At 38.0% G+C, this 60948-nt stretch overlaps 1 protein-coding gene across 1 annotated transcript; it reads left to right on the top strand.

The window, feature by feature from the left end:
- Positions 1-3009: 3009 nt before the first annotated feature.
- Positions 3010-7453, top strand: FGF20 (fibroblast growth factor 20). The gene is given in 4 exon segments (XM_072862365.1): positions 3010-3044; positions 3046-3572; positions 5918-6021; positions 7208-7453. Coding segments are annotated over 4 exon segments (912 nt in total).
- Positions 7454-60948: the final 53495 nt, after the last annotated feature.

Genomic DNA, 60948 nt, shown 5'->3' with positions numbered 1-60948 from the left:
ATACACCTTATTTTACTCAGACTTGCAGTGCTCTGAAAGGCTCTCACTGTAACTTCTACATGTTCTGCTCATCTTGTTGAAAGCAACCAACCATGTTTTCTTCTCCAAAGCTAGGAAGAATCTGGAAATGACCATGATACACAGGTATCTCCAGCTGGACATACTCCTTTATGTTCTACTTGGTGGTTTTTTGTTCCACCCTGTGTTTGCTTTCTCATGTATTCATGAATCCCCCCTTCATTCTCCTAGCCAATATTTTATTATACCATTAAAATTTTATGTCTGGCACAGCACTGTTGTAAGAGCGTTCTAAAATTAATAAAGGTGCAATAAATTGCAGGACCTAAAGTTTTACAGCTAACAACTTTTTTTTTAACCAACCTGATAGATATATAGATCTGTCTGTCTCTCTGTACACACATATATATAGAGAGAGACTATCTATCGAAGATTTCAGTCCATTGCTTTCCCCACTCCCTTGGTAGCCACCAGGTTTTGCCTATGACAATATGCTATTCTTAGGAAATATACAGTAATTATATTGTCTATAGAAGCCCTATGCTTGCTATGGAAATGAAAACTTGACCACATATGTATTTGTTCAACGACACTGAAAGTGCAGTCTCTAGGAAGTATACGTAGAGTTGATTAGATTGTACTGTATACTTTAAGTTGAATTATGTACTCTTGTAAAAACACTCTTCAAAATTATTTAACTTCCCATGGTATAGTCTCAGAAGGTGCAAAAAAAAATCTTTAGTGTTATCTTTTCCTGTCACATGACTAGTGCAAACACCAAAAAAATTCTTATCTTTTTGTTTCTTTTCTGGTACTTTATAAAACAGCATAACCGGTTTAGTGCCCAGACATTAAAGACTCCACTCGGAAAAGATCAACGTTATATATTCCACTCTACTTTAAATGTTTCTATTATATAACAGGAAAGATTTAGCCATAAGGGTCTTCCAGTGTGTGATGGCTGAGGACTTTTTTTTAAAAAAACCTTCTCTACCGGGGACAGTGGTGCCATCTAACCAGAAGAGCCCTCTACTGTTTGCAGGACTCGGAGGGTACTGCTTGGACCTGGCAACGTTACCTGTACTGGAGCATCTTTAGGCTTAGAAGAATATACCTCCTCCATTCAGCTGTGCCAGCCTAGTGCGTGTCCTGCAACTTAGCAGCTGTGACGAGCAGTTTGATCCTGACCTGCCAGTCATGTCAATAAAAATACTTGATGCGTGTTTCAAACGTTTTAGGTATATTTGAGTAATCAGCGTACAGGCTACTTGAGAAATAGGTGCCATATAGATTATTCAACTTTGATCTATTTCTTTGATTTAGCACTGCAATTAAGTAGATTTGGTTCAAAGAGAAAGCTCATTGGTTGATGTTTTACACTGATGTGATAATGTTTACACAGATGTGCTTTGAAATCTCAATTATGGTGGATTTTTGGGTCCCACCACATGACAGGCTCCTGTTATCTGAAGGGTAAAATAATATAACATCTATCTGTAACTGCCTTCAGAGCAGGTCCGCCTGTGCTCTCCTCTGAGGTGATTTATCTGATCATTGTATTTAGCGTTAGTTTTTTCAGTTATAAATCCCTCCACAGTAAATCACTTGCTTTAAAGCAGCCTTTTTATAATTCAGGTGCACACAGGGGCAGTACTTAGGACTGCAGTGATGAAAAGGTGTAGCATTACCTGCTTTAAAGCACCTGCCAATTAATTAGCCCTATACTCTCCATAGCAAATAAAGCTAAGCAGTCAAATCCATTTGATCTCTCAGATTTAGACTGTGACTGAAAAGACCATGGAGCAAGACGGGAGAACTACTCTTTCATGATTCTCTGCAACTTTTTTGTTTAAATGAAACCTTAAACCACCAAGCGATTCTCTCAAACTTTTGAAGGAATTAACTATGAGAGATCTTTGCATTTTATACTCTAACACTGTGTTTAACATTGGCAAGGAACTGCATTGCGTATCTTGAACGCTAAGATGGGTCATGTGGTTTGAGCCCTAAAGTTCATTAGACGTTACAGAAAAAGCAGCAAAGAAGGCAAAAGTCAAGCTCTTAGTTGTCATGTACCGTTGTTTTACCATTGCTAATAACAAATGTGTTCCACCAATACATTTGCATGTATGAACCATTCTACTTTGGGGATGAAAACAATGCATATGCTCATCTGGAACAGGACAGCAAAGTCCTAAATTGATTCAAAACACTGTAGAAAGACAACAGGGGTCTTTCAGTAGGTGATATTATTGCTCATTTGTGGTGCTCACAGACTTCGGTTACGGGCTCAATGCAAAACCCCAAAGAAGGTGGATTAGATGAGCCATCTCGCAATCTTTCTTTCTTCATCTCTGCAGGTTTTGAAAATATTTGTCCCAAACCACTGGCCTGCCCATTTATGTTTTTAAGACGTTGTGTCGATACCCCAACGCTATAGATCAGTTTCATGTCACATTAATGATAAATTAAATGCGAGGGAGAATTTGCAGAGGGGAAAACACCTCCCTGACGATGCCAATTTCTTTAGAAATTCCCCTCCTTGTAGCTGAAGCGATAAAAGGAAAGGGTAATGCATGTACATTTTATTAGCGTTTTAGAAACAGGGAGTAAAACTGTCAGATCTTTGGTTTGTTTCTTTCATGTGTGTCTGGGCAGGTCTAACCCTCAGGTAACGCCCTTTCTCCTTCTTCCCTCCTGCCTCTCCTTGCACCTGTCCACGTAGCGCTCCGGCAGCTCCCGCCCGGGCCCGGGCCCCGCTGCCCGCTGCCCGCTCCGCTCCGCTCCGCTCTGCTCCGCGCAGGGGCTGCCCCCCCCGCCCCCGCCGCGCGTGTGCGCGCCCGTGGGTGACTGCCTGCGTGCGGCGGGGCGCAGGAGGCGCGCCAGGAGCTCCCTCCCCGCCGTCATCTCAGATCAGAGGAAGGTGCGAGGAGAGGGGGAGCCGGTTTACAATTTCAAACGCAGCCTCCCCGCAGAGGGCTTCATTAGCATATGTCAGGGGGACCGCCGTATATATATATATACACGCGGGGCGTATAAACACCACCCCGCCGCCTGGCTCTCACCGGCTCGGCTCGGCTCGGCTCGGCTCGGCTCGGCTCGGCTCAGCTCAGCTCAGCTCAGCTCCGCACGGCTCGGCTCTGCCGGCCCCCCATGCTTGGGGCCCCGCCGCGCACCCCCACATGCCCGCCGGGAGAGGCCGGCAGCCGCTCTCCGCCGCAGCGCCCTAGCCCGCTCGCCCCGCGCCCCCATGGCTCCGCTGGCCGAGGTGGGGGGCTTCCTGGGCGGCCTGGACGGCCTGGGGCAGCCGGTGGGCGCCCACTTCCTGCTGCCGCCCGCCGGGGAGCGCCCGGCGCTGCTGGGGGACCGCCGGGCCCCGGCGGAGCGGGCGGGCGGCGGCGGCGCAGCGGCGGCGGCAGCGGCGGCGGCGGCGGACCTGGCGCACTTGCAGGGCATCCTGCGGCGGCGGCAGCTGTACTGCCGCACCGGCTTCCACCTGCAGATCCTGCCCGACGGCAGCGTGCGCGGCACCCGCCAGGACCACAGCCTCTTCGGTAGGCGGCTGCGGCACGGCCCGCGGGCGTGTGCGTGTGCTGCCTGTGCACCTCCACGCGTGTGTGTTTGGGGGGGGGGGTGTGTGTGCGTGTCCGTGTTATGTGCACGTGTGTCTGTAAGGGCACGCGTGTGTACCTGTGCGTGAGCAGTCGTACTCTTGGGAGGGAGGTGCGATGCCGGGAGTGCTGGGGCAGGTGGATGAGCTTCCCCCTTCAGCATTAAACCCTGGGGGCTGCACCAGGGCAAGGGAGTGGAGGAGGGCTGCGCATCCCAGGCAAGCCAAGAGACAGGCGCGTACGCCTTGCTCAGCCTGTGCTGGATGTCTGTAAGCCCATGCAGACGCCTGCAGGTCTAGTGGGAAAGGTCAAAAGTCAGGCAGAGTCTTTTTGTATTCCCTGACTGTATCGGAGCTTCTCGAGTCTTTGTAGAATATAATATAGATCACGGGCTCGGGCATGCTGACCCTTAGGCTGCGTTAGGCTGCTTTGTTTCGCAGGACAGAAAGTTGAAGCAGAGGGGCCTAAAATGCCTCTTTGCTCAAATACTTAGAATGCTTCCCAGTACTTTCTCTGTCAGTAAACCGAAAGGAGGTGAAGACAACCCAAAAATGGAAACGTTTCCTGTGATATAAGCGTGAATCCTAAATAGTAGTTGTAGGAACTGGACATCTGAACAAACCTGCCGTTGTCAGCTACATGTGAGTGTTTGTGTGTACTGGTTTAGCAGTCGTAAAAAGGTGATTAAAGAGTTTCCTATCATCCTCCCCATAGTCAAAACAATCTGCTGGAATGGCTCTTAATTGCTTTTATAACACATGGATGTTTTCAGAAGTAAAAGAGCAGTAGTCAAACAGACAGTTCTTCTCAGAAGGAAGATTTCCTACAGCGTGTAAACATGAAATAAATCTTTGCTTTAAAAGAAAAAATGTTAGCCCCAGATCAAACATTTACTGGGCTTTTTAGAAATGTTCTTCCTTTATTCTACCACTATTCTCGGCAGGTTTGTCTGATGTGGTTGCTTTGTGGGCTGAATCACCTGCTTATTATAGTTTTGAAAAAGGGTGACTTTGAAAATGATACCAGAAAGACAAAATACCTCCACCTCTTTTTATGGGACTTTGTGCTTTAGGAACTGGAAAACTAGGATGATTTACAGGCAATAGAGTTTTTAATGCTTAGTCTTTGTAAAGGATTGATTTTCTTTGCTGCTTGGTAATATAAATAAGAAACCTGCCAAAGCTCAATTAAAATTCGAAACATTTTTAATTATTGTATAGTCCAGACAGTCCATCTGTCTGAGAGTGAAAAATGGTCCTGAATGAAAAAAGAGTAATCGTAAATACAGCAAATAGACAAAACGTCATAATCAAAATCAAATGCACTATTTAAAATCACTTACCTTAGATTCAGATTTTTTTTCAATGTTTTGTGATTTTGCTGCTGCACAGCAAAATCTTAGGTACGATTCTAGAACAACTTCTTTTTGAGGCTTTGTTTACATTGTTAACAACTTCCAAAAAGCCAGTTCACACATTCCCTTTCTTTCATGTTTTATATGTACTGTAATCTCTGCATATCAATTGGTTAAATATGTTGGCATACCCTTGCCAAACTGCAGGCTTCAAATAGTGCCTCATCTCTCGAATACTTTATATTATTAATATATATTACATTTTTGGGCAAATGTAATATAAATAATGCTATAATCCAAACATTAGCAAATAAGCAACATATTTCATGCACATAAAAAGCCTGCACTGAAGATAGCAAGTTGTGTCAAGAGGTGTGGGCCCATATGCTAGATAAGATGTCTGGCAAATACTTTTTTTTTTTCTGTGGCTAGATTCTGTTATATAAAATTCCCATCTGTACTTTGATTTCCATTCAAATGATCTAATAATGGATGTGTTTTTTTAAGATAATGCTATAGAGAAAGTAAAGTATATTTTCAGGTAATTCAAACCTATCTTCCAATGTTTGAATAGGCAGTTTAGCAAATAGTGTATAATCATTATAGATTGCAACTGCATAGTACTGAAGGCTTTAGCCTCAGCACTGAATAAAATCCTTTCATATTCAACATAAAAAAAACCCCAAAAACGTTTCTTAAATGGTGTAGGATTCTTGTTCCTAGATGAGACTTCTCAAACTGCTTTCCTGTGAATGTTGTATACATTTCCATGCAATATTTGAAATTTCAGGAAAAAAAGTAGACCACATTTATTATAATATGTACATTTTCCACTTGCTTTCAACTATATTTTGGATGTTTTTATTGGTTTTTGTTACAAGTTGAGTTAAAGCAATGTCTCTTTTTTTTCTTCTTTCTTTGGATATATGTTCAGGTATCCTTGAATTCATCAGCGTGGCAGTGGGACTGGTCAGTATTAGAGGTGTGGACAGTGGCCTTTACCTTGGAATGAATGAGAAGGGAGAACTCTATGGCTCTGTAAGTACCACTTTCATGTCAGCTCGTCCATGCTGAGGTTTTGATTCACTTCTTAGCACTATGCAAACCCCTCAAGTAGCTAGGTGAGGTAGTCTTAGCTTTCAAAACACTAACATCTTTTCCTGTTGAAATGTATAATATATTCTTAAAGTATACCCTATAGCCTTGGATACTAAAGATTTGATGGGAAAACTTTCTCTGTCCTGGATGAAGAGAACTGAAAAGAAATAGTCCTCTCAAATTATGACAAAACCAGCTAAATTAAACTATCTATTAAAAAAGCATTTAGGTTGCCTAGTATCTAACTTTATTTTTATCAATACTGCAAATGTATCATAGTATACACTCTATTATCAAAAACATTGAATGCAATTGGAAAAAAAGTTAAAAGGATAGTTATGGAACAAATAAACAACAATTAATATAGTACCCTGCCTTACTTTATGTATAGCCTTATGCTGCTTTACAAATCAGGACGTGGTACTTCCAGGTACCAGCTTTTAACATAAAAGCATTCTTTCAAATGCTGGGAAAAAAAGGATAGTACCGTATGTCACAGTTAGGTACCACTGTTATTTGAAAAATCTGAGTGGTGCAAGAGTACTGGCAATACCTGTAGATCCTGATGCTTGAATGCTTGCATTTAAGAATGAAAATAAGCTTGTACTCATTAAAGTTAATTTGTATCTGTTGAATAACTTCAACATACCTGTAAAATTTAATCTTTGATAAAATGTGAGAAGTGATGCATACCGCAAAGAACACATGGAAATACCTTCCTCATCTGTTACATTTTACCTGTGTCCCTCCACCAAATCTCATTTCTAGAATGGTGGATACCCTAAGACAGAACTCTACATAATATAGTTCCTGTAGGTCAGGTGAATTTTAGTTAAAACATAAATGAGTAATGCCACCTTAGAGAGAGAGTTATCTAACTCATGTTTAAATCCAAAATTGTATATGTACAGCTCTAGTTTTCAAAAGAATCAAGGATAAATTAGGCTTCCAAACTCGGTGTCAGGTCTACATACTCTTCTTGGGTTTGATTTGTTAACAGTTAAATGAACAGTAAGGCAGCACAAAGCCTAAAACATTTTGTTTATTTTTATAACTTTTTTTTTAATGTGTGTTCAGATGTCTAGTGATAGCTTGACTTATTTTTCTTCACTGTTTCATTCTGTAGGAGAAACTAACTTCTGAATGCATCTTCAGGGAACAGTTTGAGGAAAACTGGTACAACACTTACTCATCCAATGTGTACAAACACGGAGATTCGGGGCGGCGATACTTCGTAGCACTTAACAAAGACGGTACTCCCAGAGATGGGGCAAGGTCCAAAAGACACCAGAAATTCACACATTTCTTGCCGCGGCCTGTGGATCCTGAAAGAGTTCCAGAACTGTACAAAGATGTGTTAGGATACAGCTGAGGAAGGAGGCAACTTTGGAACAAACCCATAGTGGAGCTGTTTGATCTTGCCCCTGCTTCCATGGCAATACCAGCATGGGGAATCTGCAGAGGTCTAGGACGCTGGATTGGAAGAAGCTACTTTGTGATAGGGCAAGCAAGCCTCTGTTTTCTAACCTTCGGATTAGGAGACAAAGCTTTAACGCTGGGAGTGGACCAGACTCCTTCAAACTTGCTGAACTGTTTGGTAGCCAGTAACTAGAGGGAAGTTGGAGTGTGACTTTTTGAAAACTAACAAACTCTTGGCAATTTTGTCTGGATTACCTATGGTCCATAAATTAGCAAAGAACTACCTACATCATGTGGATGAGACAATAGCTGGAAGAAATAGAAAGAGACAGACTGTAAAATAGTAATAAATCCTGAGAACTGTATATGAAGTTTTAGTGGCTCCACGTTAGTGATGGACCTTAGATGTTGACGCATCATAGTCAGAGCTGGAACTTTTCTTCAGGATGGACCTATTTATACATCTCCAGATAGCATATATTTATTTTATATATTTATTTATTGAAGAGTTTATTTTTTACTGGGATATGAAGAGAATACAAGCCCTTAACCCCAATGAGAAATCATTTACAGTGCCAATATCTACTCTGAGTAGTGTCATGATACAGAAATGACATGACATTGCAATGCATCCAAAACCTGAACATTCATATTTCATTGTTTATCAGTTACAGATAAGGTTATATTTTATGCACATACCATTGCCTTGTTACTGTCCTTATTTTGGAAAGAATGTTTAATTTTTTTTTTTGACTTATGAGAGTGCCTTACAGATCTGTATTGAGTTCAAATGCACATTTTAAAAAGGGAATTAAAAATTATTTCACTTTATTGTGATTACTGTCATTTTTAAATTGAGAGTCTCTTGGCACACTATGTGTAACACTGCAAACCTGCAACAATTGTGGAGTGTATTGCAATTACCTTGAAAGAAAAAAGTAGTATTAGCTCTTGATATCTTGATTCAAATCGTAACATGCTTGATGTGTTTTGCCAAATGGCTCCTACTGTCTTTACTAACACACAAATAACTGTTCTCTGCATTACTTAAAATTTTAATGTAGTTTCATATCTCATCACTGTATAAGATATTTTAATTATATTCCCTATAAATACGTTTAAGGGGAAACAGTATCAGAGTAAGAGGTTTCTGATATTGCTGAATGAAAAGCTTCTGTGAGTGAAGGCTGTTTCTCCCCTGAGTACAGAGGAGCCTAAGGAGACTATTTTCTTATCTTAATTCCTCCTTTAGGGAATAATCTCAGCATCAGTTTTTTGTGTGAAGACTGTCAGGACAAAGATGAGCTCTATGAAATTTACAGCTATACAACAGGTAGATCACACTAATTTAATTCAGGACTGTCAGTTACAAAGCACAAACTCCTCTGCATATTGACTTAGCTGGAAAGTCTCCATTCTGTGAGAATACTAAGGGTTGATGACAGACCCTATATGATTTAGACCTAAACCTGCTGAAGCTTGCTGTCAGATCATTGCAACCTCCACAGGAAAGGTCGGTCCAGGAAAAGGACTGCAGGAAAGGCACTCCAGGAGAGGGCAGCAATACGTGTACTGTACCAGAGGTGGTCTGTTTCAGGTGGCAATGCTCCCAGTGGGCTCCAGCTCAATTTAACTCATTTGAGTTCAGTTTCAGTTTTGTGGGAGCATACAGGGTTCAGGTACTGCACATGCATCATTTGTATCAAATCAAGGTATTAATGAAAAGCATTTTCCAGTATATAACACACTTGCTAGGACCATCACTGTACCAGAACTTCTTCCAATGTATAATGAGAAGTGGATGAGCATAGATTACTGCTGGACTATGGGCAAAATAATTGTACTTTCTGCCAAATAGAAATTGAATGCAGATACACAAAAAGATGTTTCAGCACTTTGTGGCTAGCAATATGTAACTTACTAAGGGTAAAGGCTTCATTAAAATTTCCTGAAAAACAGACAGTGGAAGATCTACTGTGCACTGAGTACAGTTTAGTAAAATAATGTTGTAATGCACTTCAACTTACCATAAAATAATGATTTTATGGGTGACACTGAGTCCCATTAGTAATAGATCAATAACTGAAGACAAAACTATATGCTTTCAATAGAAAAATTTTTCCTCTGCATGTTAGAAAGTAATTTATTCCATGTAAGTTGTGTAAAAAAACAGTGGCTGCTGCTCTGGATATAATTCCCATGCATTTCTGGCAAACACGCTCAGTGTTTAAATCATACCAATAGAAGAGTTATCTCTCTTTGGATCAGCAGTTTACTGTTAATCCAACTACCTCAAAAGTACTTTGAAAATGGAAGGGCTGTAATCATCCTTGTTATTATTATTGTGCATCTTTTTTCACAGGTACGATACAGTTCAGAACAGTAACTGAGGATAGCTTTAAGTGGTGAATAGTCAGCTGAAACTTCTGGATCCAAACACCTAGCCAACATATAGATGAAGAAGCAGAGTGATACATGCTTGTCATTTTCTTGCCCCATTCCCATTTTAGATATATGCCAATAATCCATGAACAAAATGTAATGGAGCAGGTATGGTGGTGATGAATGACTGTACAAAACCTCCAGAGCATTTGAAAGGTGTCACAGCCTCCTTTTGTAGTTCTGGTATATTGCCATTGAAGAAAGATACTGCCTTTTCCCATTTCGTTTTGCTTGTAGCATTTATTTGCTCTCTGTTACATTCTGTCCATCATGATCTTCAGATACAGTTAACGTTTTTCTACTTTGAAAACGGGGGATGCAAAACCAACACCTCAAAATAGTTACTTTCATATGTCATTAGACTAATAGCTTTAGCTGTCAGTGGTTGGTTTTTTGTGTGGTTTTCACTCCCACTTCAGAAAGCCCAACTAGAGAGAGAGGGAGAGGTTGGTTCTGTTTCACGAGTAGAATTAATGATCTAGTTTACCGCTCATTACATTTTGCATAACCCTATCAATCTGAAAGCTGTGGGCTGCTCTAATGTCATGAAGAGGGTAATCTGAAGGAGGTGACATTGTTCAAGGTTCAGAGGAAATCTCTGAAGGCAGAGAAAATGTCACATCTTGAAATAAATCCCTGCATGATTGGTTGCCCTATTTCTGCCTTTCCTTTTTTTCCAGGGAGGGAGAACCATTCAAGGTAGTTATGCTGTTTGCATAGCACGTGCGCGCCCACTTTCTGCTTCCCACTGATTCTCCTAGTAGCTGTAACATTTGGCCCTTTGATCTCAGAGCTGGATGGAAACTGAGTGCTCCATGCCCGTTCTGTATTTCTTCACATGTTTTGTTTTCTGCTGCTCTCTTTTCCAAGCTGTGTCAGAAATAATATACTAGCCATACAGAAGATTTTCTGAAATCCAGGAATAACCTTGACTTCTGAGCATATTTGGAGTTAAATCATTACTTTTAGTAATCTTTGTGCTCTTGGTCAGAATGCAGAAGGTAGAATTTTTAATAGTCATCTCTGGTAGTCTTCTAGCTGTGATAGTTACAGGATATAGGAGGACACAAGTGCCTCTGGAAATGGGTATATTTTATGAGACAAGCTGATATAATCAGAAAAAATGGACAGCTAGTCTAAAAGGCACACAGTCCTTTCATTGGTCTGAACCATTAGCATTTGCATGGAGCAGTTTGGTCCCATCCGTATCTTCATGGTTTCTGTCATAAGCTTATTGATGTTATCTTTCATCCTCAGGTGTGACAGCCAGCTTCACTGATCCTATCTGAAAGTTCAAATCACTGGTATGGCCATGCACTCTGATAGCATTCCAGGGTTGTGCAGAATTTACTTTCTGACATGTGAGAGTCATTTAACAAGTGCATTTTCATAATAACTTTCATTTCCAGCTATATCTTGATGTACTTTGTTAACTCTTTTTTTCATAGCCATCCAATCTTGCTTCAGTAACTTTCTGAAGTTTTACTTAAAGATAGGTCTTTACCACCAGCTGTATGAGCTACAGGTGTGATTTTTTTTTTTTTTTTTCAGTTTATGTAATCACATTAGTACCACTGTGTGCTGCTTTTGGCTGGGATAGAGCTAACTTTCTTCATAGTAGCTAGTATGGGGCTATGTTTGGATGTGTGCTGGAAACAGTGTTGATAACACAGGGATGTTTTAGTTCCTGCTGAGCAGTGCTTACACAGAGTCAAGGCCTTTTCTGCTCCTCACCCCACCCCACCAGTGAGTAGGCTGGGGGTGCACAAGAAGTTGGGAGGGGACACAGCTGGGACAGCTGACCCCAACTGACCAAAGGGCTATTCCATACCATATGGCATCATGCTCAGCATATAAAGCTGGGGGAAGAAGAAGGAAGAGGGGGGAGATATTTGGAGTTACGGTTTTGTCTTCCCAAGTAACTGTTACATGCAATGGAGCCCTGCTTTCCTGGAGATGGCTGAACACCTGCCTGCCCGTGGGAAGGAGTGAATGAATCCCTTGTTTTGCTTTGCTTGTTAAACTGTCTTTGTCTCAACCCATGATTTTTCTCACTTTTACCCTTCCGGTTCTCTCCCCCATCCCACTGTGTGGGAGTGAGCGAGCGGCTGGGTGGGGCTTAGCTGCCAGCTGGGGTTAAACCGTGACACACCGTACCATGGCTCTAGTTATACTATTGCAAACCATTAGGTTTGCCTTACTCCTTTTTGTGTACAGCAAAGAACTAAACAGAGGAAAGGCAGTTTTATACACCATAAATGCATCTTCACTATTGCCTTAATGTACTGGACCAAGCCTGTGTCATAAATACTGAGAACACTGTGGTAAGATGCTTAAGTTTTGCTCATCTTGGTCCATATTGCATGGAGATGCTATCAGTAAGAAGGCCTTTTGGGAATCTTCTCTGCATTTGGTCCTTTTGCTTTTTGTGGGAGAAAAACTATTGACTTCACTGCTGTTAAATTCTCTGCAATTATTTGGTGGGATTTTTTAGTAGTGCAGCCATTTGAAGACTCATGTTATATGAACATAACAATGGCTGCATGAGATCAGACAGTGCCACATCTCCACTGCATGAGGAAGAGAGTAAGAATAAGACAGGCGTATATTCTGGGCATTCATTTTAGAACCCCAACTAGGATTAGGACCTGAAGTCAATTCTCCTCTGGGTTATTTCCCTTTCCGAGGTAGAAAAGTGAAGTAAACATTTCACAGTGTTGAAGAACATGATGGTGGAATTCTAAGCTTCCTGGATGTCTGCATCAGCCTGCACTTTATCAGACATTTCTCTTAAGGCAATTTCCTTTGCAGTAGTATATTCAGCTGTTGTAGTGAGATCGTTGCTGTTAGTGTACTTGGTGTCAGCGTACGTCTGGATGTACATGTGCTCATCTCAGTACAAGGCAATACATATATTGCTAGAGAGAGAAAGAGAACATTCTGAAGTTGTTATATACCATCAAAATGTTAAGCAGGAAAATTTGGTTTATGGCATTAGTTTTAACTAAGTTTTTGATACAAAGTTTTGCAGCACTTTTGACAATGCTGTATGGGTTCTTAACAGTCAGAGATTCATGGGCAGAAAACCAGAAAGGTGTAAAAGCTTCTCAGGTGGAACATACTTAACCATGACATCTTTATGAATAAGTTGTGCGCAAATAGGAAGAAAAAAAAAAACAAACAGGGAAGAGGTCAAACAGTTACTCCTATTGCCAGTTGGAGAGATATTAAGTTTCAAACAGAAATTGGTTGGCAGCTTGCCAAAATAACTATTTCATCTGCAACATGATCAGACACTAGAACCATTCTGGAAGTTCAGGAAAAAGAGAAAATACTGAATTAAGGCAGCGGTGACAATAGCTCTCTGTATTTCGAACATATCCAAAAATGCTATTGGTATTGTTCTCTTATTATAGCAAACCTCTAGTAAATGCAGTTCATAGGGAAAGGAGTAACAGTGTTAGAAAGGCAGTCTTTTGAAAGTGAGCTTAATACAAATCTTTCTGTGATAAAGTCCTGGTTTACATATTTTGTCTAATTATAGGAAAATTGAATCATACTATATTCACACATAAAATATCACAAACCACATAATATTACTTTCATGGATATCTTCAAGTCATGAGTGTCACTTGATTTATGAATAGAGCCCAAGTTAAGTCACATTTGTCTCCCAAATGTCATCTTTTATATATACATATCTACACTAGCATTTATTTATGGATGATGCTTTTCAAATTAGTTACAAGTGTTTCCTTCGTTCCTGGCAATAACAGGCTCAGTGGTTGACTGTTTCAGGGAACGTGTTTGTCTCTTTATTATTCATGCAAGATCTTCCATCCATCTCTAATTCCAGTGGCTATAAGGTGCCATAGACATGAACACGGGTCTCAAGGTGGGTACATTTGCATTAGGGTGGTTTCATCTGTACGTAGCTGAGGTATCAGAAGATGGTGATAGGCAACTATGCTTACACCTAAGAGTTTTTAGCAGTTCACCCCTATTGTGCTGAAGCTTCTGGAGCATGAAGTAATATTAGCTACCAAGTCATCAATATCCTGATAATGCTAATTCTATGTCTCCTATTTTGCTGGAGCCAGAAAATATAATTTTCTTTTTTAGTAGAGGTGTGGATGGAAGCCAGTTGGCTAGGGCTTGGCATGAACATGATGGAGGTGAAATGATAGGAAGGGGAATATTGTCAGGACTTTTTGCAAACTCCGAGATGATTTTCACAATTAGTCTTTCTTACTAGAGAGCCTACTGATCAGGTGGGTTATCAGATTTTGAACTCCAGCCAGAAACTCTTTTTCTTTTCAGCTGGACAAAGACTGTGTCTTCATCTCTTAGATTTAGCACCACTTTGGCCGTCTACTCTTTCTGAAAAGTAGCATAGTCCAATGAGAGCATGAAAAGTCAGAACTTCATTCTGCTTTTTGTTCTGCCTTTTCCTCTAACTATTCAACCTTGGGACTAGCTATTAAAGTCTTTATATCTCAATTTCACCACCTATAAGGGGACAATATCTCTAATTAATCATTAAGCTAAACAAATGCAGAAAAGTCTTATATATAACTGTGTAAATTTGTCAAGAAATTTAACCTGCTGCAGAATGGTTCTATTAAAATGGTCTATACCTTTGGTAACTTTTAACACGAAGATGTGGATGCATGCTTGTAGCCTGCTGTATTCCAGATATGATTTAGAGTGGGTTTTGATTTTTAAAATGTCAGATGGTAGCTTTTCCTGTTCAGGAAACTCCTTGTCATGGTTCTGCAAAGCTATGCTGTGTTGCTGGCCCTCCAGTCAAACTTTCAGAACTTAGAACTGTAGTTCTTAACAGATAGATCAGAGGCTTCTCTCTTTTTTTTTTTTTTTTTTTTTCCAAAAAACGCTTTAGGTACCCTCTGTGATTTAGTGTAGGGATCTGGATACATGTTTTTTTCTTATTGCTCTTTTTCCAGCTAATCCAAAATAATTCCTACTCTTGCTGCAGTCTTATTCCTCTTTGCATAATCAGTCAGTAGATTTTTGCTGTGAGAAGATTGCTTTGTCCAAACTTTCCTTAGTGAGCTGGAATCCAGTACTTAACAGTCACCAAGTGCTCAGCAAATGCTCTTAATTCTACGATATTATCTTTCTGTATAAACTAGAAACTGCCGAACACTAAACCCTAAACCCTGTGTGGCATAGTACCTAGCCACTCACTTTCTCTTTTAGGTCATGGTGCCATGGGTATCTATTCCAAAATCACAAAGTCTCCTGAGGTGAGTTTTGTGCTTTGTGATTGCTGAACACTGTAAGGTGCAGTATGAAATTGTCTCATGCAGTATGCAATTGCCTCATGCGATTAGAAATCTCATGGCTGTATTCAAGTACCATTGCAAGCACCACATTGCATTTGATTTATTACTAAAAATTGGGTCCAAGATACCTGCATTTGTGTAGTGGTTGTGGTTTTGTGGCTTATAACCTCAGTTAACTCCTTAAGTTTACTGTAATGAGGAGGTAAATTCTTTTATCTAGGAATGTGTCTGCTAATCTTAACTATGTAAAGTGTTCTCTGTTCTGATGATGGTGCTAGGAAAACAACAGCAATAAGGAATATGTAGATGTTTCTGTAGGTTTTCTTTGTGGCATATACACCTTGAAAAGCTCAATTCGTCTAATTCTAAGTTATTAGCAGAGTTTGGCGTAAGCCATTCTATCTGCTCTGTTGACAATTTTTCATACAGTGAGTCTGTATTTTCTTAATGCTTTTACCTCCTCTCACCTTCTTTAGGTCACTCTTTAGGATGCATTTCCTATCCCTGAGCATCTCTGAGAGCAGATCACTTGCAGCTCATCAATGGTCCTTCAAAGACTGTTGCAAGAGAGCAAAAATAAGGTACATCTCATAACCAGCTATTGCGTGTGTTTTTTTGATATTTTGTTCTTGTTGCTTTGGGGAATTAGGCAGTGCATGCAGGGTCAAAAACCAAACCTATCTTGGCTGTGCAGTGTACTAGCCCTTGCTACCTTTACATATTTAGTCAGCCCTTTGACAGTGTTTTAAATGAAAAGGTGACAGATGATGAAGGACATATAGCACTCTCATATGTTTTAATATTTAAAAAAGAGGTACTATTGTTTCAAAACAGCAAAACTCTTTTATCTCATGAAGAAACTTCAATAGTTCTATGAAAGATTTGGTTTCTTAAAAAGGTGGTGAGTGTGCCCATATGTTTTCATATGATTCTTTTATGATGTTGGCCAGCATTGATGAAATTAGCATGTTTTGATCTATATACAAGTTGTTCATAAAGAACTTGAAAGGAGTAGTTAGGAAAATCCAAGTGCTGAAACATTTAAGATATACTTTCTGGTCTCACTTTTGTGTGATTGTCAGCCAGGGACTATCATGATCACGGTAGCTTGCCAATTGCCTGCCGTAGATACAATATTTATTGCTGCAGTGGGGATTTCCTATCAGAGATCTGAAGACAGACTTTTATACATTGTTTCTCCTAGGTAACCTATTCAAATCAGCAGAAGAGATCTGATAGTAAAGGAAAAATAATCAAAAGATATGTATTTTTGATCTTTGGGTTTATTTGAACCTCATTTTTTTGTTCAGGTTTTCCTTCACATAGCTGAAAAAAAGAGAAGGAAATTGGCTGGTGCTCTGCTTTTCTATATAAAATTCATAACTGTGTAATGATATTAAAATTAATGTATCTTGCTACTAACTTATGAGGTATAACATTTATTTTTCATGCTATCAGAAAGTAGATATATACAGTTTAGCAGGAAATAATCTCTTTTAAGTCTGTTGGAAATATGTGGGAATACTCAGCTAACCAAATCACAATTGGCTAACATTTCTGCTTCTCTTTTCCTAAGACAGAATTAGACAGCTGCCCAAAGCCCTGAGAATGGCAGGATGGGGTTAACATATTCTGAATAATTCCCAGTCCCATGTCCCTCACTATTTGCACAAACTATGCTCTCCATACAGTTGCTTCCCTCCAAAAGTTGACCTGTCAGTCATCAATTATTCTTCTATATACATAGCCTCCTATCTTCCCTTCACCAGCCACATTCAGCTTACTGAGGAAATCAAGTCTTCCCGATTGTCCTCACATTTATAGAAACTATAGCCTGAACTCCTTTATCAATCAATATCTCCTGTTTCATTGGAGAGAGCTGGACTTTTCTGATGAAGGCTATGCCACAAATGCTTGTACTGTTTAGTGTTTACTGTCAGAGGCAACTCTGGATTTTGAAGAGCTGCCCCTGCTTTTACAAAGAGACTCTTACTGCTTCCAAGGAAGCCATTGCCTTGCCTCCCGAGACATGCCAAATCCCTCACCCAGTGTGGCTACCTTAGCCTGCAGCGCTGACACTGGGGCGTTTCTGTGCGAAGGGATGCGGCTGAGGCCGATGAAGGAGCAAGGCTAGGAAGCGCAGATGAGTGCCGGAGTACAAGCAGTGCACTGAGGGATGTGTGTCGCAGCAAAGGTGTGTGTGCAGGGAGGGGAGGCAACGGCAGCCTGACATCAAACTGCTTTGCTAGCATTTAGCCCTTGGTTATATAGCTGGGAAGCAGGATCAGAAACTGTCTGGTCTGATGCAAATGTCATTGGCTGTCTACCCTTAAAAGGCAGATGAACTTTTTTTTTTAAAAACATTCAGTAGAATTACACACGACTTTCCATTTTCTCTGAACTATGGCACCTGAGGCCTCTTGTGGTACAGGCTTTCATATCCCTGAGCAGTCTGTATTTTATTTGCCAGATAAATAGTGAAACAAGGGTGATTACTGGCAAATATAGCGGTGTTTTTCTCATGATCTACAAACTGTATGGGGAGCACAAACTGTATGGGGAGCATGAATTTATTTGATAGGGAATGCTCATCAAACTATAATTTGATAGTAACATTTTTTTATCACCAATGACTGATGATACAAAAATCTAAAGACTTTGGACTACCTATTCTGTCCTGGTCTGACACATTCACTCATAGATAAAACATAATATTAGAGTTACGTGCTCATATACACCTCTGTAGTTTTCCATGTCTACAATTTACACTTAAAATTTCCTAAATCCCTTTGATGGCTCTGTAGCACAAAAGATTATGTTCCAAGAAATTTTTTAAAAATTTGAAACAGTAATGTATTAGTAAAAGTGAATGTGAGAATGTTGTTTCAAATCTGAGTTAATACGTCATTGTGTCCAATGAGAAGGGTATTTGCCAGAGGGTATTTCAACACGAAGGCATGATAGGACACATACTGCAGAGCCATTAGTGAGTGCTTCAGCTTCACTGGGAACGCTAGTCACCTATGATGCATCTTAACAAACTCATAAAACATGATCTGTAATATCTTTTTGCTACAATCATAATAATAATCATAATCCTGGATTTCATTTTTAAAGACCTCAGTTAAAAAAATTACGTTTCTGCTTGCTAGATTAAATCTATCATGGAAAAAAACCCAGTTTCTAGCCATGTAGATGGGAAAACACAGGAAAAGATTGGAAAACAATATTTTTTTCATATATTATCATTGCTAAGATAACTATTTTCTTCTTTTGCCTGTGTTCTTTCCTTCTATTTTTAGTAGATTTACGTCATTTCATCACGTTATGTGTAGTCTTCCTGCTCCCACGGGCCCAAATGATAACATCGGTTTGCTGCTTTCCAATTTCCTGGAACTGAGTAACTTGCTGATAAAGTGAAGCAGAAAATTAAATTAAGAGAATCCTATATTCTTAATGAAGTTTGAAAAGAAAAGTAGGGGGCAAATAATCATGCTATTTTAAATATAGTAAAAACCAAGACACGGTACCAAAGACACATTTCTATGAGAGACTTGTGGTCAAATCTGTGATATGCTTATACTGATGTACAACACCGGGAATCAAAAAAAAAAAAGGAAAACATGCTAATTTCACACAGATGGGAAAATCCAATCAGCTCTGATAGGCTGCAGAAATAACAACTAGCCTAAAGTAGGGCTTTGCAAAACATCTGCTGTAATTCTGTACCCTCAGAACTCCACCTTTCACAGAAATGCTTTCCTAGCCTTCAGGGTAAATGCCAGTAAAGGACATGGCATTTTGATAGCATGCCTTTCCAGAATAGACGGAATTTTAAAGAACCAGAGATTCTTAAAATGCTTCTCACATCAGACATTATTTGAAAAATAAAAATCCTTCAAGGAATACTGGGAGACAAAAGTAGTCCACTTTAGCACACTGCCTGAGACTTCTGTACGTTGAAGGACAGTACAACATTAAGGAGGGTGCTGTCTCTTATCAGGCACCTGCAGTACTAGTTCTGTGACCTTGAAAAGTACAATCAAAAGAAACAGTACATCAGTAACCTTGTTGGTGGCATGCATATTGTAAAGAGGGAGAGATGTAAACCCCATTTTTTAACTAGGAATTATTTTTTCCCGAAACAAGTTCTGCTGTTGTCAGAACAGCTGGCAATAAAGAAATGCTGAAGAAGAATTAGTGTAGTTCTAACACTAAGATCTTTTTCTCTGAGTCTTAATAGCTAGTTTAGAGTCCACTATTGTGGAAGATAGCTTTTCCCATGTGATTTTGTTTAGTCTGAATTTCATATGCCATTTCAATTACCCGGTCACTAGATAAAAACAGCAACTTTCTGCACCTTTATGCAAACAGCACTTATATTTAATAACTTTTTTTCCATGCAAAACAGTGTTACTCAGTTGACTATAATGGAGGGCTGGCTTTCATCATATCAGGATAATATTTTTTTTCACCAATTCAAAATAAACCAATGTGTTCAAGGGAAACTGTCTCAGTCTTCCTCAGTTCTATGAATTGTCATGCATGAAGCTTTCAAGGCCAAGGAATGAATCCTAGCATGCTGGAAATAAGTTGTAAATAATAAGTTGTAGTCTAGGGCAGAGGTCTTGTGCTTTTTATTAGTGTAAGAACTATTAAGAGTTTGAATTTCAAGACAAGATTCTTCTTCAGAACCAGCAAGTTACCATTGGACAGTCCTGCAAACCTATTCCAGGACTGGCTGCATTGATAAACTTAAAATTGTAAATACAGAAGAATATGAAGCTTAACTAGATATTTTGAACATGTTTGATTTACTTCACTGCTGGTCATACCAACTACTTTAATGTTACCTTTCTTAGATTTAGTGTCCCTTAATGCAGAAGTTGTTTTTTCTATTTTAAGACTTCTTCTTCCTCCTTGATAGATATATAGGTATGGGAGAAAAGGAGTATAAAGGGATTAGGAAAGAAAAAAAGTCCTCAGATATGCTTTCAGCTCTAGAAAAATAAGATTTTCTGAAAACTAAGATAGCAAATCTGTGCACTACGGAGCAGAACAAATCAGATTTTAGTGTAGGAAATAGGCAGCATAGGTATCTATGATACAAGAGGCATACTCCTCTAATGATTCCTGGCATTGTAAAGGCTCTTTCTACTGGGAACACCATATTAAAGTAGTTCCAAACTTTTATCTGGAGCTGAGTTGATTCTCAGCTGGCCTAAGGATCAAAAAGATATAAAGATTGTTTAAAACCATCACATTCGTCTCAATACATTGATTTCTGCAACACAAATTTATTGACTAGAGCCTAGGAATTAAAGATGACAGTAAATAATATTTATTAAAAGTTATAACTTTTTGGCAAGAAGAAAAATATCTTGATTCAGTTATCAACACTTAGCATTTAATTTTAAGACACACTTCCAGATGTTAGATTTGAACATTCCAAAATGTAAAATTAAATTTGTCTTTAGAAAAAGATTAGATTTATCACCTAACATAAAATCAACTGCTTTTCTTGGAGAATATTAAATACCTACATATAAAAGAATAAAACTTTTTTTTTTGAATGTTACACTGCCATCTAATGAGACAACTGTAAATTACATGAAAACATTTCATGGTTTTGTCATCTGTTTTTTGGAAGTAGATGGTATAATACAGGATACAACTTCAATATTAATGGCATTTATAATAATAGGAAAATAGGACATTTATTCATGAATATAATCATAATATAATTAACTGATGATATGGCAAGCAGCTGGAAAAAAGCTCATCTTCAGATGATGTTTAAATAAAACTGCAAACTAAATGAATACAGTGAATAAGGTTTCCTCTGAAGACAAGAAGAAAAAATTAAATTAAATGAAGTTGCAGTTCACATGTCATAATAGTTTTTTTTCTGGATGTCAGACAATCCTACACAGTGTTTACAGTGCCAGAGGTTGTTTTCACTAGCTAGTGCACACATGGAACTAAATGAGTTTCGGGGATGAAGGTATATGGAGTAGGGGCACCTGGGCTCTGTTTCCACATATGCAGTGTGGTTCTTGAATGAACTTGATAAGTCACTAAGGGAAAATCCTGCCCTACATCTGTCTGCATGAAAGTACTCAGACACTGCAGCGCTGCTATGTGGATGCTGAGGCGGGATGAGGGGATCTCCTGAGGGCTCATAGTACTTCATTTTCTGGGACTGCTGGAGGCCAGCTGGGATTCAGCCCTGTTTGGATTTCCCCTGTACTGGTGATTCTGGGGGTCTCACAGAGCTCCGAAGTAGCTTGGTGGCAGCGCTGCGTGTAGGGCTGAGTGTCTCAGCAAGGAAAGACAGTGCCCAAGCCTGCTCCGCACTGTGCCGGGGACTTACTGCGGATGTGTGCTTGGTGCGGAGAGAGCCTGCACCTGTGGGATACTTTTCAGGTGTATCAGGAGTAGCTGAAGGTCTGAGCACAGGTATTTTGTGTAACCACAAAAGTGGAAAGTGGGCTTTCAGTCTTGTTAGCAACACCTAAAAATCTGCTGAGTTTTATTTCTAAATATGTACTCAGGTAAGAAAAGCACCCTACTCAGCCCATTTCCTACTACAGCAATGCTAATTTGAAGTAACCCTATTAGTCGTCATGTTTATGTCACAAACTCCATTGTGAAGAGCACCTAAAGACAAACAACCAACATTCACTACAGCATATTTTACTGCAGAGTATAACCATTAATAGTTATTTTACAGTCTCAGTTGATATTATGCTAACATGGCCAAATGCTAGTTGGCTATGTTGTAATAATAAGGACTTTGATTTTCACCAGTGTTGTTGGGGTCATCCTGCCACTGAAACTTGACATAAACAAAAGGGGAAAAGGCACATACACTAACAAGTAGTCTAGTCTCACCAATCACCAAGTCCAAGATCTGGCCTTTCAGTGAATGAGAGCATCTTGTTGATTTTATGGAACACGAGGATCTTCACACAGGGAAGATCAAAGGGCTGCGTTAGGTTTCAATACATAACTTTATGGGACAGATGGAATCCACTCAGAGAGACCCATGACACTCAGGGCCAGATTATCAAAAGTTTCAGACACTAAAACCCATTAGTGTGTTCAAACCTTTATTCCAACACTGTCAGCACTTTTTAGCTCTGTTTAAAGCATCAATCTACATTTTAACTACTGCACAAGTTCAAATGGAGGTTAAAGGGATGGGCTAAAGGAGGTGGCAAGTCAAAAGAAATTTTGTTTGCCATTTCTTTGTTTCCACACAGATATTGTCAAACATTTGGGGATATAATTTTGTTTTGCAAGGGAGAAATGAATATTCCTGGGAAGCATACCAAAACTTGAAACATCTTTGGTCAGGTAATAAACATTAAAATTGTGCATGTCCTTGCCTCTGAGACCTTGGGGCATGAAAATCACTTTTTGCTTTATCACTGTTGAAAACATTTCAGGAGTTTCTATCAAGTAACCCAAATACACTCAGGAAGAAAGAAGAGGTGAACTCACCATCTTAATAGCAGTCTCCCCAGATTTCTTAAACTCCCACATTTGCCCATGTTTTGCTTGATAATAGTTTGACTTCTAACGCGCTGGTAAACTCGTCCCTTTTGGGGCCACTCTAACTAGGATTCCTGCTTTGAGTCCCGATGTGCCAGACTCTTTGCTCTGGAGTTACCCTTGAGTGGGCTTTAACTCTGAACATTTAGTTCCTTGACCACACTGGCAGGTGTTTTAAGTAGATGGTTTTGCTCTGCTACCCTTTCAAAGGAGTGAGATCTTGTATTGTAACTCCTTTAGCTAATGTAACCTAATGGGACCCTTTTCCAGATCCCCAACATTGTGTGCACTCTGATTTTATGGAGAAGCGATGCAAAGTTGAAGTTGGCTAACAATGATTTCGCAAAGTGCCTAAAAATCCTCCCTGTTTTACTGTAACTTGCACAAGAATATACCAATCTAGATCATGTAATAACAACCACATGGGTGTCCAGCCTCAGCTTCCTTATCACTTTTGAACACTCTTAAAGCCTTATTCAGAGATCCTACTGAAAACTGTCATCCTCTGTTCTTCATTCGTATGGCTTCTTTTCTGGAACAGTCGGCCTTTCTCAAATTGCTATTAAGAAACCCTCTGTATTTAGGACTTTCTGTGAGTTGCTTCCTGAGCCATATCAAGTGATGACAATTGATCGTCAGGCTATTCATTGCTTAATTTATTCCCCTCTGGGGTACAGGCTTGAAAAATAGATTACCTTAAATGATAGCCAGCTCGTCACCTAACTGAAGTGTCATATGAATGATAAAAGTTTAAGAGCTCTTGCTGAGTAGTTCTGTAGATTTTTTTTCTCATATGGAGGCAAAGGAAAAAATGCAAATAAGCCTCACATTCAAACCAAGTGGAGTTCCTGGTATTAGATGGGATCACCTATTTTTAAACATGACCAATTTCTGCTAATCCTTCCAACAAAATCACAGCTCCTGCCACTGCTTCATTGATGTGATCATACCCTGGTATAGCTGAGATATGGGGAAAATGCATAGTTTACACAGCTATAACCGTACTGAATTGAGTCCACCCTTTCCACCTCAACTCTGCTTTCTGCTGTATGAAGCAGAAATATCTCACATATGCAGTATCTCATGTTATTCCGATATATGATTATGGGTTTTGAATTTATTTAGATCTTTCCAAGCAATAATGGAAGACACTAAAAGATGGTTTCTACATGGAACAGTGAAGGAAGCAGAAGGCAACATCAACTTAAACTTATGTATTAGCTCACAGTTGCACGAGTTTTCAGTTAGGCAAGCTGCTTTTATCTACAATGGCAGTTAGCCTGTGTGGATTATGTTAAAAGTGACTGAGGACCTAATAATGTGACCCTCAGTTTTAGTATTAATTATGACAGAAGAAAAACTGTCAAATATTCTTCTTTTTGAAGGATTGAAAAATGAGGGAGTTTAAGAATTGCTGCAACATGGGCCCCTGTTAATGCATTTGTGACATTACACATAAGCCCCCTGCACTTCAGCATGAATACTCAGTGCTTATGGACTGTAAAAGCAGACCCAGTAGATACCCGAGCTCAGCTTTGGCTAGGTGGCCTTTAATCGTATCACTGCAGCCTCTGGAAAGCAGAGAGAAAGATTAGACCACTCATGTTTTTTTATAGCAGCATACGTCTGCTCAGATGGTCAGATATAGTAACGTGATGGCACAAACAATTTGGTGGGCACAGAAAATAGTTCTACACAGCCTGTATAATTTTTTTCCATAATTTCGTAGCCATGAATAATCCTTTCCAGTATTATTAAAAAAAATCTATCAAGATAAATAGCCTTTTAATACAAATAAAATAGTCATTTGATACATTTTGACAAGAAGGCAGAATGTAGTCTCCATTTTAAAACTGTGCTTTAACATCTCTTTTGATTGCATCATTCTATTAGAATCCTCTCCTATGTTAAGCAAGGAATTTGAGAAGAAAGAGGAAAGGGTTAAAAACTGCACTATCAAGCAGGTGTGTTGGTTAGCAAAGGCTTTAGCTTACTTCTTGGCCCTCATGCAGTGCAGGTGTTGAACATCAGCATTTTCATCCTGTTTGATATCTAGGCTTTTGTGTTTGTCATCTGGGGACTTTTACACTAAATCTGTAGGAAAACCCCCCTTGCTTTGTTGTTTTGGCTGAATAGGATAAAACAGAATTTATTTCTTATTGGTGTTAAGTTTAAAAAGACTAGCACAGCTATATCTGTCAATCTAAGAGGCAGAGGGTTTTTTTAACTTGAGAGTTTATATTACTGTAGATCTTCCCCTACAAAACAACAGTCACTAAGAGGTAATGAACAGCAAGCTGACAATAAATGAAATCTGCAATTACTGATAAATAATCAGAAAAATGTGACAAACAAAATGTATGCATTTAATGCCTACAGTACATTTCTGAATTTATAAAAATGTATGTGTAAAATTGACTGAAAAATCTGATAGATGTGCTGGCAAAATGGAGAACATTTCTGCTTTATGATAAAAATTCATTTTTAATGGAATTATGTATGTAGTATTAAAGAATAAACAGTGAAAGGTACAAAAAGCTCATGTAACTTAAAAATCCTTTACATATGCAAAGACTTTTTATACATAAATATTCATATTTAAATGATCTTCTTCCTTTAGACCAGCAGAGGTTGTATGCCTTCAATGTCAACAGAATCTGCACAGTCATTTCTTTTTCCCAACTAAGTAACTCTTAAGACATACAGAAGCCTACCATTGCCTCTTTCTGCTCTATCTTCTGTAAAGTGAAGAACAAAGTATAATGAAGGCCTTTTGAATAATTATAAAACTTATGTAGCCGCTGGTTTAGTCCCTTCCTACTAAGAGTGTGAAACTAATTTTGAACAGCTGCTCTCTCATATGGTTGTTGTTCATAACTTACTTTGTTTTGCATGGAGACCATGCAGGGTAGAAACTTAGAGTAAGTTTAAGACATGTTTACTTTCCCTCAGGGACTCGCCTGAAATTGCTTGAACTGATAATTCAACTGATAATTGCTAGTCTGATAATTAGAATTGTTAAAAAAAATACAATCCTCCCCCATTCGTTCCCAAACCCATTTCTATGAAAATTTTCTTAATTGCATTGCAGTTATTGGCTTGGTGCTGGAAAGAGTTTTCAGGAGAGCATCCTGGTAGTCCTGGGTGATATAACAGTATGAAAAGTGAGCAACTGGTTCACTTTCTGTCTCAGACACTTGGAGTAAAGATGTCATTCTGTCTCTGTGATAACTAGGGAATCCTCTTTTTCTGAGTGATTTCCAGAGAGCTGATTAACTTTGACCTTAGAAATACACCAACAGTTTTTCAAAGTGTTAAGCAGTAATTGCACTGCCCTATATTTTATCAGCAAGAAGAGAATAGTGATATTTTGCTGCCAGGTATTCTGTTCTTAAGCACCCAGGTACATTCCCCTTCTTGAATACTCAAGTAATGCTTGTAATAATATAGCGCAAGGTTTTGGAACTATTCCACACAAGTGGTTTTGACTTCTTTTTAACTCATCAAATGCTGTTTCAAATGCATTCAAAGATAACACTCCAAAAGTACTGCTGTGTTTGACAATAATAGACCAGAAATTTGTGGCGTCAGTGTGTTTTTAAGCTGTTGCTGCAAAACACAGGACGATGTTCTCATGCAAGGTCATGTTCTATAATTTCCTCCCTGTGTCACTGAGCTGACTTGAAAACTATGTCATATATCTTACTGGAAATCTATAAAGCAATTCATTTGCTACTTGAAAACAATTCTGTGGTCTTGACAAATCATCACGCCAAAAGTTACTGTGTATATGGAAGATTTTATCAGCTGTGTCATAAGCTCAAAACACTTAGAGGGGTTAAACTTGACTTTCTGTCATTTTATTGTGACGTTTACTGCATTATATCATCATGCCAATACTTGGCTTGGACGTGGAAAGAAAGGAAATTTTATTTATGATTCATTTCCCTGTTTAAATCTTTTTAGCAGTTACTCTAATTCTATGTTTTCATAACACACTTCACAGCTTAAGTGAAGATGCATTTTATCATCAGGTCAATGACACTGAAAGGATCACTCTTTAAAACAGAGAAATTATCTTGATACATCAGAGCCTGCCTAGAACCCATCCAGATGTCACTGGTACTTCGTTATTCATTTTGGTAATGCTCACCAGCTGCCAGCTTGATGTCTGCCATTGGAGTCCATTTGGGAATCCTCCCTCTCCTCAGATAATCAGGCAAGTTTAACAATTGTTCTGTATTAGCAAACTGTTTTATTGTCCTGCGAAACCTAAACTGAAAGTTGCAAATGTTGTGCTTTGAATCACTTTCATGTCTGAACATGACTGACACAGAATGACTTCATTAACTTTCAGTAAAGTGCATTAGAAAAAATGTCAGACGTAGCTCAGGTGCCAAAAGGGAAGTACTGTTTTACCTTATTGTTAGAGTAGCCCTGGTTTCTGTGTTGATAGGCATCAATATTTCTACTTCTATTAGACTATTAATTAACTATTTTCAAGATTATTTTGGTCAAAAAAGTTCTAAAAATATTCTTTTAAATACTTTTGATCATGAACATTTAGGAATATTTTCTGAATTGCTGAAGTTGAGAAACAACTAAGAAGAAAGACATTCCAGATCTAAAGACTGGAGAAAATTCCATATTGGAAAATAATAGGAAATTCAGGATGGGAAAATAGCAGAAGGTAAAACTGTGTAGTTTCTAAAGTGGTCTGAGGGCTACTAATACAACCCACAGCTTATCCATGTAGGAAAACAATAAATAAATGTATTAAAGTACAACAACAATAATTTTTAAACATTGTTTCTTCAAACAGAAATATAAAATGCGTAGTTTTAATAAAAAGCTAATCTCAAAGAATGGGAAATATTCCACTTAGGAAGGCTCTCAGATGTATTCAAATGAATGGTTATCATGCCCTGATCCTCAGAATCTACTTTCTTCTTTCCCACTTCCCCCAGCAACATCCTGAAATCAGTTGTAAGCTCAACTTCATTCACGATCCGAACAAATTCATCTCACTAGTGATGAGGAAAATAAAAAGCAGATTAATGCTTTTAATTACTGTGCCTAAAAATGAAGGTGGCTGCTGCAGTTTGTTTTCAGGATGTCAGTAAACCATATATCTTTTCAAAAAGAGGGAATATAATACTGTTTGTACAAGTACTCAAGATGATGCAGAAACCAGCTGTGAATATCTGCAGATGAGACCCTCTCACCCTCTACCCATTCCTCCTGCCCTAAAAACCTTTGCATATACATTTCGTATATCCCTACATCTTCAGTTTCGTGTGTGATCTGGTAGATGGTAATCTAGCATGAGGTTTTTGATATGAAATCTGAGGTGGATTTATCTGTTTTTGACAAGTATTGTATTGAAGCTAAGCTAATAAAAGGACACTCGATGTGGCCAAGTGTTTTTCCACATTATAGATTGCCTAGAAGTAAGATCAATTGAGAACATGAAATTCAAGCAAAAGCAGTTTCTGTTTAACAGGGCTGATAGTGAGAACATACTGTAAAAAGTGTTTGCCTTTATATATGTGTAGCTTTGCTTCAGACTACATTTCTCTAAATGGGAAAGCTCAGTTTTCTGGCTTTGCAAAAGACAGTCACTGTTCTTTTTCTGACAGCTGCCATGATGCTATACAAATCAGTGAGATATTATTATTTATGGCTACAGGTCACACAAGAGGAGTTAATTAATTAAAAGAAGGAAGGAAATGGAGAAGTAGAGGAAAGCTACACAGTAACTAAAGGATTAATGAAGAGAAAACAACAAATAGAATTTGTTTAAAAATTCCCCCAAACAAATTATTTTGATCCAGCTTGCTAGGGGAAGAATGTAACTGGTTTTCCCAAAGACAAGGAAGAGCTACTAAGATAGAGAATGAATTTTCTGCCTTCCTGACAAAGTACTGGTTTTGTGGTCATTGATATAAAACCTACTAGATTGTCTGACTAAACCAAGTTTTACTTGGTTCAGGTGTAGAAATATCATTCCATTTTGTCAAATTGGCCAGAGCATACAATACAGTTAGCTTTATGTACTTAACGTTGCTACAACATAGCAAATATCCGATTTGACTTACAGTTAGAAGCACACAGGCATGTGACACCTGATCCATCATAAAGTCTCTCGGGAGAAATATACCCATTCACGCTTTCAAGGGAATCAGCCTCACAGAACGAACTTAAATGCTTCAGCCTTCTGTGTCAGAAGGTAGTAAACATTTCTGGTTCAGTTGATGGAGTCCTAAAACTGGACTCACATTTGCACTGAACTCCAGAGTTAAAGCAGCTGCTGGATTGTCTGAATCAATAGGTGCCTCAGCAAGGAAGGAACCTAACTGGCTTATTGTTAGGATGGAGAGTTCATCCCCTGTGTACAGAAGTAGCAGTGCATCAGTCATACTACTGAAACAAGAAAGCTAGCTAAGGTGATGAGAATTATAGCTATTTTTAAACTTCATTAGAGAATGCGTATTCTCTTTTTTCTTATTTTCAACATGAATAAAGCTTAACTTTATATTCAGAAGGAATCCAGTTTTGGTTAGCTATGACGAATGTAGTGAAATAATGTTTTACTTAAGTTTTTGCACAGTGAGGTGCAACATGTATGTTTTCTTGACACCGGTCAAATAACTATGGTTGGATTTTCAGCATGTGTTCATATTGTATCTGTCTTGGCCCAAGAGCTACTTCAGTGCCAGTAATCAAGGGATGCAGATGGATTGAAAAAAAAAAGTTTACTCCAGACTTCCCTGTGTATATACTGATGTTCATGATAAAGATGACACTGGCAAAGTATTGCAAAGCCAAGAAAAAGCTCAGAAAGTTTCTCTGGATTCCATTGGACTGAGAAGATCAAAGAGAAAATGGTAAGAAAACATAGAGGATAATGAGGGTCTGATGGAATTTCAGCTATCTAAGAATGCTGGTGAGCAGCAGGTTTCCCAGTGACTTACGGTCTGCTGTGTTTTGCAATTCCTTCATCAAACCTCACAGAGAAGAGAAACACATGCAACACGTGATTACAATATGAATGAAGCAGTGACAGGTGACTTCAGCTATACATGAGTGTTCTGAACCAATTTTTTATGTTGAATAATATTCTTTTGTCTTTTTAACTGCAGAACTAAACAGTGTTTGCTTACAATGCTAACATTAATTTTAATAATTTTAAAAAATGATTTCCATTTGCTATCCCTATGCAAAAATCATAAATGCTTCTCAATTCTAACATGACATTGAAATAGTAGGTCTGAAATGTTAAAAGTCAGAAAAGAAGGACAGACAGGAATGAACATTTCCTGCCCAACCTTATTTCATCCTCTTGTGCATATGTGTTATGATATAATCTTTAATTACACAATCACATACAGTTTTTCTCCCAGGAGACCTCTGGCTTATAGAGTGAATAGTAGTTCTCCAACATTTCTTTTTATCCTGTTCACTATGTGGTTTAGCCTCAGACCTTATTTATGTTACATCATCCAAAAATCTTGACTGACTGCAGAATTATTAATTTCTTTTCCTGGGATTTTCTCTGGTTCTCTTATCACACCAGCTAATTGCTTCATGGCTACTCCTAAACCTATCTTTATTATCCCTTTGAAAGTGTATTATCAGTGTCCCATTTTTGCAGCTACGGAACTCAAGTGCAAAGAGATTAAGGCCAAATTTACTGTGTCCATTTTTGGGTGCCAAAGCTGAGACATGAAGAATGATTTTTTAAGAATACCTCATTTTTTGAAAGCAATTTGTACACAATTGCAGTGCTCGCTAACTTTATTTGCAATCTCTCACAAATATTAGATGTCTCATTGAGATCCCTCATTGGGTATGTGACTGCATCATATAAAAACTGAGTGGATTTGACTTCATCAATGCTCTTTCTTTTCCTGAAATCCCGCCTCTTTTAGTTCGCACTTTCTAACCATTTCTAGAAGAAATTAGTTTTTCCCCATGTTCCTCCTCTGTATGTGTCTTTCCCAGCCCGCTGGCTCCTCTGCGTCTTTCTGAACTCCAGGTATTTGTGTTTTCTATAGCCCCTTCATAGCCCCTGTATTTCCCTAACTCTGCAACTCCTTCCTCAGTTTTTTTTCTGCAAATACTCTCGAACTTGCAACCTGCCTCTCCACGCTTGTCACTCTTCTGCATTCAAAATAGATAGTTTCCTCTTCTTTTGCATTGTGTGAGAGCCAGCTGGAAGGTACTTGAGGGTAGGAGAAACCGACATGTTGCTTTCAGCTCCAGGGTCCTGTGTCACATAATTTAGCAATTAGCTGGAGAAATCATAAAGAAGTCCTATTTTGTCCTTGCATTTTTGGGCAACAGTATGCTCAGCACAGGTGGAATCATGGAAACCTTGACCGACCATGTGCACACAGAAATCTTTGAAAGGCTTATAATTCAACAGCTATAAAGTGAATTTTTCAGAGACAGAAAATAGTGCATCTCAGATCAGGGCCGCTGCTTAAACAATTTTTAGATTTCTGCTCTGGAAGATACAAGCACGGAGCTTCTCAGTGCAAGAATTTTTAAGACTTATAAGTGTCAAAATCTCATTCTCAGAAAAGGCTGTGCTGTTGTAGCTGAAATCTTCCTCAAACAGTTCATCCTGAGAAAGACAAATGAAAGTCTGACAAAAGATATAAAGTAGCTTCAAATCCAAACCTAACAGTGAGCAATACTTCAGATGCACTTTTATGACGCTAGTAGACTATAAAAAATAATCCTGTTTTTTTCTATTACATATGCTCAGTCCTGATCATAGCAACCAGTACATTTGAACCAGTTATGGAGCTTTGCAGCCAAAGAATTCAAGAAACTTTTTTAGTATAAAGTAAAAAATGTTTCTAAGGCTAAATTTCACTGAAATAAGTTCTTAGATCCATAGTACAGTTATCTCAAACGAGTGATAATTTAATTATTATTATCATTACAATGAACTTTTCATTTTCTTATCTTGTTGTTCTGATCATTATAAATTCTTCTTTTCTGTCTGGTTTTGGCATTCAAAATCAAATTTGGCATCAAAATGGCCTTTTCTCCTCCTTGCTATTGCTGTTGACTCTAGTGTTCTTGTCTTTTTCTTTCCCTCCCCTCCTGACTCTTTCTAGATCTTGGAAAGATGCTTAGTACTTTCCACCACTAAAAGTAATTTATATTTTAATTAATATCTAGGATTAGGTGAGGTGGTAAGTAGTAGAATGAGTCAGAAACTGAACTTCCAGAAATCTGTCAATTAATAGACATATAGATGTTCTGATGAGCAGAAGCCAACCAAAATCAAAGGATTTGCATAATCATTTTACTAGTAATATGAAGTAGCTTTAAGAATTTGAATTTCTGGTGTTTGGCCACCTTTTACCTTCCCTTAATATACAGTAGTGTTATTATACGCTTATCACATGGTTATAAGAAATAGCTAAATAATAGTTTGCAAATCAGACTTTTTCTGAAAGTATTTATTCACATTGATTTAAATGTGCTAATAGTATAATACATAATATTTTGAAGTAACAGGTGCACATTTGCAGGGTACAAGTCTTCCTGGTTTTGGTTGCACAAAAGGAGTTCGCATTCAACATAAATCAGAAGTAATATTTAGTTGAAGATAACCTTCCAGCAAGAAATGAACTAGCTGAAAATGCAACAAAATATAAATACTTGGAAAGACATTGAGAACAACATGATAACAAATCCATTGCTTTGAGATAGATGATAAGAATTTTTTATATTACAGGGGAATGATAAAACCAAATTGTATTAGATGCAAAAAATAAACAATGCTCATTAAATGCACATCGTTTGAAGCATTTTGATACCATCAATTAACTTTTGACACAGGTGGAGAAGTATGCATAGATGAGGGTGGAAGTAACACTTCCAAACAAGTAGAGGCACAAAGGAATTTGAGATGATATCCCTAATGAAACCCAGAGCTTCAGCACTGTGAGAAAATTAAAGCTTGGGCCAAGAATCAAAGAGAAGCTCAAAACGCTTCAGAAGGCTTTTTATAGTCTAGGATCAAGGAAGTTTCAGCTTTTAGTGTGCAAAGGACTAATAATGATCTGCTAATCTATGTGCAGCATTTATATTGTTTTCCTTGTCATTTCTAACAGTCTATCAAAGCCTCCAAGTAAGGGTTTGCGTGCTGGAAATCAGATGTGGCTGTGGGTCCAGTGCATATAACACCACATTGGCTTATGTGATGTTCAGGAGGATGTGGAATGCTTTTAGGACTGTCTAAAGGTTAAAGACTTTAAATGCTGTTACTCACTTCAGTCACATTCTGGGAACAGAGAGTAGACAGAGAACAGAACAGAAGCACCTGGAGCATATTTGCCCTACAATGAGACTCCAGCAAGCAGCTAAATAGACCCCAGATCTATAGAATTTGCTTTTGACTTTGTCCTAAACTTTTAAATAAACTTCCAAATAGCCAAGATGGCAGAATACAGAAAACTTTGAAATGTATTTTGAAATACAATGTTTTTATTTGTGCACATTTGAATAATGTGTTGTAATAAGTTTCTGGTTCTTATATCTTTTAAATCTTATATTTCAGAAAATAGGAAATACATTTCAGTCCAGTAGTCCTTAGTCCAATTAGTTTCAGTCCTTTATGTCCTTAAATATTGACATTTCTCTAAAGCAGGATGAATTTTTGACTCAAATGAAAACAATATTTTTCCATTGATTTCTGTGGCGTGGGAGTCTGCCTCCAGTTTTAAGTTTTTATAGTAATCCTCAAAGCTAAGCAAATAACTTTCAATCAGTGATCAGTTTCTGCTTATAAATTTCCTACAGCTAGATATATTCAATGTACTTGCAATTATAAAACACGTTGATTTTGTTACCAAATACTTGGAAATTATATAGCATTTAATTTCCCCAAACAAGCAGATATTTAACTTAGACTATAACACACACATATGCACACACACACACATACTTTACCTATGAGATATCTGATATTTATATATGATAAGTAATGTGTGTAGGTATAATTTATGCTACTAATATCAGCCCCAGTTCTGCCATTCAGTAACATACTTTTGTTTCCTCACAGAGATATGACAGTTTTCAAGAATGGAAACCATCCACCTGCAGTCCTTGTAAAAAACTGAAATTGTGTATTTAACTTTTAATTATAGTATTTGCTGTGTATGCACAGCTAAAAGCATCTGGTGAATGAGCACAGAAAACTCTCACATTACTATAAACATGGAATCGGTTGTGAATTTCAAAGCTCATAATCATACTTTCAAACTTGTTTTCCAAGAATGAACTGTCCAGTTGTTCTGAGTTCAAATGATGCTAGAGTGCCTCAATATCACCTTATGTTACTGTTACACCTTAATTTACATCATTGGTGTTGTATAAAGCTCAGTGGTGAATTTTCTGAAGGATCTCTGCTGGTAGAGTGTAAACACTCAAACATCTGAAGGAAAATATAGAAGAAAAAGCTATGAGAAGGGGGAAGCAGACACTAATTTTGATTATGAATCTGTGGCATACATGTAGAATGCGATACAGTAAGTTTTCAGTGTTAGTTTTTCAGCCTGCATAGAGTAAGCATCCATGTTCTTGTATTGTCAGTTCTGAAGGCAGAGGCCCAAGTTATTTAACTTTACGCTGTTAATTTCTAACTAGTGGTTTTTGTGGTTGATCACTTCAGATTATTCTTGGCAGCCGTTTTGTTATACAAGCAAGAAAGAAGCTTGGGAGTTCTTTGTGGCACTTCAATGAGATTTACATATCCACATAAAATGACATAAAAAAATTAAAATATCATCCAATTTGTTCTTCAGCTTGCTTTGCTATGTAGATGACTGCAAACATAATATATGTATGCATTTGTGGGTAAATACCATTGAGTGTATTGGAAGATCCTAATATCTTTCAAACAGAAAAATCCGTTTGCAGAGCAAATTTGACAGTGGGATAGAGATGTAAAAGATCTATGAATTTTCATGAAAATAGGTTACCAGGCAGAAGAGAGAGAGGCTACGTTAATTCCCCTCCTACAGGGAAAAAAAAAAAGTGTGATCTATACTGCTCATAGACATTAAAGAAGTCACGTTGGAAGGGAGGAGGAGGGTCAGAGTTGGGGAGGGAGGGAGACAAGTAGGAAGAGAATGAGGAAGAGTCTATTAACATCTTGGGTTTTTTAGAATTTATGATATACTCATTTATTAAACAGCAGAAAATCTGCATGGGAGGGAGTAACCTTGACTGAGGACTGGATTCTCTACTGCTTAAAAGGGTGAGAATATTTTTTTGCAGACCATTAAATTATATATGCTCTCTCCACATGGCTTCTCTGTTTTCCTGTAATGGTTGAGCTCCCATTTGTTTTAATTCAGTTTAAATGTCAATCAATGATGAAACACAAATTCACTGGAAACATTCAGACAGATATATGAATTTCTAATGACTTTCACACTTGTCAAGTCATTCTACCTTAACCTGGCTTGTCAATTATTTACTTTCAGATTTTACAGCCATGTTTAGAGACAGATTGTAGAACTCATCGAGGGTGAAATGTGGCCTCTGCTTAGGTCTATTGGAAATTACCACTGACTTCAAAGCAGGAATTTACCCATATTGTTCACATTCACATTCTGGAATGTCACATTTACTGAATGAAATACCACATGTATTGGCATTGATTTTCTATTCAAATTACAAATGTTATGGTATGTTAGCCAAAGAATTCCTATGGAAGTAAGACCGCATAAGCTGTTGCTGGTGAACCATTAGGAGAAGAGATATTAAATCCAAAACTTTTATCTTAGGAAAAACTAAACCATATATACTACAGTATTTTTTGTCTGAAAGGATGAAAAAAATCAAAGTAATAAATTGTTTTACTAGGTGAGCTACTTTCTAAATTTTATTTCTGTAGACAACAAAACATGTTGTCTACAGACACATGTAACAAGGCACCTAAATAATTTCACATGCTTTGTGATACATGAGGTTGGCACAGTGAAAGTCTCCAAAGCCAATTTATTAATTAAACTGATATCTAAGAATTTTGTGGTTTGGGAAGTGTGATACAGAGACTCTGTGGTGTGATAATAAACTGGGACAAATTTCTTGTTATCTTGATGGAGCAATGTGATAGTGGTAGACAGACACCTCTTACAAAACAGAACGTGTTAAAGCATGGACCATGCTTAGGTCCCAGCTGGAAACAGGACCAGAAGCACAGATACCAAAGGAATAAAATTTCCAAAAAGACTCTCTGGAGAGAGAAGAAAAGCATGCTGTAGTTGCTGACTTGAGAACAAATGAACATAAAATGATACTTCCTCAAGATTATCTGGAATTGCCTAGGGTCTGCAGAAATTTGGGGAAAGACAGACTTAAAGATTTGATTGTCCTAAAATGTGTTTTCTATTAAATGCTTTCCAAAGACTGTTGATTACACTTATTGCTGAAGGCACTGAGAAAAAGTTGAAGCACAGAGTGCGAAATACGGGAGATTTGATCACATAAATAATGAGTCAAGGTAATGGCAAGAAGGACACAAGTCAAGGTCACTTTAGTGATGGTCTACTCCTTTTGAAGCAATAAAAAAGGTCCCCTAAATCCCTTTGAATCCTCGAAAAAGAGAAAAACAATCTCAGGCTTGATTTATGACTAAAAGCTAAACCCGCTGTGTCCATGTACAAAACATCTCCTGCATAAATCAATTATCCTAATAATCACAGTGCTGAAGAAATCGAGAGAAGAAAGTGCTACCATGTCATGTTCTATTAATAAAAGCAAGACTATTTGCTCAGTTTGCTACAGAAAAGACAAGCTGTTCATTTGGTACTGGTTAATGAATGTGCTAGTTCTTTACTTTTGGGGTAAGGATGAAGTTGACTAATCGTCCTAGTTTTTTGTCACCCAGCATGTTTTTGGTGCAAAAGGAATTAACTTCTTTTAAAATTACATATGTTAGATAGTAGTCTTGCATAGTGTTTGAGTGGTCCCAACTAGGAATATAAAGGAATGAGAAGTCTTCATCACATGCTAAAAGTGTGCGCTACACATGAGTAGGAAATGCCACTTTTTAATTAATAGCAAATGAAGTATCTATGTTGAAGGATGAGTAGTAAGTATACAGGGCCTTGAAGCAAAGAAGCACGCGCAGCTCGGCCTTGGTACTGAAACTCAGCAGGGTCCAAGGGTACTTTAAAATGCAGCTGTTGTGGCAGAGGCACAGAACTGCTGCCAGAAACCAGCAGTTTTACAGCCTCTGCCCCACCTTCCCTCCTGGGCAGCACCCCTATTTCTGCATCCTGCCACCTCCTCTACATATACTAAAGGGAGCAGGTAACATAGGCACCACACATGGCCAAGTGCTCGAGATTTTGGTTTCATCAGTTATAGTACCAGAATAATTCCATGGATATCAGAGATAAGCTCTGATATTACTCTTACTGTGAGTAGGTAGACACTTAGAGCTGTTAAACAGTAGGGTGTACTCCAATATCACAAGTATTAAATGCCGATGATTAAACATGTAAAAAATGCCTTAACCTTGATATGCAGAATATGCCCTTCAGTATAAAATAACTTAAATTCAATACTAGAAACCACATTATTATATATAGTACATTTAGTAGTATTATTATTATTTATATAGTAAATTTAGTATTATTATTAATACTATTATTATAGTATTATTAAGTATATAGTACATTTATTATTATTATTATTTAGTTTTATTATTATAATATACATTATATATAGTATATTTTTTTCTAAACATTAAGTTTAGAAAAAAATACAGAAAAAAATTGCACTTTACTCTCTGATTGAGTTGGATAAGCACAAATAGCTTCCCCAATTATTTCTTCTTACACCTATGTAATAATTTCCAATTTGCATCCGGTACTTACTTCCCATCTCTCCCCACGCCAACATTATTGACAGCCAGTGTTCATTCAGGAGAAACAGATTCTGACCTGAAAATAATATTTTTTTTTAATCCCCTGAGCTATGTTGCCTGTTTAATGTCTTATTTTTTAAACACATTCAATAGCCAAGTAATCAAAACTATATATAGATTCCTTCCATAGTAACAGACTTAATTTAGAACTGCTAATAGGACTAGGTTCTGATGGTTTTAGTAGGTAAAAATGAAATAAATTTAAAGTGAAGTTGTAGCTTCAAGAACTGAGAAGTAGAAAATACAGGTAAACAAAGAGAGGTGCTTGTGCACTAACTGCTGACATGCCTAATATTCAACTGCTGCTTCCTTCCTATTGCCAAATGAATAATGCCATGAAAGGAAAACCACAGAGGAATCCTATTTTTCCCAGATACCATCATAACACTTATTAAGTAACTATTGATGAGCTTTAATTTATTTCTTAAAAATGTACCTTTTTAAGGGGCCTACTTCTTTTTTAATTATCCCAAGAGCAGGCATATTTACCCCCAAAATAGGGGATTAATATACTAATTTCTGCCTTGCAAAACATATTTTCCAAAATGATTGCTTTGTTAGATGTCAAGAGATGTAATGCAAAATTTACTGGCATTGTTTCTTATGATGACTGATTTTTTAGTATGTATTTTATAAGATTTTAGTTAAATGAGTAAGAAATTATTCGCTAAAGATATGTTTTGTATTGACAAGACATGATAGTAGTATGTGTTTGTTATACTGCAATAGAACTCAGTTTCAGCTAGAGTTATACCATGCTCTGCTCTCCAAAGTGTTCCAATATAAAAATCGATAACTGTCTGTAATTATGGGTCAAATTCTTTTCTTATCTCAGTTTCACAGAACATCTACATTTTTTCATGTAGACTATTCAGGCATATAGAAACAGCATATTCTACTGTATGCTCTGAAAGAGTGCTACTGTCTTAAACATGTTTAGTAAATATATTGCCCCTTTGAGCCTCAGAGGCCAAATTCTTAGGGGCCAGATGCACTGTGCTCCAAATAAATCTTTGAAAAAAGTCCCCTCCCCATTTTTGCCCCACTATGATCTATCCAGTATCAGCAACTGTGTAAGTGGGGTTTAAAATCAGTTTTAGTCAGACTTTGTCATCGTCCTGAAAAACGAATGGTGCCAGATCCATAAATGTACTTAGGAATATAACTGCTTTTGGAAACATTAGGAACTAAATGCTGTAATAACTTTTTGGTACCTTTAGTACCCTTACCTGTTAAGGTAAATTAATATGTTATATTTACCTTAATAACATTGTTGATCTTGGTTGGCTATGGATTGGTTTTGATTAAAAGGACACTGCAGTAAATGGGAACGTTCTTCTTGACACAGTAAGGAACCTGCTGCCTTTTGTAAAAAGATATTTATATGGTCTTTAATAATATAGTGACAATCAATACTGCAAATAGTGGTGCAAATGGCAGGATACAGGATTTCCTGAGCTGGTCAACTAGTAGGGCTCTGTGGGCAAATACGACAAACATTGCAGTTGTATTCCCCTCTACTTCTGACAGTTGAAAAAATCAAATTTCAAGTTAGATGGCTTGAATTATTACATTAATTTTGCTATCTTTTTTCTGAGGGAAAGGTAATCAAGATTGCTCTAGTGTCATAATGAAATCTTCAGAGAAACTGAGCTTGTAAAAACCCATACAAGACTTGGAAATGTTTTCTACCTAAAACTTTTCCATTGAATGGATGAATCAGTAAGCCCCATAATTGAAATAACTTCTTGCCCTCTAGAGAGAGTGTGATTCCTACAGGTCAAAACAGAGGTTACTGGTAGGTCAGCTGAGATAGCCATTACTGCAGCTATCTGCACAGTGTTTAGGCTTTAAGTAAACCAGAGATGTTATAATGTGGAACTGCTGGTTCTTGGTAGAGTTTCCTAAGGTCATTAAGAAAAAGACAGCTTATTAAGCCTGAAATCATTGAAGAAAAACACTAGACCCTGTCTCAAAACAGCAGGTGTACCAGTTTAAGTAAAACTGATTTTGTTAAGTAAAACTGATACTTTTCTAGTTGCAGTATAATAAACCTGTTTAGAAACCAGTACCACTCAGAGACAGCGTTTAACTGCTTTCTTGACCCAGTCACTGTTATTTCATATATCCATCATATTTCACTTGATATTTTAATTAGCATACTATATTCAAGCCAGTGATACTCTCTATGTGTGAAATTAATTCATTAGAAGCATGAATATTTACATTATGATGAGAATAAATGGTCACTAAAATCAAAGTATGATTGGTTGAATAGAACTTCTATATATGTTGTATAGGCTAGTGTGAATGCTCTTGAAAACCAAAGCTAACACTTTCTTTCCATCTGTTTTAAAAACCAAATGAAAATGTGTTCATTCAATGCTCTCCTCCAGTAAAATTTTTTGCATATAGTGATATAAATGGAATTGAAAATTGGAGAAAATTGTGGATTTTTTGTTTTGTTTTCAGGTTTAGCTGTGAACAACAGGCAATAAAAGTATTAATTATATACAATTAGCTACAGTTGTGAATCCTCTTCCACTAGAAATTAATCTGTTGTAAGTTCTGAGAACTTAGTATATTTTTTTTACGTGAAAAGTGGTCACATCTTAACTTCAGATGAGATACACTACCTGCTTTCTGAATTTAATGAAAGAAAACACGAGTATGCTCCCAGACAGGAGCTGCAGTATACTCTAAACAGTGCCTGACCTGGACATTTGTGGAATCATAGCTCCAGGATGAACAGCAGCATGCCCCAGCATGTAAGTAAAGATTCAGCCTGGAAGAAGAATGTGGATCTGTATGTTTATTCTGAAGTTTAGCTTACTTCAGTGCTCAATACATTCCCAACCCAAACAGATCTATGCTCTAGTTATCATGTGTTTTGGCTAACAAAGACTCTTTGCTGCTTTCCAAAGCTGGCTTTTCTGTTTTGATGAGTTATCAGAACTCTATTTTATACAACGACTGTTAGCTCTGGTTGGCTTGTTTATTATAGATCACAGGAACTGCTGTTAAGTAAGTACAAAATAACAACCATCGCGAATCGATAATACTATCAGGGCCCTTGAAACACCTCCTTTGTTTCCCAACTATTTTAAGGTTAAGCTGCAGAGCTGCCTGTATCTTGTTTAGGGAACCTGTTGTTCCTTGATGGGGAATGGCTTTCTGACTATTAGCTGCCCCCTCTTTCCTTTATCAGATAAACTGGTTTGAAACACAGCCCTTTTCTTTTCACAGATGGCTCTACTTTCTACTCTCAAGAGTTTCTGCACAGCACAGGGCCATTTTTCATGTTAAAAGAATAGAAAATTTGGCTGACTTATTTTCCTTTACAACCATTCACAGAACAGGCCCAAGGGGAAAGGAGGTAAACCACAAAATTAAAGTAAAAATCACACGCACAAAAAAATCCTAATTCAAAAGTATGCAAACAAAAAGATGAAAGGTCTCTTAGTTAATTTCTGTTATTTATACCTTTATTTCAGAAGTCACAGGAAATGATTCAGGAAAGTCACAGTTTTATGCTTAGGAAAAGCTACTGTACAGTTGCTCATTAAAATGTCATGTGTCTCTCCTTCCCCCTTCCCTCCCCTCTTCCCATTCCTCATCCTGCCAATTACATGCTTGGAATTGAAATAAACCTTCCTCACTGTGAAAAACTAACATCTCTGCTGAAGGAGGTAAAAACAAATTTCTTAATCACAAGGTTAATAAAAATATGATTCTCAGGGAAACTACTGAGATGAATTATTCTCAGTAATTCTCACTGTTATGAATCAGATTATGATACATTTTCTGTTCTAGAGAAATACCTCAGTTCTGGCTGTATGAGTTAAATAATAGTATTACAGTTAGGAATTGTGATGGTGGTTCATTAACACCACCATGACTTCACTGATATACACACATCACATTTCATTTCTATTTCATGATGTCACTTTTCCAGTAAATTGTCTCTTGTAGTCAAATCAATATTTTCTATGAACATAGAAAGAATGCAAAGGAGACATACTGAGTAGTGCATATATTAGGTGGTAAAAATTAAAAACTCTCATTTTAAAAGGTCTCTCAAAAGATGTAATAATGCCTAAACCAAAGTAAATTTGTCAAGCTTCTTGGATTTCATCCCACTTAAAAAAAAAAAAGAAAACAAACCAAACCAGACTTACCCAAAGCATAAAACTTTCTGTACCTTATGTTTAAACAGAGCAATTCCCAAGCTCTAACTGGACTCTCCCAGAACAATATCTGGTTTTGTGCTACAATATTACAACTATAACACAACTATAATATTACAATGGAAAAGTCATAAAATTACTCCATTATAATTTTGTAAGTCAATGTTTCTTTCTCAGGGATTAAATTATGATTGTTCTTTGGCATGATCAGTCAAATATGTGTGGGAGGGTGAATATATATGCTTACATAGCACTCTCCAGAGCCACACAGGGGAGTCCATAGGCAAGCTCTGGTTAGTCTCTGTTATATGAATCTGAATGTCACTTAAAGAGAATTTCTCCAAGGATATTTCATCAATTCAGTTATGATCCAGCTTTGTTCCATCGGTGATTATATTAGGATTATCAGTCCTTTGTTATATTCATGGACAAATATAAAAATTACACATGACATTTCCTGGGATAAAAGGATCATTCTGACTGTACAAAGAGTGAATGTTGGTTTGATTTGAAAAAGGTTTCAAACTCAACAGGGAAACTGAGAAATCTGAATGCTGGTATGTGGGAAAGAACTCACCTCACCTGTGAAATTATATTTTAGCATAAAACGCCACAGAAACATTCTCTCAAGGTCTGGTTCATAATATGCATGGGCTAGGAGTAATGTATTCCTGAGGATCTTTCAACAGTATATAGGGGGATTTTTAAAAATTGTTATTATTAATTTTACTGACCAATATAAAAAAATATAACCCTGTTCTTAATGGTTGTCATTACTAATAACTGACAAAAAATGAAGCCAGTATTAGCCCTTAGAAAGGTCCATATCTTATTGCTTGAGTTTTTGTTACTACACAGTTTTTCAACTGTTGTTTTTGCACCATGGCGAACCATGAAATTAATTAAGAAAAATAAGTTTACAGCTGTCAGAGTGCTTATATTTTCCCATCTAGAGTTTCAATGGAAAAAATAGAGGGTTACCCCTCTACGCCCCCCCCTGCCCAAGTGGAAACAATGCATGTTAAAAAGTGTGTGTTGGTACTATTAGGTCTGATTTAACGAAGTGCTCTGTGTATACATATCAAATTACTGGAACAGAAGAGTATGCAAGGGTCTCATTTGGCTATCCAAACACCTAGTGACACGGAATTAGAGGACACCTGACAAATATATGTTCCTTGACCTATATGCTTCACTTCCTCTCTCTGTAAAACTAGGTTATTCTGTTCCTCAGGCTCCAAAGATATTGTACAACGAAGATCTGAAAAATAAGGAAGAATTTTGAGGCTCTCAGAGAGAATATGCTGTACATTTGCAAACCAGTATTAAATAAATTATCAGAAAAGCCACTATAGTATTACTTTTCAGAATTAAGAACCACTAATGTATTCACAAGAGTAGCATAAATTCTATGAATGTCCTTTGATGGGGTTGCTTTGATAGATCATTTTTCTGAAGTTAAAAAAGACACCAAACAAACAGGCTTTGGTTAAATTTGTCTCTAGCATAATTGGCCTGAAATTAGTGGTTTGTTTATAGATGCAGGGCCAGATTCCATGTTGAAACAAACCCCGTACAAATCTTTTGAAGTCACTGGAACTGTTTGGGTGCAAGTTAGTACGGAGCTTGAACTATGTGTAGTTTCGTGCTTAGGGTATGACCAGGCACAGTCAGATACTGCTTATGAACTGTGAAAATGCTACACCTGGAGGACATGTAGAGAATTGCAGCACTTTTTTATGACGGGTAACTGACAGCTTGTGAAAAATCTCTAAGCAGCTTCTAGAACTCCTGCTGTGTTAATGATATCTTTGTAATAATTGAGCTCTTTACTGAGATATTTTAAAATCTATTTCTTTAATTAAAAATATTAATTGCTGCCACCACACAACTTTTTTTGTTACTTGGGATTCAGTTTTATTTACATGTATGATCTGCAAAAGACAAAGAACCTTTGAGGAAACTGCTCAGTCTCTGGTAAAAGGAAACTGGGTCGAATATACACTATGGGATAGAGACAGTACAAATGATGCTTGTTTGAAGACAGACAAAGTATAGTTCTATTTTATTCTTCTGTTAAACACAGTGTTTACTGAGTTTACACAGCCTCCATACTCTTTTTAAAACTGAATGGCATGCCACTGATTTAATGTCACTTGCTGTCCTTCTGTATTGAGGCTGTAGAGGCAACCTCCACACTGAGGACTGAGTGGCAATGTGCGTATACCCACTGGCCTGGGCTGTCCTGCTTCTCTTCTGAGGATTTCATCCTATGATTTGCAATTTTGTACCATGAAAATTTTCTTTGCCATTTGGATTTGGTGAAGAAACACATCTCCAGCACCTCTGTTTTGTCGGGGCCCTGTCTCCAGCTCCCCACAGCCCTGCCCTGCCCAGCCATGGGCCCTGCTGAGTCGGGCCCACCTGTGGGCCGACATGCCGGCCTGGCCTTGGCCTGAGGTGCCCGATGCCCAGGGCTGGGGCTACCACCAGCCGCCCTGCTCCTGTCTGGGGCAGCAGGACGGGCCTGGTCTGTGAGGCCCTGCCCAGCCAGCTGGGTACCATGATGGGCCCCTGCTCCTGTCTGGGGCAGCAGGACGGGCCTGGTCTGTGAGGCCCTGCCCAGCCAGCTGGGTACCATGATGGGCCCCAGCTCCCTGTCCCTGAGGCAGCAGCTGGCTGGCGCTGGGCCCTGGCAGTGCTTGTGGTACCACGGCTGGCTCCAGCTCCTCGGTAACCTAAAGAAGGAGAGCTGTGTGCAGGTATGAAGCTCACTTGCCTTTCTTCTGTGTTACTGTCACCAATATGGCCTCCAGCTCCCCGACTGGCTGCCTCTGCGGCTGGGCAAGGGCAGGGAGCAGTTAAAGCCTTAGCTTGCAAAACAGTTTCTAATCTGCAATTATTAGAGAGACTATGGTCATTTAAGTGTGTGAAAAGTATATGTAAATACCAGCAGAATAACAGAGCAGCATGAATCATTTTACTAACAAAGGAAATTAAGGTAAACCTTGTGACTAGGTTCATGACATACAAGTGGCATTCCTTTTGAGTGGGAATAACAGTTATTACCTGTCTTTTGTTAGGTTGTATAAGCCCTAGTCATTTCCTGGTGAAAAAAAAATCAGCCCAGGAAATGGAATCATCACAATTCACCTTCACCTTTTTCTGTGGAAGCTCCCATGGATTTTGGTAAGTGAAATACGGAGGCAGGTTTATTTAAAATTATATGTACAAATTTGCAAACCAAAGGAAATGAAAGGGAAGTTAAACGTTGCATATAAAAATCAGTACTTTGAACAGAACTAGGCAGGGAACATTAGCAAAAATGTCCATGAGGTTTAGGAACAGGGAAAACGCAGAGTAAATTTGCTTGAATGAGAATTAGATTTCAGCTCTGAATGTAGTCAATTAGCTTTGGAGCCTCTTCTTGTATGTTTATGTTCGTGAATGTTTCTTTGAGACAGGAAAACAAAGTTATAATGTGAAGTCTGTAGAAATACCATTAGCTGATAAAAGAAAAGGCTGCTTTTCTTTTTTATTGCAGCATTAACATTGCCATTTGGGGTTTTTTTGGTACTTTCGACCATATGCCAATATCCATTGCCAATGCATGAAAGCTCAGGCTCACAAGGATAGCAGCATTATCTCCCACTGCCTTTTATGCAGCATCTTCATCAGAGGTCAGAATAAGTTAATTGAACTGTGCTCAGTCATGAACAGTGCTTGTGAAGTAGTATTTTTGTAGCTACTCCCATGATGATGTCTTCGTTGTAAATACTACTTTATAAACCTCACCCTGCAAACTGAAACTGATAGAGATCAGAATGATCAGAATACATCCTGGGTGGTAGGCAATAATCAGTACAAACATAGCACCATATTGGCTACTATGAAGAAAATTAACTTCATCCTAGCCAGACCCAATACACTCCTCAGCCAAGTCTCACGGGAAAATTCAATCACAGAAGGACTCAATTTTCTACATAAATATTGTCTTGCATAATTAAAAATCTGCTAAAGAACAACTAAATACTTCTCATGGGCATGTTATTTGAGAAGAGATGAAAAATATTTGGATTGTTCATAGATCTCTGGAGAATTATTTCAAATCCATGGCTGCTTTTGTATTTGTAATGTGGGAATTTAGAATGAAAGGTGGAATTTGAAGTAACAGGTGATCTTCACTTAATTAGATACTTTTGTAACTAGAGTGATCAAAAATTATGTGTCAGACAGTAATTTTATTTTATATTTGAGTTTGGTGATAGAACCATTGATTCAAATGAAAGCTAATCTCTGCGATGCTGGAAAAAGGATTGTTTGTTATTCTAAATCTGAAGTATTTGGTAATTTGTAAACCAGAGACTTCTCCAGGTAGATTTCAATACATATTCATGGGCATGGTGAGGAAATTTTGTCTGCACAATTTATTCTATAAGTATCCACTCTTTTATATTCTTGTTAAGCAGCTGTTGTCACTTTGAGAGGAAAGTGGATTAGATAGTTCCTCTGGTTTGATCTAGTGTGGCCATATCTTTTGAAAGCAGAAATGTGGAGAAACATCTTCAAATGAATTGGAGATGACACTGCTATCTCTTTTCTGTCCTGTATGAATCTGTTACTATTTATTGTTGTTCAATGAATTGTGCAAGCTTGGAGAAGGTTAATGGAAAAGTGAGAAAACATTAAAGCACTTTGACACTACAAAATGAAACACTATGCAAAGATCTCCAGGTAAACAGAAATATACTGCAGACATCTGGCTAAAAATACTTATCCATGTGGCAATAGTATGTGTAAAAATATCACCAAAGCCCAGAGAGAATGAGAAAGCTTCCTTCAACTTGGGGGTAAAATTAGTTTCCAATGGCAATAATACAGTGGATTGTAAACTGTAATCTTAAAGTTAATAAATAAACTCTTTGATGCTGTCCTGCATCTGCAGATTTATTGCACAAAAAATGGAGTAAGAGATCTTAAGCTGAAAAATCCCCAAATCAGTATAATGGGTTACTCTAGCTGATTCCTCTGGTAGACTTTCCTGAGCTTAGAAAAATAAAGCAAAGCTTCTTTGTATTATTACTACAGTAATAAAAGCGATGCTATTTTTTGGAGCGTTTGTGAGTGAAGGCTATTTTTACAACTTTGTATTTTGCAAGAAAGCTTAACATTTTCTTTATGGCAAGTGTTAAATTACATAGTAGAGGTATGCTTTACCTACACCCATTTGACCTTTGAGTCTCCAGGTATTTCTCTGAAAAAAAACCCCAGTAGGGGATGGGTGTGCACAGTTACTGAGGATGTTATTGTAAAGCCAAACAGAACCCAACGAAACTCAAGGATTTAAGAGAACTTCCACCTGACAGGGCCTCACAGGGATCAAAGAAGGATGGTTAGCCAGTTAGAAAATACAGCAGCTTAAACTAAAGCCCTGGCAGTGCAAAACTGTTGAGATGTGCTAAATTTACCTGCCAACATTTGAAATGCAGGCAAATTACAAGTTGATAGGGTTACAGAAAAACTTGTTAAGCTCAAAACTCTTCCACTGACGATTGTAAATCTTCAATAGATTTACATATATTTCTCTTCAAAGGAAGACAGCCTGCAAGGTGGTCTGAAATACTAAAGCTTAGCCAAATTATAAGCATTTCAGTAGTATTTCCCTTTCTTGTAAGCCGCTTCTCATAGAAAAGCGATTGCTTGTGCAAGTTGAAGAAGCAAATAAGGTGAATGGTTAGTCCAGAAGATTGTACGTGATTTAAAAGCCCAGTTTGTTAGTAAAATGAATGAAAGTTACTAATGGTCTGCATATGTTGTGTCCTCTCCGTATTGGGTATGCGAATGTAGCTTTTCCTACGAAGACTTTCTCCTATAGTTCAAGGTACAGAGATTGATGCACACAGCTCTGAAAGCTCCTGAGCCTTTTAGCCTAGAAGGCCAAAGTGTGTCACCTGAAGATTGCAAAATAAAGGATGATGTTCATGTGGCCATGCCAGAGATGAATGGAACATGCTTTTGCCCAGGGGTCTAACCAGAAATATGCTCAAATTACAGATTTAGCATAAATGATCAGAGGTGAAGCTAGAAAATGTGGTCAGGATACAAACCGCCAGAAGCCAACCTTTCTCTCCTTTTTACTTCTTTCTTGGGCTGAAATGTGACATTTTTGTTCTGTAAACTGAAGTCATACTAATATTTATCTTACCTGATCTTTTTATAACTGAAAGCTTCTAAGGATGTAAGAATAGTCTAACAAAAGTGGCATTCCTGCACAGCATACATAATGAAGTTCCAATGTCCCTGTTTTCTATGGTTTTAACTTTATAGACAAAAATCACAAATATTGCAGGCTAAAGTTGTCACTATCTCTCCAGGGGGTTATTTGTAGAATTATATTCCTACTATGACAGATGTTCTAACTTGTGTAGAAATTAGGGTTATAGTTCTTAAATATAAGTAAGTATCTTTTAAAATGTTTTTCCTCAGTAAAGGGAAACAATAGTTGAAAACAAATGTACTTTGATTTTAAAAACATGCATATTTTCTAGTGGAAGTTAATATTCTGAAGTACCTAGCCTTGACCTTTAAGTATTTGATAACCATCTTGTCAAATGTCATTGAATGCCATGTTAGGCTGTAAGGATGAATCACAAAAGGATGTTACTAGGAGAAGTACTTGCAAAGCACAAAAGATTTGAGTTAAAAATCATGGAGAATAGAGGTAACAGTAAGGCTATTAAAATTGTGACTGTATAAATACTATATTGGAATAACTGATAACGTAAACACAGTTTCAGAGTACTTAAAATCTCCATCACATCAAATTGAGTTTCAGTGTGAAGGGTGAAAAAAAATCACAGGCCATAATGGAAATGTGTTTAGGTAGTGTGTGTAATGGAGCAAACTTTATGGCTCACTTGCTGCCCAATTCCCAGCATACTGTGTGTTATAAAGAGAATCCATTTAATCTGTTTGCATTTCTTGCTATTTCCTTTTAAATACAAACCTGTGTCATGCAGTTGCCTAGACTGTCACAGGAGTAACTTTTTCACTGTATTTGACTCCTGCAGAGAAATAGCTAAATAGCTGAATGTTTGCACAGACATCAGTGTCATTTAATTGTTACTGAGCACCAGAATTGGGAGGACTTGCAGCAGTTAGTGGACAAGAATAAATCTATGTGGAAAATCAGTAGGCTTAAAAAGTATGTTGCTAAAATCAGAAAATTAGGCTAGTACATGCCCTAATTCTGGTTCTTTTGCTAAAGAGTGTTCTTGAAGAGTACTAATTGTCCTTGGAAAACTGTCTTTCAACAATGATTTAGCGGCAAATATGTGCAGATGCTTGCAAAAGAAATAATTCAAGTACAGATTTGGTATGTGTTATGTATTTCTCATATCATTGCTGTTGTACTTGATTTCATATTGAAAGCTGATACATGTGTCTACCTGAACAAAGTTAGTCTCTTGTTGGTAATTCAAACCTTTGCAGAACAAGAGCTAAACTATTTTGGGGCTACACATGCATATAGCAGTTTCTCTGATTGCGAGTTACATTTAAAGCAATGTCTCAATCCTCCCCCAAAAATATTAATGAAAATGACTAATAACTAATGTACAGCACTGAAAAATAATTTCAACATGTCAAGAGATAAAAAGCAAGCTGAAAAATTTGTTTGGAAATGTGTCTCTTTTACAAGTGCATAGTGTTGAATCTGTTTTGGAGAATTCAAGTGTTGAAAGACAGGAGTAATGCAAAATATTAATGAAAAATAAAGACATATCCACCCTCATTCTCCATAATAATAAACTGTGGTAATTTGCTGAAATTTACATCAGCTACTTTTCTGTGGAGCACTTATTAAATTTCTTGGAATAATTAATGGGTTTGATGAACGGAGCTTTCTTTCAAACATCGCAGTCCACACTGCCTTACATATTCAAATATGTTACAAGCAACCTAGGAAATCACAAGAGCAATTCCTGTAACCATCACTGATTGAAGTACAAGCAGTTTTAAAAACATTTTGTTATATTGCCTTACTATTTATTCTGAAATTCATTATCTAAGCAAGTATAGAAACATAATGAAGGTCTTATTTGCATTTCTTTGCAGACTGAGAATGTAAGTCCATTGTATTGGTAACTTTTCACTAAAAACACCCTGAAGAATCCCCAAATGTCTATTTATTATCTGCTAATCTTCCAAACAGAATGTTTCTATCTTTTCCTTATTGCTAGTTACATGTTCCCACCTCACTCTTTACAGCAGTTTCAAAAGTGCAAAACTTTGAAGTTTGCTGTCTGTATCAACAAATTTATTGGAGTCGTATGTTCATAGGATGAATTAGTTCAGTTTGCTGATCTGACAGAAAACCAATCTTTTTTTTTTTCAGTTGTTTAGTTTTCTATCAGATCAGTCGGTTGAGCTGATGCTACACAGTCATTAAAGCAAAAGAATGGGCTAGAGCACACAAGTGGAGGCAGAAATGAGGACCAGAGATGCCCCTTTTGGTGGCCATTAGATTGTATTTCACCTAGTCTGAAACTGCACTCTGTGACAGCCAAAACTACAAGAAAAAAAATTGCTTCTCTCATACCTCACATCACAGACTTCATTTGTTCAGCGGTCTTTTGAGCATAGATGTAAGTTTGCTGCTCCTAATCAGCAGAAGACAAATTTATCTTTCCACATCTTACTCACTAGACTTGTAGTGAAAATAGTGTACTCCAGAGGTGACAGTCTAACCAGTCTGCTTTTCACCTTGGGGATATGTAACAGTCAAGTACAAAGAGGAAAGACACTTCTTCCATTAGGAGCCGTTTCATCCATTCAGATGGTGGATTACAAAAGAAACACTACTAGGTAGGGTTACAGAAAAGCCTGTGTTTACTGAAAGTTTTCTCCTAAATTCTATTAGCAGATGATTGGCTTTTTTCAAAGCTGGAAGAGAATTTTTCTTCCACTTACCATTCCCATGTGTGATTGTGACTGATCTTGCCAGCTCTATATTTCCAATATTTTAATAAACCTTACTAAATTCATGATCTGAAATATGTAATGTGGGAATTAATTAGAAGGCTTAGTTAATGTTATTATTATATGAGTCAAAAGGTAAATCCGCTAATTGATATAGCAAACCTTCTGAGCAACTGCAGGTCAGACATCAAAAGTGAGGAAATCCAACAATAAGCAGTTTGCAAGCTGGGGCGAAACAACAGCAGCCAAGGAGAAAAAATATGTTGTAGTTTGCACGGGTAATCAGTTTTTGGGAAAAGGACAGCAAGAGGATGGAAAAGAGATATCCTACAAGCAAAACCCTTGTACCTGTAACTACATGATAACAGTAGGGTAACAGAGGAAGGTTCTTCACTGAGTCTGTATGTTATTGGAATGGACCACTGAGGACTCCTTAGCAGGGTTTGAGTAACTACTGCCTTTCCAAGCATTTCTATCAATATAACAGATGCAAGAACCATTTATCGCTTCACAGAACTGTGGAAGTTTTATAAGTTGTATCTATATTTGCTGGTAAATGAAGTTAATTATCATAAATTCAGAAAGTGTCTTTCAAAGGTGCATTCATGGTAACCACATTTTATAGGCTCTCTGTCTTGTCAGGATGAACGTATATCAAATATTAAATGCTGCTAGCAGTAAGCTCTGGGCTTAATTACCTAATGACCTGTACCTGCCCTTCTGTTTTTCATGTGATTGAGGTCAAGATGAGTACACTGCTTTTCTGAACTGATAGCTTTACACACCATGCATTGTACCATTTTCTGGTACAAAATGGGCAAAGCAGTGATGAGCAGGACCTTATGATCAGCCTGCAGCTAAGAAATGCATGTAATAACCTTTAAGAGCACCTCACAATATTCTCCCCATAAAGATAGAGCTTAATGTTATATTCAGAATATATTCATGAAACATGATTTATTTCACTGTATTTAGGAGCCCAACTGATAGCTTGTGTTAAACCAGAATTTATATCACAAGTGCTTTTGCATGCTATGCCCTTTAATTCAGAGCATACACACCTGCATGGGTGGAGCTCAGTAGGGCGTAAGTGAGATAAAGAGCTTTAAGCCACTTTCATACCGTAAGCTGTTCCTAGTTCATGTGGCTTCTGGCAAAAGCGATTGGCCTGAATACTTCCAGAACATCTGAATTGCTTTATACTAGGTGTACCTCTCATTTGTGTGCTTTGTGTTCCTTCAGCCTTCATTCCTGCAGCATGGAAGCTGTCCCTAGACTTTTGAGACATGTTTCAGGTTGGCACAGGAACCCCAGAGCGATGCTTGTGCAATGAGACCCATGGTCAGGCAGGACTTTGACGTGGGTGTGCATAGATCTTTGCTATAGTGAGTTCCTGATTTTAAAAGCCTCTGAGTTTTCTTTAGAGGAGCCAGTTTTTATTAAAATGAGAACAAGAATAGCTAATTCTTTCAGTACAAAGCAACAGCCAGATAGAATAGAAAGAAAGGTGGCTTATCCTTAACTCTTCTCCTGATAACTGTATTTTTGACAGGTGATGGGTTTTTCCTTCAGCCAGTTTGGTGGCCTTTTCAGTATCATCAAATGCTCTGCAACACCCTCTGCTGCCCAGCAAGCACCCTTGATCTAGTAAGGCCTATTTATTGTCTGCTTCTCTCACACTATGTTTATATTGACAAGCAGCGAAATAGAGTATAAACAGATCTGGAAAGAAAACCAATTGATTCTGAGGACCCAGAACCAATGCTGTGCATGTTTTGGAGGTTTTATTTCAGACTAGCTCTACTCTAGTCCCCTGGTCTGCATGCCAATTAGTGGCTGGAGCACACTGGTGCAGGTTAATGTTGGCATTAAAAAGATGCACACCTCCTGGTTTAGTTTCATCTAAAAGGATCCATTTTGTTTGGTCTGAGACAACTCTGTGATGCAAATCAAAGCATGTTAACTGAGGAATAGTAGGAGAGTTGTACCAAAAGTGCATTCCCAATCCAAACAAAAATGCTAATGCAGACTCACTGTCAGTTTTTGCATGAGTTACAGGTTCTCACCTCCTTGATCTAACTCTCATTTACTCACCTACTACACCTGTAGTGGGTGACACTTTCTCTCCCTTGAGAATGAAGAAAGTTGCTCCTCAGAGTAGAGAAATCTCTTTCTCTTTCTGGAGGGTTCTGCCTAACTTGTGAAATCTTCTTGTAGAGAGCTGAACATATATCTGAGAATAAAAAAAAAAAAATCAGTCAGACAATGTGTTCTGCAGGGAATTTCTTCCACAGCCAATCGATTGGCCTTTGTAATTCTTCTTGTTTTTATGAACTTAATGTGAGTTAGAGGTGAAGAGGCAGCCCCTTTCTGTAATGGGATAGATTAAAAAAGTATACGAAATAGGCAAAAATAATTCTGAAGAGCTTTCCTCTGGCAATTCAGGGTGATCAAGCCAAGGGAAGCTCACAGGGTGGGGATTTCTGATTAGCAACCAGAATAAATAAAAGCAGCAGAATAGTGTTTTGGAAATGTCTGGAAATAACCTGGATATTGTTGTTGAAATAAACGAAGTGTGGGGATAGCTCAAGCAAAATAAAACCATTCTGTTTACTGTTATAGCTATGTTTGTAAAGAGACTAGATTTGGCTTAGACACTTAATGCCATTGAGAAATATTTTTAAATCTTTATCATGTATCACAAGATCTTAAATACAAAGTTGCAATTTTTCTTAGCCTGCACAAGGAAAGCTTCATTCAGCAAAAAATCTTCCACGAAGGAAAAAAAGACCCTTAAGCTGGTCTGGAGAGAAGCTCATTGTATTACCTTATATGTTTTGTTCTGGGCACCTGAGCAGGGAACAATGCACCACTTTTCAGTAGAACAAAAGATTCCTTCATTGCCCAAACGCTGGGAAAGATGACAGCTGCAAAATTGGAGCCTCAGAGGACAGGTAGCTTGCATGAGTCCTAATAGGAAATGGACTATTCATGCAGACTTTAATGTCTAACCCTATCTACTTCAAAATGAAGTAAGATTAGCCTCCTTTAAAAACATGTACACATTTAATGGTAATCCTAGATGATTATGGTTGTGAGAGATCAGATGCAAAAGTAGAGAAAACAATGTGTCACACATTGGTGTCTATGAGAAAACTTCTCAAGTTTTAATATACTAAAAATATAAATTATAATTCTCTTTGTATGTGAATTTGTGCTTTTTCACCTCAAAGTATCTCAAGTAAATTCTATCAAACAAAAGATATTAACAGCATGTTAGAACATTTTAATTCCTTAGTTCTAGACCTTATATAATTTAAAAATAAGACTTAGGATAAATGTTAATTGGCTGAAGTTTACATTTAAACTTTCATGTTAAATGGAAGCCAGTTTGTTTGTTTGTTTTTTGACAGAAATATATTATTAGGTCATAACTGTATTGTGGGCTTCCTGGCAGTTGTAGTGGAAGAAGGTGACATAAAGGGATGGTGAATGACAACTAGGCACTAAATTGCAATACTAGGAGAGCTCAAAGGCGGGGGCCTGACTTTTGCACCTGCTGTTCACCACAGATGTAGGCAGGTTTGCCATTGTTTTGCTCTTCCTATGTCCGTGAATCATGCAAACTTTATGGTAACTATAATGATTGTGTAAAGAATACTGAGGGCTATTCCTGCTCAGTTATAGCATTTTTTCCAGGAGTTTTCAATTGTAATTAGAAGCTGAAGTTTGAACCTGTAGGAAGGTTTTTCAGGAAAATGCATAAAAACTGATTATGACAGATTCAGTAAATTCTTATTAGTTTCTGTTAAGGCAGTGGTTTTATGCTAGATTTACACAGATTGAACTATGAATAGGATGTGCCTCTTCATTAAAAGGTTTTTCTTTCACTGGCTAAACCCAAAGAGATTTAGAAATAGGATTCACAAATTCGCATTCCTTTTTTTCATGTTTTCTAAGGTGTATATATATAGATTCTGTGATAGGTGACTATAATATTCACAATATCCTCGCCAAGCAATTAAAAAAAAGAAGTTGAGGTGAACTGTCACACCTCAGTTCCTGCCTGTTGGTGTGGGCACATGTTTATACACACGGTTTCACTTTAGACTGTACTTTTTGCAAGGGAGTTGTTTTCACGTGTATAAAGCAGGTGGAACATGGAAGAGCTATCAGTTTTGCAGCTGTCATGAGCTGGGCTTCCTGTGTATGAACAGTGTTGCAACACCTTATGAAAGGAGATTAAACCAGAGGAGGGAATGGACAGAGGAGAAGAAATAAAATATTTCAATGGCCCCAAAGACAGGCAGAAGTAAATCTGCCCAATTTACATGAATTGCAGCAGTGTTCTTCAAATTCAAAACATCTAAAGCCATGTTGTTCCCACCTACTCTCACTGTGCCATAATTTCTGATGGAACAATGATGATGATATTTACTGCAAAACTATGTGATTCTCTTATAGTTTCCTTCAGCAATCCTTTGTACTTCATAATTTCTTCTAAGTTACAACAGTCCCACGTTGTCAGTTCCTTAGATTAGGGTCTGTCATTCCTTCTTTTTTTTTTTTTTCCTGGTGAGAGATCTAGTACATATTTGAATGCAAAAAATAATTGTAATAATCATAAAATATCCCGTTGCATGCTATGTGAAGGACTCTAGGTACTGAAGAACTTGTATTGAATGATGAATTTTTAAATTTAGCAATGATTTTAACATACAGTAATTGTGAATACTTATATTTTATATGTATTTGTTTACATTTCCTTATGAATCCTGTCTGTCTCTGCTGCCTGTAGGAAATATCCTTGAATTACAATGTATATATAATATCACCATCGGTCTGAATGATGGTACATACAGTACTCAAAACATTATAACCCAGAAATGGAGTTTACTCCAGTTGGTGGCTGGTCACAAGTGGTGTCCCCCAGGGCTCTGTGTTGGGGCCAGTCCTGTTTAATATCTTTATCAATGATGTGGACAAAGGGATCGAGTGCACCCTCAGTAAGTTTGCAGACGACACCAAGTTGTGTGGGAGTGTTGATCTGCTTGAGGGTAGGAAGGCTCTGCAGAGGGACCTGGACAGGCTGGATCGATGGGCTGAAGTCAATTGTATGAGGTTCAACAAGGCTAAGTGCAAAGTCCTGCACTTGGGCCGCAACCCCATGCAACTCTACAGGCTTGGGGAGGAGTGGCTGGAAAGCTGCCTGGCAGAAAAGGACCTGGGGGTGTTGGTTGACAGCTGGCTGAATATGAGCCAGCAGTGTGCCCAGGTGGCCAAGAAAGCCAATGGCATCCTGGCTTGTATCAGAAATAGTGTGGCCAGCAGGACTAGGGAAGTGATCGTGCCCCTGTACTTGGCACTGGTGAGGCTGCACCTCGAATACTGTGTTCGGTTTTGGCCCCCTCACTACAAGAGAGACATTGAGGTGCTGGAGCGTGTCCAGAGAAGGGCAACGAAGCTGGTGAAGGGTCTAGAGCAGAAGTCTTATGAGGAGCGGCTGAGGGAACTGGGGTTGTTTAGCCTGGAGAAAAGGAGGCTGAGGAGAGTCCTTATCGCTCTCTACAAGTACCTGAAAGGAGGTTGTAGAGAGGTGGGAGTCGGTCTGTTCTCCCAGGTAACAAGTGATAGGACAAGAGGAAATGGCCTCAAGCTGCCCAGGGAAGTGGTTGAGTCGCCATCCCTGGAAGTATTTAAAAGACATTTGGATGAGGTGCTTAGGACATGTTATAGTGGTGGTCTTGGTAGTGTTAGGTTTACGGTTGGACTTGATGATCTTAAAGGTCTTTTCCAACCTATACGATTCTGTGATTCTGTGAAATGGCCAAAAGAGCCACAGCAACAATGGCAGACAGTCAGGAACAGGCCACCTGTGCTTGCAGGTGGCTCCTGTGAGTCACAGCATATACACTGGGTGCTACCAGGCCTTTATATTACCTGTGAAACTGAAACATCTCAAAATACTTCAGTCTGTATAATAATGAATTTTGGAGGCCAGTGTTTTAGAGTTTCTGTTTGCTTACTGTTTTGTCGCGTATAGGCTAAACTGGGAATTTTGTAATTCTTAAAGATAATGTGTGTTATTAATTGTAAGTCCATAATACCCTGTTCTTAATTATGACTTTTCTAGTACTGTTTTTATAGCTTTTCTGGCAGGCAGCTGACAAATGTAAAATAGTACAGGCAATCTCAATTTCAAGGAAATTGTAAAGTAGATTGTTAAGGTTTACGCAGTTTAAGACTGAGGTAGAAGGAGTGATAATGGATGAACAGAAGGAACAGTATGATGGTAGGAAACATCAGCTTGGAGTCACAATTTTTTTTGTGAGGGGTAAGTAGAGTTGTAATGAAGTAAAATAAATGTGAAAAAATGAATGTGGAATGGAAGGAAACAGAGTAGGGCAAGAGAAGATGACAAGGTGTGGAGTGAAGTTGACGAGACTGTTAAAGAGGGAGAGACCAAATAATGAGTGAAATTCCAGTCCAAATTGAAGACAGTCTCCTGACTATCGTGTAGTCGCAGTTAAGCTGCTCCTGTTCATGCTGTTACTCTCTTAAATAGCCAGAGCCTCAATGGTCTGATGTGATTTTTTTTTTTTTTAATTTATTTTTACTGTGTGCTGTTTCCTCAGTTATGAGTGATGGGGGAGTTTTATCTGCAGACACTTCAGCTTAAAAGGGGCGAGGTGTTGACAGGCTGCTCTCTGTGTGCGGTCCTCTTGCTCTGGGGTTCAGCTGGGTATTTGCTCTGGCAGGGCATGATGCAGGACTTGTTTGTTTTCTAGGCTGTGAAGGAGGATGGGGGGTTTCCAGTGCTGGTAGACCTGGACCTTAAGTGAGGTTATTACTAAAGTCTGTATTTTATTGGTAGGCCTGTAGGAAGGATGTGGGAATCGCCAGATGGCTTTGCATGGTCACTGAGTTAATGCATTTACGAAGTACTTGTGTCATGGTTTAGCCCCAGTTGGCAACCAAGCACCACACAGCTGCTCGCTCACCCTCCCCCAGCAGTGGGATGGGGGAGAGAGTCTGAAGAGTGAAAGTAAGAAAACTCGTGGGTTGAGATAAGAACAGTTTAATAATTGAAATATAATAATAATAAAAAATTGAAATGAAAAGGAAAACAGTGAGAGAGAGAAAGAGAGAGAGAGAGGAGCAAAACCCAAGGAAAAAAAAAAGTGATGCAACTTTTCACCACCTGCTGACTGATGCCCAGCTCGTCCCCGAGTAGCAATCACTCCCCCCGGCCAACTCCCCCCAGTTTCTATACTGAGCATGGCGTCATATGGTATGGAATAGCCCTTTGGCCAGTTTGGCTGTGCCCCCTCCCAGCTTCTTGTGCACCTGGCAGAGCATGGGAAGCTGAAAAGTCCTTGCCCAGTGTAAGCATTACTTAGCAACAACTAAAACATCAGTGTGTTATCAACATTATTCTCATACTAAATCCAAAACAGCACTATATCAGCTACTAGAAAGAAAATTAACTCTATCCCAGCTGAAACCAGGACAACTTGAAAATTGTGTCTATGTTTTCTGTTCCATACATTTATCAAAACACATTCTGTAAAAATGGGGGAAGGAGTGAAAGCTGTCAGAAAGACCACAAGACTTTCTTCTTCTAGACGTGTTTCTGTAGCAACTTTACTCTGGGGTACAGTGGTTCTTCAGATTTTAACCTTTCTTTATTTGTTCACAAACTGTCTCATTAGAAGATGTAAATCTTGTCCTGAGCATAAAATTATCAGTGTCTTCTGCCTGTAGATGCAGACAAGAAATACAGTTGTGGTGTAGTGAGAGAGAGAAGAATGTACTTCCATAAAACTTCATGTTTCATAGAACTGGTCTGTAACTGGTAACTTTTTTTTTTGTATGTGTAAAACTGGTAACTTCTTTATGAAAAAGGATACCATAAAATACCTATGAGAAAACTACAATATTTTATGGAAGAAAGAAGTAGTTTGAAGAAAGTAAGACCTTTTTAGCTAGTTTCAGCAATTTCCTAATTCTGCTATTTATTAATACAGCTTTAAATCTTATATTGCTGCTTACCAGTGATGTTTCATGTGCAGGGACAAAAAGGATAAGAAACTCATTAGTACTTCTCTTATGATCTATGTTTGTAACCTAAATATATCTTCTGGGAGTGTGTAAAAAATTGTCTGCCCCTACATCTTCTATTAATAGTAAGTGAATAGCACGAGAAGGCACCTTCTTGACAATTGCCTACTTGGTAAATGTTATAGGTGGTGGACCTTTTAATGAAGAAAGTCAAAGACCATTCTTGGTCTCTAACGACATATAATAGTAAGTAAGCTTTTGACATAAGGATGGTTAATATGGAAGGCCAAGACATATATCTTCTTGAAAAAAAGTGCTTATTTTATCCACTCTCTGTTTCCTTTAAGATCTTGTGTCAGTTTGAATGTGAATCCAATGATTCCAAATTTTAAGTCAAACCAGATATCAGACGATATTAAATACTCTACCATTTAAAAACCCTCTCAGAATTAGTTTTGTTCTAATATTTAGCATTGATATAGCCTATCTTGCCAAGGATCCCAAAAATCTTTCCAAAGCTTTGAAATGGTCCTATTCAAGATCAGAGTGTTTCTCTGAAACCTCCATCAGACTACGCTGTTAAATCAGTAGTATTGTTTGCATATGAATTTGGACAAGTTCATCCTCTAAATTGCTGAAAGTTAATGGGCTAGGTTTAATGGCTCAGAAAGAGAATCCCAAAGAGATCTCCCAGAGACAATTCTTGACTGCCATGAAGTCTATATGTTTTTTTTCCATGGAGTTCAGTGCTATCAAAATGTAATACTGTAGGACTATAAATCTGATGAGGAGACTAGGATTTAAGTGGAGTACTTCCTTTTCACTTGTTTTTGACTTTGTAAAATGTGTTACGCATATCATGGAAAATCTAGTATCCTGGAGAATTTATTATCTAATAGACTAGGGAGATCACTGCTTGCCTTGAGAATAGAAGTGATAGTAAGTGAAGGCTAGTGCCATGTCCTGTGAGTCAGTGGCTTTATCACAGTGGTTAGTAACACTTCACTGGGGCAAGGAGGAGCCTTGCTATCTCAGGAGAAGGTGCTCTCATCCCTCTGGGAACCCTGGGGGATGCAAGCAGGAGTGCCTGTCAGGGCAGGTTTGGAGCCAGTTGCATAGGGAACCGTGATCGTCCTGTATTTTCAGATCTGCACAGTATCTGTTCTGTGGTTGACATGTGGTCTCTGTCATGATAAATGTATTTCACATAACCTAATGTAGTTTGTAGCCAAAGTCCATCAATTATTTCTATGTTAAAAGCTTCTTAAAAAATTACTTCTTTACATTAGCCCTTACAAAACAGGAATAAATGGTCTACTGAGAAAGCATAACATTCTTGTAACCTTTCTAAGAGGAAGAATGAACCTTTCTCTTTCTGTTGTAGATTCTTCTGCATTTCCGTAACATGTAATTACATTATGGAGGAAAGAAGGGAGGAACACTGGTCCTGCATTATGTCCAATTTCACACTTAAGTATGTGGTCATCATCACATAGAGCTTTTCTCTTGGAGCTTATACAATCAGGAATGTAAGGATTACACAGAGTATATCATGTACATTGTACTACTTCCTGACAGTCTAAAATATCACAGAGCACAATAGTAGTGCCTCTCAGAATGACTGCTGACTTTCTTTTGTCAAACCCATGAAGATAAATCACATAAGCTTCTTAAAGTTGGAATAATAATCTTTGGTAATTAAAACAGCTGATGAAAGCTTTAGAAGTTGGCTTGTTGCCATGAACTGATTTCCTGTCATGCCAGGTAATGTTTGGTCAGTTACTGGCAAAGTTTCCTTCTCAGGACCTTCCTTTTGTTGATTCTTTGAAATAACAAGTCTCAACACTTCAAATTTAACGAATCTATTAGATATGTTCAGTCCCTCCTTAGCTGTTAATAGTTCCCTGCAATGTTAAATTTAGTTCTTAAGTGAACAAAAAGCCGATTTGTT

The sequence above is a fragment of the Ciconia boyciana genome, chromosome 5 (genome assembly GCF_034638445.1).
Source record: "Ciconia boyciana chromosome 5, ASM3463844v1, whole genome shotgun sequence".
NCBI lineage: Eukaryota > Metazoa > Chordata > Aves > Ciconiiformes > Ciconiidae > Ciconia > Ciconia boyciana.
Note: the sequence above shows the minus strand (reverse complement) of the source record. Positions and strands in the feature narration are given on the sequence as shown.